This window comes from Danio rerio, chromosome 6 (genome assembly GCF_049306965.1).
Source record: "Danio rerio strain Tuebingen ecotype United States chromosome 6, GRCz12tu, whole genome shotgun sequence".
Taxonomy (NCBI): Eukaryota; Metazoa; Chordata; class Actinopteri; order Cypriniformes; family Danionidae; genus Danio; species Danio rerio.
The window spans coordinates 26,763,006-26,824,306 of NC_133181.1; the positions used below are offsets into that span (position 1 = coordinate 26,763,006).

Consider the following 61,301-nt stretch of genomic DNA (forward strand, 5'->3'; position numbering starts at 1 on the left):
TTGAATACATTCAGGATTGATCAACCATAAATCAATCCGTGATTGTAACGATCTAGAGGAATTGCTCCAGGAGTAACATTTATCACTAAAATTTAAAAATCTCCAAATATCCACAACAGACAGATAAGAGGACAAGAAATTTGTAATTTTAAATTTTGAAGAGGATGAAGCATGAGGGGGAAAGCGATCTATGAAGTCATCTGGGGCATCATTAAAATCGCCTCCAATTAACAAAAAAGCGTCTTTATATTTTCTCTGTAAAACTAAAATAGCGTTAGATAACTCTGTGGACATATTTTTGGCTTGGACTGATGAATTATAACCATAAACATTTACTAAGATAAAAACTGAATTATCCAACTTAACAGTTATCAGTATCCATCTCCCTTCTGGTGAATTAACCGATTCTAACACATCACCTTTGAACTTATTTAACAGAACAGCGACACCTGCTGAATGATGTGAAGCATGACAACAGAAAATTTGATCACCCCACTGAGATCGCCACCACCTAACATCATTTTCACATGAATGTGTCTCTTGTAAGAAAATTATATTCGCGTTAGTATGTCTAACAAAAATAAAAATAGATTTTCTTTTAATGCTGTCTCGTAAACCCCTAACATTAAGTGAAACAATTTTAAAATTACTGAAAATAAAATCAGACATAAAACAAAAATTTGGATGTCAGAATTAGTATAAATGTATAAAGAACCCTGAAACAAATAAATTCACAAAGCAGCCGGTGTTGAACAGTTGTTAACCTGGAACAGTCACATTACCCGGACGATCAGACTGAACGAATGAGTTAACTTTTGACACTGACAAGAGCCAGCGACCAAATAGTAGTTTTCTGTCAGTGTTCACTTTTCAGCTTCAAACTCCTCAACGGACAGTTTTTTGCCATCAATAAAAGCATCTGCACCACGAAAGTGAGCTCTCTTGCCCTGTTCTCTTGCCTCTTTTACTTTTGGCCATAGCAACCTCCTCTGTTGTCTTTCTGCAAACGTCAAGTCCTCCATCAGACGAACACCTCTTTCCTTAAGAGCGGGATGATCCCTAGCCGCTTTCCAGACTTTCTCCCTGTACACTCGAAGCGCAAACTGAATTATGACCGGACGAGGGCGATTTCCACCTGCTCCGGGACGACCAATTCTGTGAATGGTGTCAACATAAAAACGGATGTCATCTGCTTCGTCTGGAGTGAGAACTTTAAGGATTTCCAGCACTTTGCTTCTGATATTTTCTCCATCGGTTTCTTTGAGATTGATGATCCTTAAATTCCACCTTCTGCTGTAGATCTCGGCTTGATCGCATTTGCTTTGAACCACTTGAACCACCTGCTGAATTTGCGTGACCTTATTTTCATTTGCCTTAACTCGTGTGGACATCGATTTAAACTCCTCTCCGACAAAATCAACAGCCTTTGAAAGATTAGCAATCGTAATCGAATTCTGGGCAAGTTGTTGTTCCATCGACGCAAATCGATCACTGAGGGAATTAACAGCACGCAGTATGTCAACATTAGACACTTTAGGATCATCTTCATCCTGACAAAGTTTTTTTGAGAGAGGACTGCTTGATGGTGTATTTGACAACGAATCGTGGTCTCCAGAAGGTTCGAAAAGCGAAGAGAACAACTTTCGGTCTTTACTCTTTGGCATTTTTGCAGACGGCACGTGCACTGAACTCTTGAATCTGCGTATAGTTCAGTCTATAACTGGGGTTTAGACATCGAAATTAGCTGAGTTACTACTTATAAAAGTCCCCACCTTGATTTCAGTGATACATATTCGTCCAAACAATGTAAACTCCTCCAGATGGCTCAGAGCTCAAACCAGCACAACCGTCTAGGTCGCCATCTTGCGCCAACCCTCCCGGTTTTCACTGTCATGTGTCACTCGGTACTAGTGGCATGCGTAGTGAGCTGTGTCACTCAGTGTCGCGCTGCATGTGACTTCAGTGATATCGACACTCGGCGAAGCTTAGTGACACAACATGCGCAAAACCATATTTAATCATTACGTCACTTTTTACATGATTTATTGCGTCGCAAGTTAGTTTATATGCTGAACTACCATGATGTTTTAATTTAAAGGCATTTATTTGACGTATTCGTAGCTATACTTCCGGTATTTATTGCTACTATGCGTAATATTTAGTCATTTGACAGTAAGCTACATATCAGTGGATATCAAATTTGTGACATGCTGATTTGTTGTGCTGTATATTATTGCATCATGGCTGTTTCTTTGCTGGCTACATGGACTTCTCTATGTTTGTTAATTTATTAATTTATTTTATTATTTAAATTATTTATTTTCATTTTAAGATATTTTAAATAATATGCTTTATAAAGTTAGAATAAAATGCATGTTGTTAATCCATAACATATATGCGGATAATAGGTGTCATTAGCCTAAATATTTTTAATTATAAATGCAAAATGAAACTTATCATATTGCTTATAACGTGCTTATACTGACACCTACTGGCATATCTCAAAATATCACTGACATGACTCTCTTTTTTATTTTTTTTATGCTGGTTCAACAAGAACCAGCACAGTTTCTTATCCAATACAATACAATCACCTTACATTTCTTAACAAGAATGAAATAAGTGAGAAAAAAAGTAAAGGAGAAGCAAACAAACAAAAACAAACAAAAAAAAAAAAAGAGAGGAGAGTGTATATAATTATCAAATTATACTCAAAAAAATGATATGTTGGCTTTAAATAACTTTTTATGTATACATTTTTTATGTTTTTATGTATACTTTTTATGTAAAAAAGAATATTTGTTTGAGTGAATTATGTAAGTTAGTTACGTAAAGGTAATGCAATGTTGTTTAGTTCAACCAACACAACATTAATAATTTTGCTTTACTTTATTTACACTGTTAAAAGATTCGTTAAATTTACGGAAAAATACCGGCAGTGGTTGCCAGGAATTTTGTGTAAAAATACGGAAGTTTTATAGGTCTGTTTAATTTTACAGAAAATAACTGTATTTCATCAACTGATACAATGCCCAGTTCACAAAAAATCTATAGCTCACAAAAATATAAAGTCATTCAATGCAGTGTGTTCATATATGTACACTTAGCAAACATATTTTCACTTCATTAGTAACTACACAGTTACTTTTAAACAAAATAAGATACAACACAACATTAGCTATCCTTCATATTGGCCTTGAACACAGATGCTATTGTCCTCCACAATGGTGCACTCAAAAAAATGATATGTTGGCTCTAACTTTTTTATGTCAACAGGTTCCACGTAACCGAGTTAAGCTTAAAGAAAAAATATTTATTTAAGTGAACTTAAGTTAGTTACATAAATGAAAAGTTGTTTAGTTCAATCAGCACAACATTTATAATTTATCTTTAATTTATTTACACTGTTAAAAAAATCCGTTAAATTTACGGAAAAATGCCGGCAGCTGTTGCCAGTAATCTACTGTACAAATAGGCTACATCAAATACATTCCACAGTCTGTATTTTTCATCAAACACTTAACCCCTTAAATCCCAGTGCAAACTCCTCACTAGTGTCCTCACTACAGAGGGTTGAACACTCAGGCAGTGATGTGATGAAGTTAATCAGATAATTAAGAGTCTAATTAAAGGATGAATTGATGAACAACTGTTAACAAACAGAATCACTGAAGGAAAGAAAAACACAAATTACAGCCAAAATATGAAATCAACTGAAATTAAAATTCTTAATAAAATAATAATTAAAATAATTACACAATAAAAATGAAGATCTCAGCAGAGATCATTAAACAACTTCACTAACATCAGGAGTTTCACTCATTACTGAGCTCTGACTTTATTTCTGTCATGTGGACAAAAGCTCTTCATGACATTTCTGTTGTTCTTTTGAAGTCACCATGATGTAGGTCAGCATCTGCTTTAGTTGGGCTCTTCAGCTGCTTAGTTCAACAGTTTATTTTGGGTTGCTATAACTGATTATGTCCTTCGCATATCTGCATAGCATGAGAAACCAAAATCTATATAAGAATCAGTCTGAAAAGATTAGTTAGGGTATTGAAACCTCCATCATCTGCTTCTGTGTTTGTTGAATAATTTGTTAGCTCGATGTAAGAAATGAGCAATGTGGGTAAATGAAACCGCTGGCGCTTCAGCTCTACGTGCAGGTACGGGTAACTGCAGTCTGGAGCAATGGGCGTGGCACTAGGTGGGGGCGTGGCAAAAGGTATTTCATTGGTCAAAGGTTTTATTCCCGGTTAAATGCTTTGGCTAATCAGCAATCACCAAACGCGACAGTAAGACGTGTTGCTGACAGCTGTAAACAGACGTAAATTAAGATAGTTTTGTTTTTCGGTTAAAACTGTGGTAATTTGTTTAGGTGTCTGTTTTGTGCCAATATTTTGAGACCTCTAGACACTCATTTGCAAAGTTCATCACAAAGTATTATTTATTTTGCAGTATGCATTTTATTTTGGGTCATTTGTGAACATTGTGCCGTGAACAGTGATCCCACATAGAAATCTGACACATGTCAATTGTGTACGTGCAAATTAGGATACATATAAAATAAAAATAATAAATAATAAAATAAATAAATAAATAAAAATAATTATATATATATATATATATATATATATATATATATATATATATATATATATATATATATATATATATATATATGTGTGTGTGTGTGTGTGTGTGTGTGTGTGTGTGTAAATACATACATATTTAATTTTATTTTTACAATATCATGCATGCATACGTTATACACTTGATCTTTTTTTTCCTTCAGCCATAGATCCAAGATGTCTTGTATGTTAATTTATTTTATTTTTATAGTTCATTTTATTTTTTTACTTATTTTCTTTACTTTTTTACATTCATAATTTTTATCATTTAGGGTGAAGCAGTGGCGCAAGAAGGTTGCTGGGTCGCTGGTTCAAGCTTTGGCTCAGTTGGTGTTTCTGTGTGGAGTTTGCATGTTCTCGCCGCGTTCGCGTGGGTTTCCTCCGGGTGCTCCAGTTACCCCCACAGTCCAAACACATGCGGTACAGGTGAATTGTGTAGACTAAAGTGTCCATAGTGTATGAGTGTGTGTGTGAATGTGTGTGTGGATGTTTCCTAGAGATGAGTTGCAGCTGGAAGGACATCCGCTGCATAAAAACTTGCTGGATAAGTTGGCGGTTTATTCCGTTGTGGCGACCCCGGATTAATAAAGGGACTAAGCCAACAAGAAAATGAATGAATTTTCATCATTTATTATTGTGTGTGTTTGTGTGTGTGTGTGTGTGTGTGTGTGTGTGTGTGCGTGCGTTTTGTCTTTAATTCAGCTACCATCAGAACTGTTTAGAAAGGTTCTTTTAGATGTTTATGATGAAGGAGATGGAGCCTTCCTCACACTATCTGGTCAAATATAGAGTGGAGTTCAAGCTCTCCTGATGTGAATCCTGTGGTTGGCTCTACATAAACACCATTGGATACTGTGGCGAAGGGAGGAAAAAAGAGTAATCTATTCAAAAAAGAGTTTGACGTCTTTTGCTGTGAGCAAATGAAAAACGTAAAAACGGCCGTTTTCTTCATTTTCCTTTTTTGGTTTGAAAACAGATATGGATTGGACGGAAGTTACCCTGATTCGGAAGATACCCTGATTGCTTTGGTCACTAAATGTAACTGCAACTATAGAATCACCTATATAGTTCATGGAGAGCAACATGTTTTTCTGGAGTTTTCTTACATCTTGGCAAACATCGCTTAATTTCACTTAATCAGTTAGTTTGCTTCGATTAAAATGACAGAGAACATTTAAAAAGATAAATACATTATTTTTAAAATGCTATAAATTTATTACCTTTAAAATAATTGTTATCATTCATTCATTCATCATCTGCCGCTTTTCCGGGGGGAAGCAGTCTTAGGAGAGAACCCCAGACTTCCCTATCCCCAGACATAGTGCCTCTAGCATGTCCTGGGTCTTCCCCGAGGCCGCCTCCTGGTGGGACATGCCTGGAACACAGCATCCAGCATCAAACAGCATCCAGGAGACATCAGAAACAGATGCCCGAGCCACCTCAGCTGACTTCTCTCTGTGGAGGAGCACCGACTCTACTCCGAGCTCCGCCCGGGTGTCAGAGCTCCTCACCCTATCCATAAAAGTGCGTCCTGCCACCCTTCGAAGGAAACTCATTTCGGCCGCTTGTATGCGAGATCTTGTCCTTACGGTCATGATTCAAAGCTCATGACCATAGGTGAGAGTAGGAACGTAGATTGACTGGTAAATCGAGAGCTTTGCCTTTCAGTTCAGCTCCATCTTTACCACAACAGATGTAGTGGTTTTTGGTTTTTCTCTTAATGAATCAAACTCAGTCTGGAGGTTATGAATATCAGAAGAGTATACTTTATTGTCGACAACAAAGGAGAATTTTCAGGAGACCCCCAGTAGCATCTCTGTCTGAAAAATTATGTCTCACTGATGTTCTGGCCTGCTTATGTACTTCTTTTGCAACTATTTTTCCCTTTGATCTACATATGTCACACAAATTCCACCTAGGTTAACCCCTGACCTCAATTTCCACCTAGGTTAACCCCTGACCCCAATTTTCACCTAGGTTAACCCCTGACCCCAAATTCCACCTAGGTTAACCATAAAGCTTATCCATTTCTTGTAACACCTTAATTCTTCTAATAGTATGTATGTCTACAAGCAGATTATACACATACAATTTGAATATATAGATTAACTTCACCCTTTAAAAAGTATAAAATTCACTTCACAGACCAGTACATCGACCGCATTACTGCTGCCGCTGCACCAATCCGTCTGTCAATCTCACGTTCCATCTTTCCCTCACTCGTGAACAAAACCCCGAGATACTTAAACTCCTCCGACTGGGGTAAGGACTTTCCTCCAACCTGGAGATGCCAAACCACCTTTTTCCGGTGGAGCACCATGGCCTCGGACTTGGAGGTGCGGATTCTCATCCCAGCCACGTCACACTCTGCAGCAAACCGCCCCAGTGCATGCTGAAGGTCCATGTCTGATGAAGCCAACAGAACAACATCGTCTGCGAATAACAGAGATGAAATCCTGTGTTCCCCAAACCGGACCCCCTCCAGCCCAAGCCTGCGCCTTGAAATTCTGTCCATAAAAATTATGAATAGAATTGGTGACAAGGTGCAGCCCTGCCAGAGTCCGACATGCACTGGAAACAAATGTGACTTATTGCCGGCAATGCGAACCAGACTCCTAATCTATTCATACAGGGACGAGATGGCCCTCAACAGATCGCCTCTGACCCCATACACCCTGAGCACCCTCCACAGAATGCCGCGAGGGACACGATTTAATGCCTTCTCCAAATCCACAAAACACATGTGGACTGGTTGAGCATACTCCCATGAACCCTCGAGCACCCTGGTGATGGTATAGACCGCAGTGTACCATGGCCCGGACGCAAAACGCATTGTTCCTCCTGGATCCTAGGTTCAACCATTGGCCGGATCCTCCTCTCCTCCTACCCTGGCATAGACTTTCCCCGGGAGGCTGAGGAGTGTGATCCCCCTATAGTTGGAGCACACCCTCCGGTCTCCCTTCTTAAAAATGGGAACCACTTCCCCAGTTGCCGAGTCTAAAGGTACTGTCCCCAACCTCCATGCGATGTTGTAAAAACGTGTCAGCCACGACAGCCTCACAACATCCAGAGACCTAAGATACACAGGGTGAATCTCATCCACCCGAGCTGCTTTGCCACTCCTCCCTGAACCGCCACCTTATCGTGGTGGAGGGGTTTGAGTGCCTGAGTGATCCTAAGAGCTATGTTGTCAGGGGCTAATGCCCCTGGTAGGGTCTTCCAAGGCAAACAGGTCTTAGGTGACAGGTCAGACTAAGTGTGGTTCAAAAACCCCTTATGTGTTCTATAACATCAAGAACTGTGACGTCGCCCGGTATGGCGCAGCCAGGGCCCCACCCTGGAGCCAGGCCTGGGGTTGGGGCTCGTATGCGAGCGCCTGGTGGCCGGATTTTTTCCCACGGAACCCGGCCGGGCCTAGCCCGAAGGAGCGACGTGGGACCATTCTCCCGCAGGCCCACCACCTGCAGGGGGAGCCGTAAGGGGCCAGTGCATTGTAGAACGGGTGGTTGTTGAAGGTTAGGACCACAACAACCGGATCGTCGGGCACAGAAACTGGCTCTTGGGACATGGAATTGTTATCATTATATATAAATTTTTTTTTTTATTTTTGTTGGCCCACCCGAAATGTCACATGGCCCACCCTAGAGTTCCAAGTTGGAGCCGGGCCTGATTTTTAAGGGTTTTTAAGGAAGGGTGAGGGGTGGGGGAGCTTGACTGTTTTATGCTCAATCTAACATGAATATGAATGTACGAATGGTGTGGAACCCAGCAATTTACAGTGTATATCTATTATCTATTTATTTAGGTTATAACCTTAATAGATTTATTACAGTACATCCTATATCAGTTGGGCACAGATATGCATTATAAATAACAATACAATTCTTAAGCATTAAATAAAGAACAATATCTTAAAAACATTGCTATTACACAGAAACAAATGTATTGAATACAAGCAGTTTTAATAAACTTTCTGTTTGAGCTCTCCTTAACAGCAAGTCAAATTCCTTTAAAAAAGCTGATTGCCGAATTATTGTTCTGTTTAATCGTTTGACGTTGGCTAGTAGACTAAATCTTTACTGTAATTAAATATTTTCAGGTTACTAGAGCTAAAATGTCGTCAAAGATGTCGAAATTTTCGTGAATCGTAGGAATTTTCACACAATACTATAAACAAGCTTAATATTAATGGAACAGTTACCTCTGACTCTAAATTAATATCTAAATATTGCTCTATGTTCTACAGTAAATTATACACTTCCAACTACTCAGAACAATTAACATCCTCATTTTTATCATCCTTAAAAAAATCCTACAAATATCTCATTAGAAGATAGGATTTTTTGTGACAAGCCCATAACTAGTAAAGAAATACTGGATGCAATCAACCATTTAAAAATAATAAATCCTCTGGAACAGATGGGATGGTATCAGAGTTTTATAAAACTTTTGCCCAACAGATGGCGCCTTTCTTATTGCATGTATTTAATGAGAGTATTTCCAATAGCAAATTGCCACCAACTATGAATCAAGGTCTTATCACACTTGTCCCAAAGTCAAATAAAGATCTCTTGTTTATTGATAATTGGCGACCAATATGTCTATTAAATTATGATTATAAAATATTTGCAGCAATTCTTGCTGAAAGATTTAAAGATATATTAGACTCAGTTATTGATCAAACCCAATCAGGATTTATGAAGAATAGACATATTGCTAACAATATCAGACTAGTTTTGGACATTCTCGATTACTCCCACTTGATTTCAGAGAAAAGTTATATATTATTTTTAGACTTCTATAAAGCTTTTGATACCCTTGAACATAATTTTATTTTTCTCAGTCTTAAAAGGTTTGGGTTTGGTCCATTTTTTTGTAACGCAATTCAAACTCTTTATAGTAATGCTAACAGCTCAATTAAACTGAAAAATGGGACTTCAACTAGATTTGATGTTAAAAGGGGCATACGCCAAGGATGTCCCATTTCTCCTTATTTATTTCTACTGGCTGCACAATTATTAGCAGATCATATTAAGCAAAGTGATCTTTTAGGCATCAATATAGCAGAAAGGGAAGTGATTGTCAGTCAGTTAGCGGATGACACTACTCTCTTTTTAAAAAATAGTGATCAAGTTGCCATAGCTTTAGGAGTAATAAATACATTTTCAGAAGCATCTGGTTTACACCTGAATATTGCCAAATGTGAATTATTATCTGTGAAAGATTGTGATGCTCCCTCTATTTGCAATATCCCGATTAAAGAAAAAGTAGTTTATTTAGGAATTGTTATAACCAAAAATGAATCCATACGCTGTAGTGAAAATTTTACTCCAATTATAGAAAAAACTCATAAAAAACTTAATCAGTGGCTTCAAAGAAATATCTCTTTAAATGGAAGAGTGCTACTTACTAAAGCTGAAGGTCTATCCAGATTAATCTATGCCGCTTTGGTCTTGCAATTAGAAAACAAAATTTGTAAAACAATAGACAAGTTATTATTTAACTTTGTTTGGAGAAATCGTACACATCACATTAAGAAAACAGTTGTTAAGAACACCTATGAAAATGGAGGATTAAATTTTTTAGATTTTAATACATTAAATTGCACCTTTAAAGTTAATTGGATGAAACAATTTTTAAAGTGCCCCACATCGATTTGGAATTATATCCCTAATTATATTTTTTCACAGCTGGGTGGCTTGAACTTTCTCTCCCTGTGTCATTATAATATTGAGAAGTTACCTGTAAAGCTCTCGGCATTTCACAAGCAAATGCTTCTTGCTTGGTCTCTTATCTATAAACACAACTTTTCTCAACACTCTTTTTTTGTTTGGAATAACCGCAATATACTCTACAAAAACAAATCCTTATTTCTTCAGAGTTGGTATGATAAAAAAATTATTTTAGTTCATGATCTCTTTAATGAAAATGGTTTTTTGCTATCATATTATGAGTTCTTACAGAAGTTCGATTTTCCTGTCTCACCAAAAGAATTTGCCATTGTATTTGATGCTGTTCCTGCAGGAATTATTACACTGTTTAAAGGCTTGAACAGAACTCTATGTATCACACCATCTCTCTGTGATCCATTTGAAACAACAGTGGGCAAAGCTTGTCTTGTTCCAAATTCAACTAACAAATCAATCCGTATTTTATTTCAGAAAGAAGTTGTTGCAAAATCTTATGTTATTACTTACTGGAGCAATTTTACAAATATTTCAAACTGGAGAAAAGTTTGGCTTTTGCCACACAAATATCTTATTGTGAACAAAGTCAGAGAAGTGTCTTTTAAATTAATTCACAGATTCTACCCAGTGAGTAGCTATTTAAAAAGATTTAAATTAAATATTAACACAATGTGCACTTTCTGTAATTCAAAAGAAGAAACAACTGTACATTTATTTTGGTATTGTTCCTACACAAAAACATTTTGGGGTAACTTTTGCAAATTTGTAATTGAGTTTATATATTCCAATTTTTCTTTGCTTTGGGAAAATGTATTATTTGGTTTTATTGATACAGACAGTAGTACAGAAAAAGTGTTCTACTTCATAAATCTTTTACTTTTACTTGCTAAATATCATATCCATAAAAGCAAATTCTCCAATAATAAACCGCTTTTTAAGGTATTCATAAAAGAACTGAAACTTTGAAACACTTTCTGGTTCAGGAAACACTAAGGCTAGGAAAACATTATCTTGTCATGCCCTATTTAAAATTCCCCTGTAAACAGCGGTACTTTGTTTTGATTTACTTACACTATTAATATTGTATTTTTATTTTAAGCTTTACGTTATATGTATCTCCAATTTATTGTATTTTTTCCCCTTCTTTACTGTTTTATCCCCCTGGCATCTTTTATGTTCCTTATGTAATTCCTAATGTTTCATTATGCTGTAATAATTTACTGTTTAATAAAAAATAAAAAAAATCGTAGGAATTTTCGAGAGGGTGCTCGCTGCAGAGCCATTTGAGCAGAGCTGAGCTCCAGCGAGGGGGAGCATGAGCTGTCGCTCCTCCTCCTGTAAGCTGTTTTAATGCGTACACCAACCCCACCCCTAACCCTACCCCCAGTGACATCACTCGTAGAAGAAGCGCAAAAAAGGTGGAGCTCAAGCTTAAGCTCCCCCTCGCTGGAGCTCAGCTCTCCTCAAATGGCTCTGCAGCGAGCACCACTTGGAATTTTCCGCCATCTAGTGTTGAATAGAGTGAACATATCAGCTAACGTAAAATGACAGAAGATTAACATGCTCTAACTGCTTACAGCCTCCCAATAATTTACAGCATTTTCAAACACATTGTAAGCCATTTTATCGGCGCATGTGTGAGTTCAGCCAAATATTATAGAATACACTTAAAGTGACTCTGGTTCTTCGTTGTAAGTAAGACTAGGAACCTTTATCTCGCTGAATCACCCCGGAACAATTTAGAGGCGGCGCGCGGCTGCACACGCGGGTTCACTGTGTGCTGTGTTTTGGTGGAACGGCTCTTCAAAACCGCTGTCGCTACCATTAGCTTGACCATGTTGAAGTCCAAAACATTTGTAAAAAAGACCCGTTCTGGCGGAGTGTTGAAAATCGTACGGGAACATTATCTCCGAGATGACATCTGGTGTGGAAGTGAAGTTTGTAAGGAGTGCAAAGATGAAGCTCCGGTGCTGCAAGAAGAAACTTGTATAGAAAGCAACCTCTGCCCATATCCTCACTATTTAATCCCAGACACCAATGTGGTTTTACATCAGGTACATTCTGTTTTTTTTGTTGTTTTGTTTTGTTGTTTTATATGTGTAATTCACTTGTCTGTAGTTGAACCCCAACATTGTCTTCAGAATATCTGAAAAAGATATTGAATTAACGCTAGTCCGTTAACGTTAGACTTTTTGTGTTGTCATTGTATGACAAATTATCATGAGGAACCTTATGAAGCGGGGTTAAAAAATCTGTAACGTTAGTTGGCTTAAGGGCTTTAACGTGTACTTAAAAAAAAATATGACTGTTTTTTGTTATTTGTATTGTGTTTTGTTGTTTATAAAGGTTAATTAATTACGTTTTATTTATTTAACTTTAGTTATTAAAATAGGTCACTGCTTTAGTCAAAATTAAAACTGCAAAGTTTTAAATGCTGCATCAAATCATTTCCATAAAACAACAGTTTTGTTTAGGGCCCCCAAATATCGAGAAGTTCTTTACATATGAAGAAAGATAATTCATCCCCGTCTAGTGTTTGTGCCTTTCTCTCCAAAAGTTATAACAATAAAAATGTTGAAAATAAAATAGGTGCGGCACATTTGCTCAGTGGTTTAGCATGGTTGCTTCACAGCAAGAAGGTCGCTGGTTTTAGCCTCGGCTGGGTCAGTTGGTCGTAGTTAGGGTTGTAACGGTATGAATTTTTTACGGTATGATAATCGTCTAAAACAATACCACGGTTTGACGGTTTCGCGGTATACGGTATGTTACAAATGTTACAAAATAATAGAACAGTGAAGCAAATTTGACTTTTTCCAAATAATATATTTTCAGTTACTATAAACAACACCACTTACAATGAACAAATAAAAAAATAAGAAAATAATAAATAATGTGTCAAAGTCCAAATAAAGTCCAAATAAACATGGTGCAAATCCTCAGTAAAAAAAAATAGATATAAATATTTACTATACTATAAATAGTTACATAACGAAACTAGATTCAATATGGAACATCCTTAGGTTTTATGTGCCAGCATGGATATGGTTGTCTGTGGATATGGATTTGGATATGGTTGTCTGCAATGCAGACAAACAGCTGCACCTTCATTTGCGTCTTTTGAAAACAGCAAGAGCAGCAGTTCGTCTTTGCTGTGTCACTGTTTTGTCATGTTTCTGTGCTGATGTGCATGCAAAAGTACTTTTATTTATATTTTTTCTATTTTTTCTATACTTTCTATTTTTATTTAGCCGCGCATAAATGTATGCCTATCTCTCATTCTGTGTTGTTCAAAAAGCTCGTTTTTGGTCCACAAACAAAAGCGAAACCTATGCTTATTGGTTGTGATATAGCGAGTTTGAACCAATCTGGGCATGGAGGAGGGACAATGCATCAATGTATCGTGTCTGGTTTGTCCGGAGACACAGTGACGAGCGTTTCTTTGTCAAATCAGCGTGGTCAAATTTTGATGAAGTAACCGCACTGATTCCGGAGCCTCTGAAAGTCCGCGAATGTTATGTGATACAGCACTGGAAAGCTGAGATTCTCTTCTTTATGCCAATCTTTGAATTGTATGAATCGGATCAGCGGATCAAAAGTTATTAAACATTTAAGAGCAATACTTATTTTTAGCCGCGGGCGGTTGTCTCGGTCTTTAAGGGTTAAAACCGTTTATATGCAATTGTTCATGGTGTGATAATCGTGCACGTTCAAATCGTGGTAGACCGTCATACCGATATATTGTTACAACCCTAGTCGTAGTATATGTGTGTGAATGAGTGTGTATTTTTAAATGATTAGTTTTCTTAAAATGAATTTACAACTAACAATAATAAATATTTTTTTTAGATATAATTTTACTGCTGACTGCTCCATGATAGATCATTTATTTTGTAATATTATTATTATTAATACATTTCATTTATTTTATTTTTGGCTTAGTCCCTTTATTAATCTGGCGGAATGAACTGCCAACTTATCCATCATAAGTTTTTGCGCAGCACATGCCTTTCCAGCTGCAACCCATCTCTGGGAAACATCCATAAACACTTATTCACACACACACACTACGGACATTTTAGCTTACCCAATTCACCTGTACCGCTTGTCTTTGGACTGTGGGGGAAACTGAAGCACCCGGAGGGAAAACGCAGGGAGAATATGCAAACTCCCCACAGAAACGCCAACTGACCCAGCCGAGGCTTGAACCAGCGACCTTCATGCTGTGAGGCGACAGCACTACCTACTGCGCCACTGCGTCACCCATTACATATTATATTTGATTGTATATTAAATAATATTTAATTATGTTAAAATTGTATTTGTACGATGTTATATATAGTTTATAAGTATAATTTATACTTCTAGATATTTATTGGGGGGCCCCATTACCTGGGGCCCTAAGCAGGTGCTTACCTCGCCTATTGGTTAAATCAATAATGGTAAGAACAAGCACTGAAATGCCAACTAACCCAGCTGGGATTCAAACCAGCAAATTGCTTAGTGTGAGGTGACAGTGCTAACCCCTGAGCCACCATCTCACCCCATATTTAATTGTTAATAATATAAATATATTACACTGTGCAATAAATTCATTTGTTAATAATATCTATACTAAAATATTTATATATTATTTGACATTAAAAACAAAAACTATCTATACAAAGTATAATATATATATATATATATATATATATATATATATATATATATATATATATATATATATATATATATATATATATATATATGAAATAGCCAGTGTTTTGCTGAAATAACAGAAAACAGCATTTTAATGTAAAATGAGCAGGATTTGTATGAAATTGTGTAGTCTAAAGAATAAATTACAGTAATTTACTTTATGTAGCCATTACAGGTAGTAACTGTGATAATAAATGGTAAATTACTGTTCAACCATTACTGTCCCATCTACTCTGATGCTTTAAGGTGCTAAATATAGAATAGTGCATTTATCTTAATGCAGAAAACAATAATTTAGACATTGACACACACATACACAGGATGTCTGTCTTATTTTAAACAAAATTGTGAAAAAAAGTTTTCAAAATATGTTGGCCCTTTAAGGGAGCCAGGTGTTTGATTTGTTTACTTCTGAGTGCTCTGTTCTCTGTTTAGCAGTTCAGATGCAGAGTCTGGTGTTTTAATCCAAAAATCTACAATGAGTAAGTAAAATGTGTTCAAATGTTTTTCAGGGTTTCTAAACTAAGTCTGTGTATTAAGTTATATTGTTGTTGTCTTGAACTGTGTACTTGAGGGCTACATTGTTAGCTAGTTAGCCTCTCCTCATATAACTTTTTACATTACTTTCATTTAACTATATTTATTCATTGGATATTGCCTATTTCCATAATGTACTTTTTGGCAAATAAGCAGATTGTATACACATAAAAACCATTAAATTCCAATCTCCTCAGCTAGGTAGCTAATGTGAATCATCACAGGGATTCACAAACCTCTACTCTCAGGTCCTAAGTATTGCTAAGTATTTTTCAGAGCTGTGTTTCCAATTATCAATTCCTAAGGACAATAGAAATGTTTGTTTTCTTGAACATTTTTAAGTAAATAATAATACGATTAGATCCTTTGGGTTCTCTGTGTTGCCGACTTTTGTTTTGTTTTTTGTTTTTATAATTATTTTAAACTTTTTTTATTGAGTATTGTGTTTTTTGACAAACGTGTTTCTAACCAAATATACAGTATGTGTGTGTTGTTTTGAAATGCTATTTTGTTTTAATTATTTGAAACCTGAGAAAACTTTTTTTTCTTTTTGATCCTTTTTTGTTTTTAACCTTATATTAGTGTAACTTTGTATATCAGGATTCAAGTAATGCCACATTAGAGCTTTTTCAAAGGGATGTATTATACTATATATGAACGACATGCATTAAAAGGTGAAATAAAAAACTCTCTCTTAAACAACACTTCCATTTTATTATTATTATTATTTTTTTTTTGCAGAGGCTCAATAAAGTTGACTGAACATCAACTGAAGTGAGTGAAAGTGGTGTTTGTTGAATAAAGTGTTTCTTAAATAAATTCATAAATCAGGTTATTATTTTTTTTACTACTACAGGTTTGGAACAACATGAGGATCAGTGCTGAACGATTTTTTATTTTTTGCTTTGGATGGAGTTTGTTAAGTAATTATTGTATATTGTTTTTTATTTCATTATTATTATTTTTTTGCATTTGTGACTGTGATAAATGTTGGCAGTTGCTTAAATGTGGTCAAACTCAGTTCCTGGAGGGCTGCAGCCAGCAGAGTTTAGTTCCCACCCTGCTTCAACATTAACTGTAGATTTCTAATAATCCTCAATTAGTTGATCAGATGTGTTTAATTTGAGTTAACGCTAAACTCTGTGGCCCTCTGTAATATGTCAGATGATATTTAAATGTTTGACAACTGTGCTATATACACAGCATGTGTTGATTGCTTTAATTTTGTTGTACATTTTCTGTTTTATATTTGTTTGCTGCCAAAACAATAAAATACATGTGTCTGAACAACTGATATGCATTTTAACACTTAAGAATACTGATTAATTTTAGTAACACTACAATAACTATAAATGACATACCATTAATGTTTACGCAGTATAATCCTGTGAGTTGCAACACGACAGTACAGTAAGTAACTGTAAGCAGTCTCCAGTTAGTTACCGCTACTGCTCTATTACAGTAATTAACTGACAACACTGTTGCCAGCTACTCACTGTAATGGTTCAGTTACAGTAATTACCTGGCAACACTGTTGCCAGTTAGAAACTGTTTAGTTACAGTAATTCACTGGCAACACTATTGCCAATTACTCACTGTAACCAAACCATTACAGTGAGTAGCTGGCATATATATATATATATATATATATATATATATATATATATATATATATATATATATATATATATATATATATATATATATATATATATATATATATATATATATATATATATATATATATATAAACAGGATTAAAAATATTAAGACCATTATGAATTAAATTTTCATAAAGGGCTAAAGGTTTTTAAATGGCCCAGATAGAAAAGATTTTTTTTTTTGCCCTATCAAAAAATATTATTATTTAATACATTTGATAATGCAATAATAAATTAATAATAAAAATTCTCCCTTGAGAACACAGACCCACAAAATTCTCTTTTGTGAGTGTAGAGACAAACATGACACTCCACTGTGTCATTTTGATGGCTTCTGATAGCAACACACTCTGATACGGGTCTGGCTTTCTAATCCTGCTGCTCTAAATTGGAAAAAAAAACTGGACTGTTTCAGTTCACAGCATGTCTTTTAATATTGGTGAAGTCATTAAGGTGTAGATTTTAAGATGTAGATTATACATATTTTAACAAAAGTATCATATGGCCAAAGAGAGCACCATCACTCATTCTACAAGCACTTTCAGTGATTTAATTCTGGAACTGGCCTTGCTTTATCAAACATTAAATTTGTCGTCTTTGCCCTACAAAAATTATCAAATCATCATTTAGTACATTAAAGGTGTAGTAGTAACCATGTTTATTTATTCATTAGTGTATTGATTGCAATTTGTATAACCACACCTTTACAAATATGCTGTTTTAACATTAAATACACATTTGCATACAGTACCTAGAAAATTACATAAAATGCTATGAAATAGTATAATTAACATACTTAAAATATTGAATATATTAAATAAATAGCTAATTGTTTAATGTATATAAAATATATTTAATTGTTAAAATATATTAAACTTAGCAATAAATTCAAATGTAAATATTTATATTTCTATATTATACATTTACATGTCATCTGAAATTGAAAAAGAAATATCTATACAAATCATGATATATATATATATATATATATATATATATATATATATATATATATATTTATTTATTTATWTATATATATATATATATATATATATATATATATATATATATATATATATATATATATATATATATATATATATATTTATTTATATATATATATATATATTTATATATATATATATATATATATATATATATATATATATATATATATATATATATATATATATATATATATATATATTTTTTTTTTTTTAACAATCTGCACATTAAACCTCTGAGAATAATTGACAGTCTCTTGTGTTACTCACTGTATTTTGAGGTAGTGGTTGCCATTTTACTTTACAATGGGATGTTTTAGAATTGATTATTTATTTAATTGACTTTTTTTATGTGTAATTTAAATAAACAGACTAATAAATGTTTACTGTGCTACAGTGTGTCTTTGTGTACAAATCAATCCCATGGCAAAGGTGACTAAGAACTTGAAAAAGTAGAAAAAAATGCATCAAAATATTAAAAGATAAAAAACTTTAAGTTTGCGCACTTAGTATGTAGTAAGTTACTGTTAATTTGTATTTATATTGTTATGTGAGTAAAGTTCTGATGTTAACTATTTTGTAATACATGTTTAATTTGTTGTGAATGTATTGAAAGATGTTAACATTTGAGTGCAGAAAAATCAACAACTTACAACATAACTAAACACAAAAGACTTTTAAAAAAAAAGGAGAGAGACACTTATTGAATGAAGATGACAAGTTTTATTTCAATCAGCTTCAGAGTCAGAATCAGCATCTGCTTTGTCTTCATAATCATATGCGTGCATCGTCATCTATGGTGACCCTCACCACCCCTCATCATCTGTGGTGACCCTCACCAACCCTTATCATCTGTGGTGACCCTCACCAACCCTGTGTCTTTGGTCACCCTCACCAGCCCTTCACAAGCCCCGTTGTTTTCTGGTGACCTCACCAGCCCTCACTCTCTTCCAGTAAATCTCACTGTCTGCTGCGACTGCTGTAGACCATCTCCAGCCACATAGGATTCTTCAATCGCTTCCACTTTGCCAGTGCACTTTCTCCAAAAATGTGTTATTCTTCGTCTTAGACGCCCAAGTCGTCCAAATTTTGGTGACTTTGATCTTTCAAAGACAGACACATCGTAAGCATGAATATGGATAACTTGCAAGCACTCCACAATATGTTAATTGCCATAAACAATTTGTGTGAGTTTGTGATCTGACAAGCATCAGTCTGCTGTGCGTGTTTGTGTTTAACATATACCTGGTCTCTGTGAGAGGCAGCTGCTGGACACACTCAATAGTGGAGTCTCCTCCCGCCTCAAACACATTGACAGCCTGCTCAAACACAAAATACATCTTTAAGTGTCTCACAAACCAAAATAATTATCATCATCGTTTTCAACACACAGATGTCATCAATTGAAAGTATATACTCACTGGTGAGTTGCTGGCAGATTCATAAGTGTACATGTTGGGAAGTAGATGTTTAAGGTTGTCCAGCATGTACTCAGTAAAGCTGATCCACATCTCCTGCTCCTCAAGCATTGTGGGCCCTTGAGGAACACTGCACATGCAGATAACCAAACATGTCACATTAATAAATGCACCAGACATCTTACTTGTATGATTGACAGCTCTATCAGACTGCTCTGTCGTTTCAGATTCTAAATATTGGAGCATGTAAGACCCTTCAGTCCAGAAGATATGTGCTCTGAAGTACACACAACATCAGCTGATTACAGATATAAAAGTAAACACTTACTGAAAGATGATTGGACCAAACACTAAGGACAGGTTGGTGGTGCTCATTCTGTTGACACCTCTTTCAGCAGCCACATGGGACAGGAAGAAAACCAAATAGCAGAGGAGGTTGAAATTTTCCTCTGGAAGGCTGTCCAGGATTTTCTTCACTGCTCGGTGACGTTTGCTCAGTTTGAACACTGCAAGATAACATATTAAAAGAATTTTAGAATTTGATAGAGCAAGTACATTAAATGTTCACTAATCAGCATTTGTACTACACTTACTCCTGAACACCTTCAGTAGCTCGATCATGAGTGGTGCTGGAATAAGACCACCGGGAAGCAATTTGAGGAAATGCTTTAAAACAGAGGCTGAGGAATGAACATCCTCACTGTTCAGCTCTGGAAAGCCTCCACGATCAAAACATCTCCTTAGCTCATACAGGCGCACAATTGCACCATCAACCCTGAACAGGCCACTTGTACTGAGGCCTAAAAACAAACACATATTTTACAAATACAGTCTCAGCATACGTGACTTGGAAACACTTTCAAATACACAGTACTCACCATGCTTCTCCAGGAAGCCCACTAAATGTGTGAGGAGCAAAGGAAGACCCTGCCTCATCTGACCGGTCTTCCTTAGATGAGGTAAGGGCACACCAAACACCTTGCTAGGTGTTTCCTCCTGCACAAGAAAGAGAATTACAAATGAGAAATAGTGTACATACCCAGCTGACTAGTATGTTAGTAACTTTAAGTGTATGAGGAAAAATAAAATGTATTAGGCCTATTTTTCTCCATACACACACACACACACACACACACACACACACACACACACTTACAGGGAAAGTAATGCAAAATCACTTAATAATGAAGACAATACATTGATAATTGATAATTTAATAAAAATTCTTTACTGAACAGTAAACATTTGTGAATTCACTATTATTCTATATGTGTGCAAATCGAATACTTACACACACTGATAAAACTCCCATTATGGGGGTTTTGCCGAATATGAACCAATCCGAGGGGTGTCCGAAGCCGTTTGTCAAATACAGAAAAGGGTCGTTACCGAGAATCCAAAACCGAGTGAAACGCAAATCCAAAGCCGTAGTCGAAGTCCGAAAAAAGTGTCAAAAACCGAGAGTCGATAACCGTAATCAATAGCAAAAATCGCAAACCGCACAAACACCACTACACCAACAAACGCCTGAACACCCAACAAAGAATTTCAATAAAGAATGTTCATATAAACCTGCCGCGGCTCTCACGTCATTGAAGCGCGTTCTAAATAGAATCTTAGAAATTTGTTATGTTTTAAAAACTGCACATACAAGTTAAGCTAAAAAAAAACTACTTACAATGATGAAAGGCAAACGAAAAGTTTTAGTCAATAAAAATTTAAACAAACTGCTTATAGTTTTCTCATATAAAGTGAAAGTCGCCAAAATTTCCAACATATAGGCTAGGTTATTTTATTTGTGGCAGATTCATTTACAAAACAGCTAGAAAAATAACATAGGCCTATATTCATGTAAACAAAGTTCACAAGGCTGAACAAAATATAAAAAAGCTAAAAATAAATAATATAGTAATCTTTAAGATCATTTTTATAATTTATATAATTAAGTTTTTCAATGTATTGTTTACATATAATATTAACATAACATCTTCAAATGAAATAATGTTACCACACAATTATGCTTTTACCAAACAAGTGAAAATAATAAAAAAATAATGTTTTAAAATATTTTTACAATTTTATTTAAATTATATATTTGATAATATTTTAAACGGCATTGGTAAAGTATGAAAATATACATCATTTACTATTTAAGTTGTAATAAATGTAAGATAGCCTACATTTTCAAGGTAAGTTATCACTTCAGTGTAAATATGTTATAATTATCTCTCATGTGCCTTAATTTTATGGGTTTGTTCTGGGCGGGCATGGGATGTCGAACGTTTAATTTAGTTTAAGCTGAATTTAAATTCTAACATACCTTCTCAATACTAAAGCTCTATTTTGTTCTAGATCATTGATATTTTTTGGAAAAGCAAAATTCAAATTTGGTCCTCAGCGTAGGTCCAACTTGTCTCCCTATTTATTATTATAGGCTACACATAAAAATAACTAGTAACTGCCAGATAACTATCACCTGTGTCACCCTTAAACCCTTTCAAGTGTCGTCTCCGATTCGCGACGCGCTCCATATTGATAAACAGATTCTGTTTCTCAAACGGATTCTGTACCCGTGATTTAAAGCAGAGCAAAAGTCTGGGTTTTGGGTGCGTGTTTTAACAGACATATACACATAATTAATAATATTAATATCTAAAGATGTTGATCTTGGTGTTTTTTTTTCAAAGTAATTTCGTCCAAATGAGTTAGGAAAGCAGTCGAATGCTTTCATTGTAATGTTAGATGTGTGTATTTTTAAAGTGACACCTGTTATTTAATGTAATCAAACGAAAAAAAATTCTAAATAAATCATTAATTCTTTGTACATTATGTGTACGTTACAGTGAAGAAACGGCTACTGAGTCATTACAATACATTTTAATAAGCGGAACTGTTTGTTAATTTATTTGCTGCTGATGTATACTATTTATTTGTTCTTTTGTAAATAATAATAATAATAATAAAACATATTACTGACCATTTGACTGTTTATTTACAATGAAACAGCTCCAAATGAGCATATTTAGTAATTTGGGGATTTTTGTAAAGGGGGTTGGGGGAATCCTTTATTATGGTGGGCATATCCCTTATTTTCACATACCAATGACTGGCATGTGTTAGTATGTATTTCATAGTTGAATCACTTTACAGAGCATCCACATATTCAAATAAGCAAATAAAAGTAAAACAATTTTTATTTTATTTTATGTTGATTGTTGTTCTTTTTTAATGCTTTTATTTATTAAAATAGAATAATTTATTTAAAAAAATTATTGTTTGATTAATTGATGAACTTCCAGTAAGTTCTTCAGACAAAATAATTATATATTGTTATCTTAAAGTGTTTTATTGTAATTCCTTGTGTTATTATTTAAAATTGTATTCAACATAAATCATTTTATTTTTGGCATTTTTAAAAGAATTAATAGCATTTCATTTAATCTCTCATTATCACCTCACTTTGAAAGAAATAAAATCTAACATTTTTGTTTTATTTTGATTGACTTTATCATTTTTTTTTTGCATTTTTACTGTTTGCATATTGTTTAAATAATATTTTTGTTTTTCTCATAAAGGATTTATTTCATTATAAGCATTTCATCTGAAGAACTTCTTGTTAATAATTTTTCATTTATTTTTATTGCTTTTTTAATTCCATATATTTGTAAAATTTAATTTCAATAAAATTATTTTAATTAATCTTTTTTATTTTATTAGTATTTTCACTCACAACTCCCAGTTGCACTGCTGTATTCATCCAAGTTATTTTAATTTAAAATACATTTAATTTAAAACATTTTTGTTTTGTTCTTGACTATTTTGACACAGACATATCTAGAAAAATTAAATATTCAATATTATCTAATGGGCAGTGGATAGCACTGCCGCCTCACAGCAAGAAGGTCGCTGGTTCGACCTCGGCTGGGTCAGTTGGCATTTCTGTCTGCAGTGTGTGTGTCTATGTGTGTAAGTGAACTTTCTAGCAACATTGTGTGTGACTCATCCCAGAAAGGCTTGAATTAACTCCACAACAAATACATCAAATAATCATTGGAATAGGTCTTACTGTACTTTTTTCACAAACGTTACATGAGATCTGCTTCCTTCATGTCTGTCTGACACTGTATACAAATAATCTGGTATTTGTTTTGAGCTGAAACTTTACAGACACATTCTGGAGACACAAAAGACTAATCTTAAATCTTAAAAAGGGCTAAAACACGTGCCCTTTTAATGTTTCTGTAAGTTTATTTGTTTAGCCTATTTGATTTATTTTCTGTTTTTGTCCTTATTATTTTCACTGTAGAATAAAGGCACAATTTCTCTAATAAGGATCAGTTGCTGCTGGATGCTTATAAGTATTTCTTGTAACTTTCTTGTAGACCAAATACTATTGTTTTATGCTTTATTCATATGTTGCCATTTTGTTTAACAAAAGTAGTTTAAAGTTGTGACTCAATTGTGACATCATGACTCATTTGCTCATCCTCCAATGACGATTGGACTCAGGGTGGGGTTTTGGAGCACACATGCTTTGAAAAAAATCATACATTTCCATACAAATGAAATTTTATCAATTTGTACAAATTAGCAACTTTTTTTTTACTATACATGAAATAATTATGTTTCTTTGTGAGATTAGGCTGGAAAGCAAACACCAGATTGAGGTTTTATGAAGCAAAATAATCTATGAAAGAACTGAACATTATTTGCTTACAGTTCACAGCCCCTGTAAACGGCCTACATGCACGACAGCCTGGAGCACATTTTATGAATCACAAAGAATGTGGATTCAGCTCAAAATTGTGCTTAATGTTCTGCTGAAGAAGGGGAAAAAACTATTTATTGCATGGCCTGTCTTGAGCAATTAAAACAATTAAGGTCACATGCAGGCTAATCTGTATGCTACTTTCCTAGACAAAGTTAACAATGAGGTATAAATAAATGAGAAATACTTTTTTCTAAATATGGCTCTGTTTCAGCATGGCTGTGATTGCCTAAGGTATTGACCTGCACCTTCAGCTGCTGATAGTGTAACAAATGAGTTCACACTTCTGTTACTCATTGAAAAATTAGGACTTTAGAACTAGTTATGATGGAATGCTGAGATGCTTCACTGGGTAATTGACATGCATGTTCATGACCTAATTATGCCTTATAAGCAAACAATGAATGTGCTCATGTAAATGCTTTGTTTAAGGTCATAAAACATGAACTGATCATCATTGTTTCCTCATTCCAGTTTCACCCAGCATGTAAACAAAGTGTTGGGTGTATTAAGTAACAAATTAACCAGTTACTATAATTAAATTACAATACTTACCCATTAAAAAAAGTAAAATAAGCAATTACCTGTCAAAACACTTTTTTTAAACAAGCTCTACAAAAAGCTTAATCCAAATTAAATGGATCACCCAATTCTCGGTCAGCACGAATCCAAAATGTTCCCAGATGTAAGAATCGGTTTTCCAACAACATTCTTGGTTGAACTTGAACTTGCTGAATCCAGCCTAATGTTATATGTTATATTCTAACAGAAATATATATATATATATATATATATATATATATATATATATATATATATATATATATATATATATATATATATATATATATATATATATATATATATATATTGTTTTTTTATTTTTTTATTTTGCAAACATGTTGAAACTGTATTGTTAAACACATCAGGTAAGAGGTTAACGTCATTTTTTTTTTATTCTACAGTTCAGTATAGAAGAATATGACATACGGCGCTGAAGACCTTTTCTTTATTTTCATCAGTTTCTAGCAAGGTAAGGAGTTTTTCATGAATTAGAATTGTTTTGTTATATTTCTTTCTTTTGTTTGGCTCCACTATTGTCCCCTTACTCGAGTTTAACTAATTTTTGTTTGATACTTTGTTTGAATTTGGTACTTTATTATATTCTTTTAATTATTGTAAAAAATTATAGTTTTTTTATGTATTTGGACAATATTTTAGTTTCACTTTGTACTTTAAGTCACTTGTGATAAAAAATAATAATATTAATAGTAAAAAAAACATGTGTTTAAGTTGGTTCAATTATTTAGAGACAAGTGACGTCAACCTCAGCGGGCAGCAGGGGGTGTGAGAGTACTGTGGTACGCTACAAGAGTTTCCCGATACATATCGTGGTTGGTGTATCGCGATATTTTGGATTGGTTTGTAATATCATACACCCCTAATAAATACTGTAAATAAATTCACAATTTATGTATTGACCTTATTCTAAAATGCGGAAGTGCGCCTGTTTTCGCGATTGTCTTAGAACTTCCGATTCAGTCGCCTATGGGAGAAATGACTAGGAATAATAAACGGCAGAAAACGGTCAAACTACTTGCTCAACAAACAAATGTTTGCATGACTACACAGACCAAGTAGCATAATATAATAAGGAAATATTAAATTGCAACATCAAGCAGTGTAACGAGCAGTTGTTAACGTCAAAAAATGAATGGAAGTGAATGTGAGCGGAAGTCGCGAGACAAAAAGATTCAAATGGCAGCGCCCGCTCGACAGCTGAGAATAAGGTGAATAAATCAATTCAGAGAGGCAGAGTAATTGTATTATTTATTATACAAACACACAGTTGCTTAATAATTCTAATTTTCAACTAAAGAAAGTTACATTTGTCAGGTAATTACATGTTTAAAGTAACAATCAAAATGAAAAAAATAAAAACATCTGTAACCATCTGTAAATATGTAATTCTTCACATGTTACAAAATGTATTTCTACAGAAAAGAACACAACAATACATATTTGGAAAAAACAATAACCACTGACTTTCATAGAATTTTTTATTTTTTTTACCTTCCTAATAGTCCTCTGAATATATATTTTGGAAACATAAATTAAGTAAGACAATAGTTCAGGATTGTGAACTATGGTGCATTGGTTTGAAACATCCGCTGTTTGTTGTTAAACTACATTTGATTGTTTGAACATTTGTAATTAAATATGCTTAAATATGATTTTTTTTAAACAGTTATGTTTGACTCATATGTAAACAATAAAAAGAGTTTAACTTGAACACAGGGAGACCATGCAACTCCACACGGAAATACCAACTGACCCAGCTGAGGCTCGATCTTGCAACCTTCTTGCTGTGAGGTGATTGTGCTACCCTTGCGCCACCATGATGCCCCTATTGTGGAATGACATTTATTTTTTTTATATACATAGTAACTGGGGAGTTTGCATGTTCTCCCTGTGTTTGCATGGGTTTCCCACATAGTCCAAAGACATGCGCTATAGGTGAATTGAATTATCTAAATTGCCTAAAATGTATGTGTGTAAATGCAAGAGTGTATGGGTGTTTCCCAGTCCCCGCTGCGTAAAAAATATGCTGGATAAGTTGGCGGTTCATTCTGCTGTGGTGACCTCTGACTAATAAAGGGACTAAGCTGAAAAGAAAATGAATGACTGAACATAGTAATTATAAAAGTAATTTAAATACAACTTCAATAATGTAATTAGTTATTAATTGCATTTTTGAAGCAATTTACCCAACGTTGATGCATGTAAACAATTGGTTTTCTGAAAAGTGCACCTGTGATATGAGGCAGGAAAGCATTCTAAAAAAGCATTCTGAATTGAAGTGCATCCAAACAAAGAATGTTTTGCAGTAAAGGACAAAAACAGAAAACTTGGCTGTGACATCTTCACAGGAAAAAGCAAAACTGTTTGACCAAAGACACAGACGTAGAGACAAGGGATGGCAGAGTCGGCCTCAAGCTTATTTCACACATGAAGATCCAATTTATGGCTATTCCCCAAAGGGAGCACACATGCACATCAGGTCCCCGCACACAGTGCCCAGGTCTGCCTTGTTTTTACATGGCACACATGTTTCTGCTCTTTTCCTCCAGGAAAAACCAGTGCCTACCTCTTTTTCTCAGGCAACACCTGTGCCCTTGTTTCTTCACTGCGAGCATGTGAGCTTTTCCCCCTTAGTTTATTTATTTATTTATTTTTTACAAAAAAATAAAGGCAGTTTATTTGAAGACCCTTTGTGTTATATTTGATAGGGTCTTTATGCTGTTTCACATCCATGAATGAATATACTTACATACACACACACACACACATATATATATATATATATATATATATATATATATATATATATATATATATATATATATATATATATATATATATATATATATATATATATATATATATATATATATACATACAGTTGAAGTCAGAATTATTAGCCCCCTTCAAATTTTTTTCTTATCTTTTACATATTTTCTAAATAATGTTAAACAGAGCAAGGAAGTTTTCATAGTATGTCGGATAATGTTTTTTTCTACTGGAAAAAGTCTTATTTGTTTTATTTCAGCTAGAATAAAAGCAGTTTTAAATTATTAGACCCTTTAATCTATATATTTTCTCGATAATCTACAGAACAAACCATCATTATACCATAACCTGCCTATTTACCCTAACTTGCTTAGTTAACCTAATTAACCTAGTTGAGCCTTTAAATCTCACTAAAACCTGGATAAAAGTGTCTTGAAAAATATCTAATAAAATATTATTTACTGTCATCATGGTAAAGATAAAATAAATCAGTTATTAGAAATGGGTTATTAAAACTATTATGATTAGAAATGCAAAGAAAAAATAATTCTGACTTCAACTGTATATTCAGTAAAATATGCAGCATTTTTTAAAATATTCCAAATGTCTTATAATAGAATATTACTATTGCCATCGTTGCATATAATTTACTTATTAATTTATAATAAGTCTTTCGGATGAGACGTTAAACCGAGGTCCCGACTCTCTGTGGTCGTTAAAAATCCCAGGATTTCCTTCGAAAAAAAGTAGGGGTTTACCCCGGCATCCTGGCCAGATCTGCCCACTGGCCTCTGTCCATCATGGCCTCCTGTCACACAACCAGCGATCGCTTTCCAGAGATCGCTGGTTCTCACACGAACTCTCAGGACTTCCGCATTCCCCAGGACTACACATTCATACATGCACTGCTCCCAGACACACACGCCTGCTCAGTCATCTATCCTGATTGCATCACCAGCTGGACCTTGTTCACAGACTGATTTCATCCCATTCATAAGCCACTCTCTCACGCTACCAGTTTGCCGAGTCTTGTTTTCCCAGTGTAACATTAAAACGCGTTTCCCTGTCTTGTTTCTCCGTGTCTCGATCCTAGCCTTGTACCATTGTTATCCTGTTTAGCCGCCTGCCTTTCGACCTATTGCCTGTTATATTGACGACGATTCTGGACTGCCTTAACATACCCGTTTGCACCTGATTTGACCATTGCTTGCCTGACATTGAATAAACTGCATATTGGATCTTACCTCCTGTTGTCTCCTGTCACTCCACCCCAGTCGTGGTAACACCTCCTAACCATCCCCATATTCCAATTGGCTTCATCTCTGTCTCCTCTCCACCAATCAGCTGGTGTGTGGTGTGCGGTCTGGCGCAAAATGGCTGCCGTTGCGTCATCCAGGTGGATGCTGCACACTGGTGGTAGATAAGGAGATTCCCCACCATTGTGTAAAGCGCTTTGAGTGCCCAGAAAAGAGCTATATAAAATGTAAGGAATTATTATTATTATTATTATTAATTATTATTATACAAATGATTAATGAATGTGACAATTCATGAAGATATCCAAAAGGCACTAGTATTATATTAAAGGATTCTGATTTATACCTTCCAATTCGTCTCAGCATGGATCAACGTTTACCCTTTTCTCATCATCCTGTTTCTCATAGTTTTGATTAAATATGATTATTTGAATGAGTATTTAACTTTGAATTGATTTTAACTAATGGATAAGTTAACACACTTCTTTATGTAAGAATGTTCAGTGCATTTCCCTGTCTCTTTATAACTATTGTCATGAGCCACTAAACAAGGTCAGAGGTCGCAAAGACCTTGAGTGGAACTGAGGGCTGAAGACTGGAAGCAACTGTTTCTATTGTTATTTTTATGAGTTAATGCTATCTAAAACAGGGGTCACCAACCCTGTTCCTGGAGAGCTACCTTCCTCCAGAATTCAGTCCCAACCCTGATCAAACACACCTGAACCAATCAATAGTACCTAAAGCAGCCCTTGATAATTACAAACAGGTGTGTTTGGTCAGGGTTGCAACTGAAATGTGCAGGAAGGTAGCTCTCCAGGAGCAGGGTTGGTGACCCCTGATCTAAAAGGTCTAAAGTGATTTTGCGTTTTTTACGGTTAATTCTTTTAAAGTGGTTTGTTGCTTCAAACTACCATGATAAAATGTTTTGAAAACTTTAGCCATGAAGATCATTTCTGCAGGAGTGGCATAGGATGCAGTGAAGATGGCAACTCTTAAGCGTCATTAAACTGCACCTTTGTTTGTTGTGAATATTTGCCCTCTAGTGGGGAAAATTACACACTGTGAATTTAAGCGTGTACAAATTCTGTATCAAGTTTCCTGAAAACATTATTGTCACATGAAAATGGTTGGTTAGATTGAAGTGTAAGGATTTTCTATTCCAGAGAAAGACTATAGGGTTGTAGATTCACATCAATATCCAAACATAAAAGAAAGTGCAAGTCAGTGAGTTCCGGCAATCATTTATTTGCTTATAAAATCAAAATGGCGCAGTGCTGGTTCTACTGTTAGATGCAGTTTTTAGGAAGAGATACAAAAAAGTGTACAATATTGAAACATCACTTTGTTTTATCATACAGTAAGATCAAAATAATGACATTCTCAAATATTTAAGCCATATATATATATATATATATATATATATATATATATATATATATATATATATATATATATATATATATATATATATATATATATATATATATATTAAATACAAAAAAAGAAGAACAATACTTTCCACTATAAGACAACACTACCTGATAGAGAAGTGGAGGGGGTTTAGGACCCCTGTGTTTTGTGTTATAGAGAGTAGCAAAACTCATGATACAAATGGCTCACAACCCAGAGCTCTGTCTCAGAAAAACATGGCACATCTTTTATGTTGCAAAATGGTATGTCAAAAGGCACCACACAATACAATTTACAGACATTTTGCAACACACTTTTAAACACTATCACCAAGAAACCTTAAGGCGAATGTCATGTGCAAACTTGAGAGAAAAAAAAAAAAAACTGATTGAACACACTACTCTCTATTCAACCCCTCCAATTAAAATGTGCTTTTATTCTGTTCCTCTTCACTGAAGGTTGAATCATCTCTATATCTTAGATGTATCAAATTTAAAACGACGATTGCATTAAACATTACATTGGTTTGTGTTCACAGGCATTTCTCTGGTCCCCTCTGTAGACGAGCTCTAGAGGGAGAAGGACCCCATTATAAGTTCCTGTAGTTTTTCCGGCCTTCTCCCTCCTTGATGAAAGTCCATATGAGTTTATTGACGATGTCGGGCTGGTCCTGCTGAAGCCAGTGACTGGCTCCAGAGATGATGTTGAGGCGGAAAAGGTTTCTGATGTACAGACGGCAGGCTTCGGCCATGTCCTGCTCCAGGAACGCGTCTCTTTCTCCCCATAACAGCAATACTGGAGACTTCACTTCACTGTGACTCAGTGGGAGGACACTGCAGGATATAAATAAACACATCACATTGGGAATATGTGCATTAGCTGACATTTTTGTGAAACAGCAAGTACGTACTTTAGCATACGTATGACTGCAGTTCTCTACAAGATAGCATGATGCCAACAACTTTTGTTCCTTTTCACACTAATGATATGAGACTTAGCATACGCGTGCGCTTGACGAAGAAGTATACATCAGCCTTTATTATCCCATTTAGGGAAACTAAAAATGCAGCAATGTGCCATAACACAGGTGAAGTTCCATGTACATGTAACCAAATTATTACCACAAAACATAAAAAAAAAAAAAAGTTATTAGATGAATCCCCCTCCCTGCTGGTCTTTAATGACCTAATGGCCACCATTATAAAATAATTTCTAATTTGGTTTGTCCTGTCCTATAGGAACTCTAAAACGACGTCCTGATGGCAGCAGCTAAAACAGTTGTTGATTACGGTAAAATTATCAATGGACCAGTTTAGTTAAACTGCCATTTTCACAAGGCTACACAACCTGTTCTTATCTGACAGACTCAAATTACCGTCCCAAGCTACAATACAGAAAGGTAAAACAGATTCAATAAATTGTTTATAAATCAGTGTCATCATAGAGGTGCAAAACCTAAAAGATCTAAGTTTCCTCAGAAAGAACAGTCTTTTTTACAGACAGCCTGGGTGTTAGGGTGAAATGTCAACATGTTGTCGATAACAACCCCTAGATATTTATGTTTGTCAACAATTTTAACCTGCTGGGGGTACTGGAAGCCTTCCTGTAATCCAACACCAGCAGTGGTGGAAATAGTACTGAAAAATCATACTCAAGTAAAAGTACCATTACTTGCCCAAAAGTGTAGTGCAAGTAAAGGTATCTCTTGTAAATATTACTCAAAGTATAGTAAAAAGTAACCCTTTCAAAAGTACTCAAGAGTAGTGGGTATTGAGTATTACTGTAAAAAGCTGATGTGTTAACATGCATGTGTAAATGTACATTCTGTAGTGCATTTAGTGATTGTTTAGTGAATTTCAGTCATCATACAGTAGCCATCCGTCATCTTCTAATCAGTAAAATACAGTCTAAACATCTCTGGGTCATTGATTGTAAAGATTTTGGACATCTTCTTGGACACTATTAATGCTTTTCCAACCGTTTGCTGTATTTATAAAGTCGTGAGGTTGTTCAGTATGATGCAATGTACTTTCTATGTGCGATTTGATTGGACAGGAATCACAGGACTGATTTTATACTCAGCCAATCCACGTAGACATGAAAAAATAAAGTAGTGACTGCATGTTGAAGAAAAATAAAATTATTATTAAAGTAAAAGTACCGATACTGCACTAAAAATGTACTCAAAGGAAAGTAAAAGTACAAGTTTTACAAGTACAAGTGTACAAGTGTATAAGTAAAACTTCTCAGTAAATTACAATTTCTGAGAAAAAATCATTAGTTACTTTACAACAGTGATTACCATGTCTTAATGTGAAGTAAATACTTCCACCACAAGACAATGCCCCAAATCCTGATCGTGGAGGAGACTCACCAAATCATCAGCATATTTTATGTCATAACCGTTTCCATACATACTCCAACAATCATTAGTATACATGTTGAACAGAAGAGGAGAGAGGCAACAACCCTGAGGGGACCCAGTGGAACACTACTGAAAGTCAGAAAGCACACCATTGACTCTGACACACTGCAGATATCCTACTAAACATATCCAGAATCCATCCACAAATATTAAGATCCCAGTTAAAAAGAAAAATTAGTTTCTCAACCAACAAATGCAGCTTCATAGTATTAAAAGCAGAAGATAATTATTTGGCACTGCGTGATGTGTGAAAAAAGCATGATATCTTAGTCACGTCTTTTTTATTCTTAAATCAAATGAAAGTGAAGGCAGGGTTTCCGTTGAATAAATGCATATTTGCAGTGGAGCGACCGATTTGAGGTAGTCTGCTATTTTTATTTGACGGAAAAACATTGGACAAACAGCATATGCAAGTTCTTAAAAAAGGATTCAGTCAGTGTCTTCATTTTGTAATCTAAACTTGTAATTTTTGTGAAAAACTTCCAGGACAGGACAATTTATTTTATTCTTTTTGTTTAGTTTATTCTGTTTTTCTATACTGTTGGAAACGCTGCAGGTGCTGTTGTTCTGATGTTCTGTAGGCTGTTGTTCACATGCTAAAATAAATCAGTTTTTAAAAATGCAATATTTAATGTGTCAGACACAAAATAGACACGTAATTTTTTTTTCATTAATAATTTGATATTGATCTGAACAATTAACCGTTAATACTTGGTAAACGAGCGGCGATTGTTGGTTGGCAAAATTAAGCGAAATTAGAACATGAGGACGCAAGAACGCTGATGAACACATTTTAAAAAACAGCCTATGACAGAGGTCACAAACACTTTTCCTGGAGAGCTATCCTTCTGCGAAATTCAGTTCCAACCCTGATCACACACACCTGAACCAATTAATTAGGACCTGAAACAGTCCTTGGTAATTACAGACAGGTGTGTTTGGTCACGGTTGCAACTGAAATCTGCAGGAAGGCGCTCTCCAGTAACAGGGTTTTTTGACCCCTGCACAATGATATGATTCACCTGTTATGGTGCAGTATCATCTGATTTCAATTTAATTTCACACAATGTGATTAGATGCAGCATGATACAATGGGCAAAAATATGCTTTTTTTGTTTGTTTTACGGTCAGGAGAAGCTCTGTGCCTTAAACACGGATTTCAATATTACCTGCTGATTCTCTTCCATTGCCTACTAGTTAAGCCATGCAGATTTGGTTTTATGACAGACATAACCAAACAAAGAGCAGAACATTACAATCTAAAACTACCCTTTAAAGCAGTTTCAATCACTAAATAATAGATCGATAAAAATAAAGACAATGCAGTTTACCACATTTGCTATGAGAAACACTCAACAGTTAAGCTTAGAAATGTACTAGCTCACATTTTGTTTGCCTATTATAAGGCTCCCTTTACTCCCTTCAGAGTCACACACTTAAATTAAATGACTGAAAATAACAATTTATTAAAAGAATTATAAAATATGCTGGAAAGGCTGGGAAACTAGTGTAAACCTTTATTTGCTCCGACTGAGCCAAATAAAGAGAAAGAACCTAATCTCCTACCACAGCTATGCTGATGACATTCATATCTAAGAAGCCTTACTGCCTAATGACTTCAGCCCCATTGACACCCTCTGCCAATGCATTGATGAAATTAACAATTGGATGTGCCAAAACTTTCTTCGGTTGAACATAGAGAAAACTGAAGTCATTGCATTTGGGAACAGAGATGAGGTTCTCAAGGTGAATGCGTATCTTGGCTTTATGGGTCAAACAACAAAAAATAAGGTCAAGAATCTTGATGTTATTCTTGAGTCAGATATGAGTTTCAGTAGTCATGTCAAAGCAGTAACTAAATCAGCATACTATCATCTCAAAAACGCTGCAAGTATTAATTGCTTTGTTTCCAGTGAAGACTAAGAGAAACTTCTTCAGGCTTTTATCAGCAGCAGGGTGGATTACTATAATGGACCCCTCACTGGCCTTTCCAAAAAAGACAGTCATACAGTTGTAACTCATCCAGAACACTGCGGCCAGGATTCTGACCAGAACCAGAAAATCGGAGCACATCACACCTGTACTCTAGGTCTTTACACTGGCTTCCAGTTACATCCAGAATGGATTTTAAAGTAATTTGACTTGCCTATAAATCACTAAATGGCCTAGGACCTCAAATCATTACAGATATGCTTACTGATTACAAAATTAACAGATCATTCAGACCTTTAGGATGATATAAACTAGAAATTCCAAGAGTTTAGTCAAAGCAGGGTGAATCGGCCTTCAGCTACTACGCTTCCTGCTGCTGGAATCAGCTTCCAGAAATGATCAGATGTACTCCAACATTAGGCACATTCAAATCAAGACTGAAAACACACCTGTTTAGCTGTGCCTTTGCTGAATTAGCATTGTGCTACATCCATCAGATCGCACTATTATGTCTTTCATTTCTTTTTCATTCTTTTATAACCTGTTTAACACATTTAAATCACTTTTATAATTTGCTTTTATTTTCTGATATTTGTCTCTTTTATTTCTGTTTATGTAAAGCACTATAAATTGCCATTGTGTATAAAATGTCCTATATAAATAAACTTGCCTTGCTTTGCTAACAACGTACATGGAAGCCATCCATAATTCATATCCCTAACTTTATAACCTTTAACCAACCACAAGTTGTTGTTTTTTGTAGCTATTTTGCAAGTGCCTCAGCTTGTAGGGGCTTTTTATATTTTATTGTTAAACCAATTAAGATGATGATTATTAGGTGATGATTATTATATGATGACTTATGTTCAGGATAATAATCAATTTCAGCACATTTTAAATGGACAACTCATGAGATCATATCTCTTCAGAAGATGTATATTAAACTAATAAAACTTACTTCTCTTAAAGCATTAGTGTTTGGGGAATAGAGTTTTAATGGACGAAGAAAAATCTTTCAGGCTTCATTAAAATATGTTTTTTAAATACGCATGAAAATCTTATGAGCTTGAACATTTTTAATATCTAAAAAATATTTCAGTCCTCTCAAGAAAAAAAAAAAAAGTGTTGTCACAATCACCAGTGAGCCTATGCAGATTGCTGGTACACACTGTATTACATAGAAATCCACCATTAAATGGACTACAAGATCCAGTCATGTACCACTCACACACCTGGCCTAGATCTTCATGATTGCAGACAGACACAGCTGAAGCTACTTATGAACTGATTACTAGGACTATTTAAACAGCACAAACACACACATTGTTGATGAGTCTTGTTGAACAGTTTTGTGAACATTAAGACATATTTTCCTTGCCTTGTTTTGCCATATTTTTGACCTTTGTTTTGTTTGTTTATTTATGTCTGCTTCCTGTCTTTTGACCATCCGCCTGTGTATTTGACTAAAACTTTGGATTTGCCTACATTTATCTGTTTGCTCCTGATTGTGACTGTTGCTTGTCTGACCATCTCTACATAATAAACCCTGCGTTTGGATCCTCACTCCCTGTTGTCAGTGTCAATTCACATTACAGTTGTAATATTCAAACTTAACATAATATGTAAAGATGGTTGGTTTATACTTCATGGTAATATTTAAAAACATGTTTGCAGCTTTCTAACAGTCTTATAAACCCACCACAAACAAAATATACTTGTTAAATCTAGTTAAATAGAGGTTAGAACATGTACAAGACATCTCTGATATGGACTTCTGTATTAACAGTTTCTGTAGAAAATGTTACGTCAGTGCCCTCCTACAAACACCCACCTGCCCACCTACACACACATACACACTCACTCACTCACTTACTCACTCTCTCTCTCCCTCTCTCTCTCTCTCTCTCTCTCTCTCTCTCTCTCTCACACACACACACACACAAACACAGTCAGCTTAGCTCTGTCCTGAGACATAATCAAAGTGTGCTGCAGGAGCAGATGGAGGACTCAGTCATGCATGCACGTCTCACATGCTGCAACCACATGCACCCCGCCAGCAAATTAAAGCCTACATTAAAGACTATTAGCATCCACAATTGTTTGGGGTGTATTAAAAATAGACTAAAACACCCATTTGTTTATTAACCACAGAAATACACCCGGCAGACCCTCTGATGCTGATCTGAACTCAATGAATATCATTACTGCTTGATAGTGAGTTAAAGGCTGTTCATGCACAGTTCAGGGAGCATGAAATCAATCCCTCTCCATCTTGACAGGGACATATGGAATTGCAAAATTACTTCCCATTCTATCTATATAAGTCATGATGATATAGATTTATTGATGTTATTTCTGCATGTCTATGAATATTTTTTAATATAATTTTTTTCACTTTTTTCATTTTTTATATTATTTATTATTTATTTTTCATTCATTCATTCATTCATTCAAATTAAATTATGTTATTAGGATCAGGGTTCTCACAACACGGTTAACTTCAAGTTTAAGGATCTTTCAAAGACTTTTCAGGTCTAACCCTCAAATTAAAGGACTTCAAGAGTGGACATATAAACAGATATGTATCAGCCGGCCACAAATAAAGACTCAGTAAGTGGACAAAACTAAAACAAGACCATTTCTTACATGTTAAACTTTTGTACAAGGTTATTTATTTATTTATTTTAAAACAATGTTTTAAATATTTATTTATTAATTCTATTTACTTATTTACTTTACAGGAATAATACATGTCCCCGTTTACTTAATTATATTGTCTGTTCTTGTTTTCCTTTTTCATGTATTGTATAATTGTTTATTCATTATTAATGTAATGGACAATGCTCTGGCAATACTGTGCAAGTCATGCCAATGAAGATCAATTGAATTTGAGTGGGCATCTTTCAATCAAGAGCAAGGTTACATAGAACACATTGAGTTACAAAGTGCAACGTAGGTGGATACGAAGCAAAAGTGAAACCTGGAGTTTTGGCTTTGGATTTAAATATCCCTTCAATAGTTCACACTTAGCTGATGATTGATTATAAAGCGTGTTTGGCATGCTGTCCCGAGAGAGAGCCCTGAGCTCATAAGATCCTCAAGCCTGGGGCTCCCTCCCGTTTGCAAGGCAAGAGGGGAGTTTTAGCTCTGGTAGATCTCGAGAACTCCTCTGCTGTAGTAGCACAGATAGTAATTGCTGTTAAGAGATGACTACTTACTAGAAGCATGTCTATGGTGCCGATTTGGATTAGTCAATTATCTTAAGCTGCATGTTTTTGGACTGTGGGAGGAAACTGGGGAACCCGGGGGAAACCCACATGAGCACAGGGAGAACGTGTAAACTCCGCACAGAAACGTCGGCTGGCTTGATAAGGACTAGAACCAGTGATATTCTTGCTGTGAGGCAACAGTGCTAACCACTGGGCCACCGTGCCACCCATCTAAGAAAGGAGGATGAGTAGGGGTGGGAGGGGGAATTCTTTACAACGAAGATGGCTGTTATTTGGAACTTAGGGTATTTATAGTGGCTTAGGAATCATCTGATTGGTGAATCATAAATTAAATAATGCGAGGCCGGCTGCAAGCAATCACAAGGACGTGATCCTCTCAAAATTAGTTTATAAATAAACTTCACTTAAAATGGTGCATTCATGTTTACCTAAAACTGTTTCAGTTCAAGTACAATGACATGATATGTCTTAAATCATGATCTCATGATCACTCATACATGGCACTGGCAGCTGTATCGCTTCAGAATGCATTCATTAACCTGAGCTTTTGGAGGTTACAAAACACAGGGATTATTCAATGCCATTCCGATAATGGAAAGAACTTCAATAGCATAGTATATATATATATATATATATATATATATATATATATATATATATATATATATATATATATATATATATATATATATATATATACACTGTTTTCTTGCTGATTTAACGTTTCAACTTGCATCAATCAAAATGACTAAAAATATTAAGTTAAACTTTGCATAACTTAAAAATGTCATTACATTGTTTAAATGGCTATTGAGCTATTGCTTTAGAGTACCAAAATTGTGCTTTTTTCAGATTTAACTCATGTAAATAGCATAATAAAAAGTCATTGTCTCCAAATATAAAGAAATGATTACACAATTTTAAGATATGCACAGTGCCTATGGTCATCACTAACTTTATGCAAACTTCATCTTCTCATGTATAACAGTAACAGATGAGGGCTGGAAGTGTTTGGTTCATGTTGTGGATGTTTTCGAGACCTCAAAACGTAGTCCACTTTGCCTGCTGAACTAAAGGATGAGGACTCAAATTGATGAGGTAAAATGGACACAACTGTTGCTGTGATGCTGATAAAGCTTCTGAAACTGAAATTCAGATATTGTAAAAATTCATTTTTTGTTGAGATGTATTTGTTTTTCAGGTCACGTCAGTCTAAACAGTTTGACAAATCAGAGCAAAGTAGGCTGTCAAAGAAGATTAAGAGGCCCTGTTAAAACCAGGTTTTAAGATGTGTCTTACAGTTCACATCTGGTGTTTAATATGTCTGTTTTGTCCACTTTTTTCTTGTCAACACACCAACAAATCAATGATGAAACACACAGTTTGGTAATAATATTTTTTTTTTAAATAAGACACAGTTAATACCTGAAGACATTTCTGAAGTAGTTAAGAGCCCCAGTGAGGGCCCCTGGCTGTGAGAGGGCATACAGGTATGCTTCAAGGTCTTCTGTGGTGAGCCAGCGGCCCTTACAACTGATGCCTGTGCTGCGGCTGGTGAATAGACTCTTCAGTGCCTGTGAAAACACATTAGTGAGCGATGAGAAAGCTGAATAAGCTGAGTCAGAGTTTACATATACATTTATTCATTTAACAGACGCTTTTATCCAAAGCAACTAACAAATGAGGGTAAAAGAATCACTAGAGAGCAGCAACATATAGATGCCACAACAAGTTTAAGTTAGTTCAGCAGGTTTCATTTATTCATTATTTTAATTGATTGAATCTTTGTACCTGAGTGTTTGTAGGAAAGTTTCTGGTGGATATAAAAGGAAAGAGGAAAGAGTGTGTTTCCTACATGTGGTTTCTACTCACCCGCACGAAGCACACTCAGAATTGCACAATGTTTTCTCAGAAATCTGGAATGTTTGTAAGGTGTCTGGTGCATACTGAGAGGGGAAAAAAACGGTGTGAATCGTATAGGTGGTTTGTCATGCCTACTCAATTACTCTTGAAGCATGCTCAGAATTGCACATTTCTCAGAAATATTAATTGTTTATAAGAAAGTGTCCAGTTCAAATACATAGGTAGTACTATTTCTTTTTGTACTTGACAACTAAATGCAGTTAAATATTGATCAAACAGATGCATCTTCATCTTCATTCTCTGGTCTTATTTTATATTAGGTGTACTTAGGGCCTTTCGAAATGGATAGAAATAGGAATTCGGTTATATGAACTAACCAGCAAAGTAATCTCCTGAGCACAACGTTTTCCCCAAGGCTCATTTTCCTGATTGCATTCGCATCAGCAATTGAAACAATTCAAAGTGACTTTAAGCAAAATCTTTTATGTGCAGCAGTAAACATGATTTGGGATAACAATATGCCATGATTGAAACTGGGTAACATTTTATTTTGATGTTCCATTTGAGTATTAGTAGACTGTCTGCTTAATATCTGTTGATACTGCTGCTAAACAGACATTTAACTGACTATAAGAAACTTTGCAAGTACATGTTAACTTACACTAACCCTAACCCCAACCTAAAAGTCTACTTATAATCTAATGAGAATTAGTTAGCATGTAGATGCAAGGTAACTTAAATTCAACAAACGGACCATCAAAATAAAGTGACATCTGAAAGTGTGTTTTTGATTTGGATTGTTTATTTTTATGATACCATAACATATAATTTATTTGATTAAAAGAGCAAACCAATTTTAAAAAGAATAAGAGATGTAATCTGCAACAATAATTTGCTTTGTATATGTTTATGACATATAACTTTTTTTAGGTACTGGGCAAGTATTTTTAAGGCATGAATACAAGAAGTAAAGAAGAGTTACCAAGTAGAATGCATGATATCAATGATATGATCAACACACTAACACTAGTGACTGAGCGTCACGAGCTGATTCATAATGACTCGGTTGTGTGTGTTAAAGACAGATGGATAAACTTGGCCTCATGATTGACTCTGTATTAGTAATTCAGACACAAACAGATTTATGCTGGGCAGAAAAGCTGATCAACGGATGTAGTATAAACCAAATACAAAGTTGAAATATGATCTATAAAATGTATATGCTTGACAGCTTTCATGTCCATCTTATTCACAGCACCATCACTTTTATTTTCTGATTCTGATCATTTAACCTTTTGTGAAGGTCAAATGAATGAAATAAACCAAAAGGATGGGTTATTACAACACTTGATGTTGATTTTATCAGTCAGCTCTGTGTTATCAGTACTCTGTATTATCAAATAGTCTTCACACTAGTATTGCTCAGTTTATATTTGTTTACATACAATTACTTAACAGTACGATATCTTTGAAAGTAATTTCATGCTGTATGTATATATATATATATATATATATATATATATATATATATATATATATATATATATATATATATATATATATATATATATATATATATATATATAAATTAACTGTAAATTATAAATTTTTTAAACCTTGTTAAACTTTCTTCTTATTAAAGTGTTAATTTGGCAGTTCATAAATACATTTAATAAAATAAAGGTGATTTTTGGTTTGTTTTTGACCATAGTAACTGTCAATTGCTTGCTGTCAATTTTCATCATTATGAATCTGTATACTGAATAAAAGAAAACATATTAAAAAACAAACAACTTTGTAACATATTAAATCGATCTTACCTTAAAATCATTGATGGAAAGCATTAGCTCTGGGAAATATGGCAACTGGAAGAAAAAGTAGTAACTTGACTTGAGCATCTGACTTGGGTGTCGAAGGGCATAATCTAGGCAAAGAAGAGAAAAATGGAGAGAGAAAAGTAAAAAAATGACAAATAATATATCTCGGTTTCAATTAATTAAAAGTAAAATGCAACTAAGATGATTTGTTTAAAAACATTCTTAATAATATGATTTTGTTTTGTTTTTGCATTACACGGATTTGGAAGTGTTTTTTGGAGAGCTATCCCTTTATCCATTGTAAAATGCCTTTGAGCAACACTTCTAAGCACATAGCTCATAGATAAAATGCCAATAAATGCTTAATAATGAAAGCATGCTTTTGAATTAATGAGTGAAATGATTGCTTCTTGGCAGTCTTCTTAAAATCATTTGTATTCTGGCGTGGTGCACTGTGCGGCTGACACACATTTTTGCTCCCGGGGACTACACTCAGAAAAGCTCATTTTCATTTTTAATTTTCATCGACAATTATGCTCTTCTGTTAGTGAATAAACCTAAACAAATGATAAACGTTTTTCAAGATAAAGCAAAAACAGACATTTTGTATATCGTCACCTTAGAATTACAAGGCTTTTTGTCAGATTATTGACATATTCTAACTAAATGACAACTTATTTACATTATGGGATGCTTTTTATAAATTGTTTACATTTTAAGACTGTAAAAATGACAACCAAAAATAAAAATTTTGTTGCTAATTACTCACCCTCATATTTTTTTTAATGCATTTTTGATGAAACTGGAGAGCTCCCTCACCCTCCATAGACAATGGTCCAAAGACATTAAAAGTTTATAGAAGGAACCAAAAACATTGTCAAATAGGCTGCAGACGGTCAGTCATTGGGTAATGTTGGGCCATTGGTGAGTATCTGGCAGGCTAGTTTGTTTGGTGTGTTCCATATTTTGTTTCTCATCAGGTTAACATTGAAGAGAGTCAGCCCAATTCAGATAGTAAAATCGGCATTTCTTCATTGGTGAAAGAGAGTGCTATAATTGGTTTTTTAGTAATGAATCAGAGAACAAGAGCAAAAACGGAAGTGACAAAACTAATCAAATGGTTCAAGTTAAGTTTATGGTTTGTAAATGCAAATGACAGGTTCTAGTTTTGTCGTGGTTTTTGGCTTTTCTCTTAATGAATCAAACTAAGTCTGGAGTTTAAAAAAAAAAAAAAAAAACAGAGACAGAACAAACCCATCTCAGTCTCTCCCCAGGACAAATCCAGAGTGTCTGTGTTCTTCAAAATATTTATACAGATTTTCTCTCCCCACTCTCATTGTAACTCTTTTCTCTTTACTGGGGGGTTCATCTTAAGGTGCTCACGTTATTCTGGGCCCTGTTCCCTACAATGCAAACAACTGTTTTCACATCAGAGTTCTCTCTTCATAGATTCAATCTCGTCTGAGTGTTTACATACATTGGCATGGTACATTAATGTCATAATATGTCACTCATTCTCTTGAAAGCCTCTTACAGTTATAACTTCATATGTGTGTTTTACATACACATTGTTTTACAAATAAACTCATTCTCCAGCAGTTCCAAACAATAATGACCTCACACCAGTTGTCACCTTTCTTCACAAAATACACCACCAGTTGTTGCCCTTTTTCCTCAAAATACATGTCTAAGCATTTCTAGGTGGTTATATAGGTAGACATCTTCATTGCAAACTTATAAAGAATAAAAAAAAATCTTCATTAGTTTCCCTTTGTAAAATGAGAAAACAGATAACTTCCCCTTGCACATGCTGAACGATACATCCTCTCATTCAGGTGCAAAATGTGTGCTGTCATTTCAGTCAGCTGTAGATCATTTGGTGTGTTTCAAGAGTTTGCACTTATATATTGTTTGACAACTGTTAGCAGGTTTGGCATGCTGTCCCGGGAGAGATCTCTGAGGTCGGAGATAGTTGAGCCCAGGGCTCCCGCCTGGTCCATTGAGCATGTGAGGGGACTACGAGATCTGGTGGTTCTTAAGAGCTCCCCGTAGTAAAGGAGGAAAGGAGGAGAAGGGGTAGATGGAGGGTTTCATTGGAAAACGAAGATAAGAGAGTAGTACTTATACTGAGTTTGGATTACTCTGATTTGCTAACTACTGAATGTAGATGGGTGGCCAGCTGCAGTCAATCATATCATGTGCTCCTCTCGAAGTTAGTTTGTGAAACTTCAGCTATGGGTAGCTTTTTTGGTCCGTATGGAACGGGACAGGGCTGATACAAAGCCATGCCTTAAGAGAAAGTTTTGTAAGCAAAAAAAAAAAAAAAAAAGAGTGCTTCACAAGCGAGGAAAAAGATCTGCAACATTTTCATATAAAGATGTCTGTGTGCTGCTGCGCATTCGTGAGTGTGTAATATGCAATGTGTATTGTGCACCCACCTAAAGGCATATCACTAGCACAATCTTAAAAAAAACTGCACCATTGACTTTACATTATATTCCACATTTCATATTATATTTCAATTTCCTCAAATAGCAATGCCAACAATCCACCTTAACACACCTTCTTTTTACATCAGCATGTGCACGGGCACATAAATAGGCACACATTCATTTGCTATTTAAACAACCTGGATTCGAAAATGATAGCTGTGCCTGCTGAAACTAGCAAAAAACACTTGTGTCGTGTAAATGATAGGGCTTATGAAATGTTTTGACAATGTTTTTAGTTCTGTACTTTTCTGTACTTTGAACATCTCAGGAGCGTTGAAGTCTTTTGAGGATGATGGAACGCTCCAATCTCATCAAAAATATCTTAATTTGTCTTCTGAAGATGAACTAAAGATCTAAAGGGATTGGTATGACTTGAGGGTGAGTAACTAATAACAGAATTTTCATTTTCTTTGGGTGAACAACCTTTTAATGTTTTTTCTTTATGATAAAACTGATATCCCAGCTAGCAAAATTTATGTGGCTCCGTTCCTGTTTGCCAGATCTGGGCCACAATTAAGCCATAGCAATATCACATTTCAGCCAGACTTTAACCAAATGAATACTATTCTGGGCCACAGTTTGCTTTTATTCTGGCCCAGATCCAGCCCACACCAGACACTTACATCTGAACCACAAACTGAATGGAATTATTGCTCTAGGGTGGTCCGCTCCTGTTTGACAGATCTGGGCCAAAAATAAGCCAAAGCAAAACCACATATCAGCCAGATTTCAACCAAATGAACCAGAACTGACCCTATTCTGGCCCAAATCTGGCCTACACTTTACACTTGCTGGATGTGGCAAAGTACAAAATTCCCAGCATGCACTGCAGCATGAATACATTCTATATGCTACAGTTTTCAGTCTTTGCTGTTAATTCTGCTGTTTATGTTGACGTTGATTTTGTCACTTTTAGCATCCTTTTTGTGATGTTTGTGGGTTTTGTTTATTTTGTTAATTGCCACTGTTGTTGAGGTTCATACGCTGATTATTGAAGTCTCTGTGAGCAGAAGTTGAACCATAGAACTTTTTTTAGCTTATAAAACCTTCATAACTCGGTGGCATGTGCAAGCATGTTATTACAATACTTCTAATAATGGATTAAACATTGGTTAACATCAGTGAATTATGTTTTTTCATCACAGGTTGTGCCTCACTCAATTTTATTATTATTTATTTAATTATATATATTTTTTACTTAGCTGTAATGAATAAACTTTTTAAGCAAAGTTCTTAAAAGTTACAGCAGCCCAAAAGAAAATTTATATTAAAAAGTTCAGGGCTATTTTGCCAACTTTGGCCTACATTTGTCCTCCATCATTTGGGCCAAATTTATATTTTTCCACATGGGCCACATTAGGCTTACATTCACATTACATTTTGCCATACGTGACAAATCTTTGCCTTAAATGGTCCATATATGAATTTGAATCTTTGGCCCCCTTTTGCTATTGTACATGTGCATGGGCCACTTCAGGCTCACATTTATTTTGTCTGGGCCAAAGGAATACCACCAGTGCCGCATAACTGCCTAAAGTGGCCCACATTCATATGCTATCTTTGATAAGCCAAACTCTATTATATTGCAGTTAGTTTTTATTATCAGTCTTTAACAGTATTTTTCTTGCAGTGTTGTTTCTAGGCAATGGATGTTTCAGTAATAAGATCTATTTGTAAAAGAACATTGAATCAGATGGTTCATAAAACATGCAAAAGATTGTTAAAACTGAAGAAACCCCATTTAGCTGAGACAAATTCCAAATGAACAAGATAGTCATGTACGTGTCACTCTTGGCGGGTACTAAGTGTTATTATAAGAGGGTACCGTGTCTCTGCCAGAAGCCCACATGTAATTACCTGCTCCTCCAGGCTGGTGCACACCAGACAGATGGAGGGCAAAGCCCCATTATTCTCTGAGCCTAACCACAATATTTCACTGTGAATGATGCAGGTCATACTAATGAGCCCTAAAACCAAACCAGAGCCTTCGGGGCTGATATGATAGGACAGGTCTGATTGTCAGATGTATGGGGCACTTACCAGTGAATACACAGGGGTGAGGGCTGTTTAGCACTATGAGTTTTGTCACCATTTCTGGGTAGTGAATTGCACAGAGCCATGCGATGATGCCACCCCAGTCATGGCCCACGAGAAAACATCTGTTGTATCCTGAGGAAAGGATCAGATGGAGGATGCTAAAATGTTTGTGTCTGAGTTATGTATGTATACCTCAAAACAAATAGAGTAAGTGAGAAACAAGACAGCAAGTGATAGCAAAAACAGTATACAGTCATATTTTACAAATAAGCACAGGCCAATGTGTTCTTGCCTAACAATCATAATCACAACACATATTAAATAGAAAATGTGGTCAAACTGTCCATCTTCATGTTCATTTTTATGTAGTATTTCAAGCTTTCATGTTTCCTTTGTTTTATTCATTAAAAATGTTTCCATAGTAACTGGTTATGTTGTTCAACTGTCTCTCATTTAGTTTACTTTACTTTCTTTATTGTCCACAAGTGGAAATTTATCTTTGGCTTCACCACACAAAACGGAAATATGGCTATTATTTATGTGATCTTTGTCATTCATAACTGAATGTAGACAGACAGTTAAGTGTGAATGTGTGCATGTTTTCGAATGAAATAGAAGTTGAAAATAAAATTTTATCTGCAAGTAGTTTAAATTGGTTTCAAAAAGTACTTTAGTTGTTCTACTTTCTGTTGTTTGTTCATATTAAATAATTTATGTAAACAAAAAGAACCATTACCAGCCCATTTATTTTAAATTCTTTATTCAATTCCCAGAAAGTCTTTGTTATAGCCACTAACACAGTCAGTTTATCTTAAATAACATTTAATTATACGTTACAGTGATGTAACTAAAATCCGAAAAGTTTTTCTTTCCATTAAAAAATTTGTTTGAAGTGTTAACACTAGCAAAACAATTCTCGTTCACACACATCTGTGCAAATGATTAAAAACTTAGTAGCTGGCGATGTCACATTTGTTTACAAACAAATGTATTTATTTATTTATTTATTTATTTATTTATTCATTCATTCGTTTATTTATCTGTTTATTTAAGAAATATTCACATCTGGTGTTCCAATTTGAACGTCAAAATGTTTATTCAAATTGGAACTGTGGCATGCTATTTTAAAAATACAAGTTTGAATACAGCTTGCATCATTTTCTAATCTTAAAGGGCCAATAAAGATTTCTTTATTTTTAGTTTATGCTTTTTCTTTTTTCATTACCCTGTGGTTCCTTATTGTGCTACATTTCTAGTACATCTGACCTGTGAATCCAGCTCATGTAATATATGTAATCAAGCAGGACATTTAGCAAATGCAGTCAGTGTGGTGATTTTAAAACAACAAAGAAAATGTCTGACATGCTTTTATTTGTATGCTTCAAATTGTTAGCCTGGGGTGCGTTTCCCAAACAAGGACATACAGTAAATCGCTGCTGAACTATCATAGTACGATGCATCGTTCGGGAAAAGAACGATGTAGTGAAGAGTGTTTACCAAAACCGTAGTGGTTCTGTTGCAGATCTATCATTTTAAACACGTTAGTTATAACGTAAAACATCCATAATGATACTCTAAACAGGGTGGAGTAACAACTTCTTTGGAGAAGAACCCTATCATTTCTTTTTGCAAATTATATTGTTTAACACGCATTTAAAAAATAAAATCCAATATTGGTTTTGTTAAAAACATGCACTCATTTTTCATATTAATTAAATTATTTGTAAATGGCACATATAGAGCCTTTGCTTCCTTTACATATATTATTGAGAATATTCCACATTCTATTCTAAAACATAAAATCACTTACAAAAGCTAACATTTATTCTAATATCATATATAAATCATATAAATAAATAAATAAATAAATAAATAAATAAATAAATAAGGAGGCTATTTATTAAGAAATGAAATTTAATATTTACTTGTCAGAAAACTAATCCTACTTTAATAATAATAATAATAATAATAATAATAATAATAATAATAATGATTAGGATAATGATTATTATTTTTTTATTATTATTATAGTAGGATATTATTTATTTATTTATTTATTTATTTATTTATTTATTTTATTTAAGTCTACTTTTACAGTTTGACACATGCAAACCACTGCAGAAATGTTCTAACCAACAGGCTCATGTCATATACATAAAAGATACTTAATGCTATGTTTTTTTTATTTTCACAAGCTTTGGAGACGTAACGTAAATTCCACTTTTGAATAATATGTCACCTATAGCTTTCGTCATGAGCCACGGCTGTGTTCAAAATACCATTAATGTTTTCAAATCGCACTTGTAAACATGAAGATCACTAAAACTGAAATGTAAAAATACTTTAAAAGCAAATTAGACTTAAGAGAGATTACTTTAATGCTTTTTTAAAATTATTCCAAGTTTAAATATTAGAATGTTCTAAATAAATAGGGCATAGAGGGGGTAACTGGGAAAAGAACACAGCCAGGAACTATGCTTCTAACTACAGCTCCAGAGGTGTAGTTGCAAGCATACAAGTTTGTGATGCAGTTTGCAAATGTTCATTAAATGACAGATTTGGGAAACAACAAATCAGTGAACTAAGTTTGTAATGACAGAACTTGAAACTTTAGTTGGCTAACGATGGTTTTCGGAAACGCAGCCCTGGTTTGTATATGTAGCCTCCATGTATGTCTTTAATCATTCTCTCCTATGGTCAAACCATTTTTTCAAGATGTTTAGAACAATGTCTTTATCAGTAACTTTATAGTTATCATGATTTATGTGATCAGCTCTTAGTCATAGACCATTTCTTAATTCATGGCTACAATATTTAGTTTGTTTCCATATATTTCTATGTAATCTCAAATAATCATTTCATTTTTAACAATATAAAACAGACGGCAATGATATTGTTGGTTGGAGGATCCTTTGCAAAATGTTTGTGTCTTTATATATATATATATATACATTCTATTTTTGTAATAATATCACACTGCAGTTCATTTAGTGTCATATCAAGGACTGACTAAGGATGAATGACACCGTTGCTGTGAGGCAGGGTGAATGTTTCCATTGTCTGCAATAGACTGATTCCAATGTCAAGGAGCTGAGGCCCTGGAGCAAGACATCATCATGAATCCTAATAACATGTCATTGACGGCCTGTCATAATACAGCACCAGTCACTTACGCAGCGAGCAGACAGATGGGTTTACTTTTAACATGATACCATATATATGTTATGGAATCTCACTATAACCCAGCTTAACTAATGACAGTGTATTGGAAATCGAGAAAGTAGAAATACTTTATTTTTAAGCAGCTTAAACTGGCAATATGTATCTTAAAAAGCCAAGGACATCTGCAAACATATACTTCAAATTAGTTTAACACCACTATTGTTTGTTTTATTGAAGAAAAATTTTTACCATACATCAATGATCAGAAACAACATGCACCACTTACACATATGCAGACTTATCAGGCTAAACAAATTATGATATTCCAAATATCCACATATGCATATAATTACCCAACATTAATAAATTAAATGTATTGACCTGCATTTTCAGAAACCTGGGAAAAAACAATTAAACTGTATAATATATATAAAAAAAATCACAGGAGGGCTAATCATTTTGCCTTCAACTGTATGTATATATATACATATATATATATATATATATATATATATATATATATATATATATATATATATATATATATATATATATATATATATTTCATTTTTACAGCATATTGTATTTCTATATAGTATTCATCTACTATTGCACTTCATTCACACTGTATAAAGAGCTCAGCAACTGTGTGTTTTGAAATCTACAGACAGTTCATTAGGCTTCATTTTAAGCAGCCCAAACTGATGTCAACACGTGTCTAAAAAAGCCAAGGGCATCTGAATGGGTCACCTTCACATTACAGACTATTGGGAGGAGCACTACATTAGCATTCACCACTACAACAGCCTTATCAAAAGCTCCAGACAGGCTGGGATGTGGAAATGGAAATAGGGCTGAGATAATGGAGCCAGTCTGTTCTTACCCAGATACTCCACAATGTCCTTGATGTCGGTGACAAGGTAGTCCAGTCTGTAGCTCTCAGTGGACGAGGGCAGGTCAGACTCACCGTAGCCTCGCATATCCACTGCTACCACGCGAAACTCACTCTTAAATTCCCTGAGCTGGTGACGCCATGAGAACCTAACAAAAAAATCAATTAAAGAAATAAGGGATAAAGATTTAAGATGATTTCAACAGGGTACTGGTATAAATAACTGAATATGTTTGCTACTCATTTTAGACATCAGTCATTCCTCAGTTTGCTTTTTACATTTACATTTTGTTTTATAAAATAGTAAATAACTATGGAGTTAAAAATATTCCAAAACAATTTGAATTGTGTTAATTTGAATTATTGACAATAACTTTAGGGGTTTTCACCTTTATTTTATAAGACAGTAGAGAAAATTGACAGGAAAGCATGGGGAGCAGAGAGAGAAGGATCGGCGTAGGACCGCAAGGCGGAATCAAACTCAGGTCAACGTACTAACCACTACACCACTAGCGCCGACACAATTGTAATTTAATAAATCAGATTTTTTTATATGCCATTAAAGGTTTTTTTAATTTGAATTTTGTTTTATTAGAATTTTTAAATTTGAATTTAAATTTCATAAATTGAATATTGAACATCTGAAATTGAAGACAACTAAATTTTTTCAGGCTGAATTTTTTAGATGTATTTTTAAACTTTTTTGTGTTTTGTGTTTTGTGTTTTAAATTCACAGACTGCAGAGATCTAGTTTGTAAAAATACAGTTTCAAGTTTTCAAGATGAAGAAATTCAGAACATCAAATTCTAAACCAGAAATTCAGATCGTCAAATTCAGATTCAGCAGAAAGTATGTCAGGGGTCATCAACAGGGCAGAGTAGACGATCGGACAACGGCTAGACGACGGGTGCTGGGAGTTTGTGAAAGCATATAAAAGTAATAATAAATATATAAATAGCAAATTTCAATTTTATACACTATTATTCAAAAGGTTGCAGTCACTACAAATATTTAATATTTTAATAAATTAATAATCTTTAAGGTATTTCTATTTCAAATCAATTTTAATTTCAGACTTAACAGTAGGCTATTTTTGTCATTGATCTACAGTTATAATCAACTCATGTTTATAGAAAAGTTAGTAATAAACATTTATACAGAAGTATTTATGTGTATAAAGCAACTGTTTTGTGAGAAGTGCTTCTCATATGATTTGTAAACGACCTGTACAGCTTTACTGTAGACATTTTCTCAAGCGAAAATTACGTCTACTGAAACCTTCTGTCATACACCACGCCCACCAAAAGGGTACCTTGGTAGTGGAAATGCAAGCCTGATAAAGGTGACCCGTACCGACCTGAACCATACCGTACTGTACCAGTCAGTGAAAACGAGCCATTTGATACTTAGCATCCTTACAATCCTTTTTCTCATTGCCTAATATGATTATTTGTATCAGTATTTAATCTTGAAATGATTTTGACTAATGAATAAAGTTAAGAAATTGCTTAATATAAGAACGTTCAGTGCATTTACCTATTATGTAACTATTTTCAGGAGCAATCAAACCAGTTCAGAGGTCATGGAGACTTCATGAGTGGAACTGAAGGGCTTGATGATTGAAAACAACTCCTTTCCTGTGTGTTAATACTGTCTAAAGTGATTTTGAAATTATTATTATGTGTTAATTCTGTTTAAAATGATTTTCCTTTTATTCAAGATAGACTTTGTGTTGTGAAAATATAGCAGCCTGAATGTAGATTATACCAGTTTTTAACCAGTTTTGATATAGATGGCTGAGAGTATCAGCCTTGCGTAAGAAACAGATTGCACTTTGAGTGTGTGTGTGTGTGTTCTATTCGATTGTGGATCCTTTCACAAGTCTGGGGTCAGCTTTTAACAGCTTAGTGGATGCCTGACGTTTATATGCTCGAGATATTGAGATATCGTTCCAAATTGTACACATTGCACCCACGAGGAAATTTTCCTAGTCTATCTGTGTTTAACTATCAGGTTATAACACCTATATGTATGACACAGTTAATGACATTATGTAAGAGTAAAATTGTTGTTGATGTATGATTGTAAGCAGAGTGGCCTACAAACTCAGACGAGTGTTGAAGCTGGAAACTGCAAATTATCTCCAGTAAACTTTATTTATTTGACTCTTTGACTCTCTCTCTCTTCTTCATCTGACAGACTGGTCATTTTTGGGTGCAATCTGTAAATTATCCCTACTATATTCCATAAATATTCCAACAATGTTAAAACAACATATACCTTGCTTTGAAAATAGGCTCATTTTCACTTGAGTTTAACCCATTTTGAATTCATTCAACTGATCTCTGGGTGTAGTGGAAGCACTTTTAGCTTAGCTTAGCATAGATTATTGAATTAGATTAGACCATTACCATTTCATTAAAAAATTACCACAGAGTTTAGATCATTTTTGCAGTGTCTGAAATTAGGCCTCACACAGGACCAAGCCTTATTTGCAGATCCAGTTAGAATCTGCATAATATTACTGTGTCTAATGCAGCCATAGTTGGACATTTCATAGGCTTATCAGCTTAGAAAAAAGCATCTTTTGGTTTTCCATTAGTCAATATCACTACAGAAGAGTCAAACTTTAAATAGAAAAATTATTTAAACTTTTTTGTCATTTTTGAGCGAGATGCTAATGGTCTAATCTGATTCAATTATCTATGCTAAGCTAAGCTAAAAGTGCTCCCACCAAACTTGAATGGATTAAATAAATGCTTAAACACATCTGTTTAACTATAGAGATGTTGTAAAAAATAGCAAAGTGAAGTGTTCCAATAAAATGGAGAGCTTAGTTTATTATTTTCTTAATTGTTTTTTTAAAAAAGGGAAATATTTAGATAATGTGGACACCAGTTGTAACCATATTGGCCAATTGCTAGCACTTTAATAGCATTGAAACAGCTGAATGAATATGATTATTAATAAATGTAAACATCATATAACTATGTTAACACATAATTGATTCAGTTGAATTATAATAGCACACTGGTAAAACTCCCTATTTGCCAATTGAGCCTTTAAAGGTTGTTAAAAAAAATAGAAAGCTGAAAAAAGCAGAAGTCAGCTTGAGTATGATTTTGTTGAGTCAGTTGCAGCAGAAGCTCCCAGGACCCAAACCCAATATGCTAGAATATAAATGAGCTCGAAATTAATGTGCACACACACACATATCCTTTACTCGAACCTTCGTGTTTCCCTTTTGCTCAGCAGTGAGCGAAACCATTGACTTGAATGCACCAAACTAAAGTGGAGCAGAAGTCAGAGGAAAGGGGCGTCCTCCAGGTCTCCTCTACACTCGTTCAAGGGTTCATCACTGATTCTGGAGCAGTAGATTGGCCAGTGAAGCAGAAAGAAGCCATGCCACATTAATTAGGCACAGCCCTGTCCTGACCGCAGCTCTGCAGTCTGGCAGCTCACTGAAACGACAGCTTCACACTAGTCCCGGGACAGTCTGAATGTCACCACAGTCCGTATCACATTTCAGAACAGTAATACAATATACAGGCAATTTTAATTATCTTAACAATTATACAGCACCTCTAAAGAGGATTGTGAACTGACACTTGCCAGGTAATAACTGCTAGTAAAAACATTTTTATTATTTTTTTTTATCTTTGTAATTAATTCTAAAAATGCTTTAGCATGTAATTAAGTTGAACATGAACATAAACATGCTATGACAGCACCTGATAAAGGGAATAAGCTGAAGAAAAGAAAGTGAGAGAGTGAGTGAGTAATCTGTTGGGCAGCTATTGATGTATTCACATTAGCAGCTAAGAACTGCACAACATGCGTTTTCCACAGGTTTTCTAACAGAATGGATACTCATTTAAAATTTAAAGGGAACCGATGATGAAAATCATATTTTGTAAGCTGTTTGGACAGAACTGTGTCCAGGTATAGTGTGTCCACAGGATCCAAAATCCCTCTCATTTTGATGCCCACTGCAACGTGACAAAGGAGTGCAGTTTCCCTGACCACCCATTTGATTGACAGATGGGTATTAACATGTCTCCATAGTAGTGCGTATAATCGTGTCCACAAGACAGGACATGAGCAAAGCAACTGGGAATAAAAGATCTGTTCAGCTCTCTGTGATCATCTGCACCTCAAGAGTGAGTTTTACAAGTTTAACACATTTTTAAAACAGTGGATATACATGTTATAAATACAGTAAAATTGCTACGTAATTCATCACCTCAGCCGCATGTCAGTACAATTATAAAAATGATGCTTCAAATCCAGTTTCAGGTGAATTGGGTTTATTTTGTACATTAACATAATGAATAACAATACAGCAGTGGATATTAATGTGTATGCAGTCACATTTGTCGTGCAAAAACTGTGCAAAGCAAAACGTGTGTGTGGGTTGTGTGCACACATGCATGCACACAAACTTTATAATGACATTGTGTGTGACTCATCGTTGCAGAAAGGCTTGAATTAAGTCCACAACAAATATATCAAATAACTGTTGGGGAAGGCCTTACTGTAATTAGGGGATCTGCTTTATTCTTGCCTGTCACTGTGCTATTTATCTATGTGAAGGCTACATGAGCGATCTCTGTGGCTCTGACACACATGTGGAAATGGTGGGCAGGGAGAACCAGCTCATTTGCATTAAAGCCACAGGCAACAAAAAACAGTTTCAATGTCTTATCAGCTCAAATTTCACAGATTTAAAAAGGTATAATAAATAATCTGATGGGTGTTTTGAGCTAAAACTTTACAAACTCATTCTGGAGACACCAAAGACTTATCTTAAATCTTGAAAAAGGGCTAAAATTGGTGCCCTTTAATAGTGATTTTAGAAAAGAAAAATATAAACATTAGTTTTGTAATCTTACAGTAAAAATAATAATAACAATAATAATAAATATTTGTTTAGTTTTTATAAACTTGATTAATATTAGTACATTTTTTTATACATTTAAATTATTATTATTATTTTATTATTATTAATATTAGTAGTAGTAATATTGTTATGATAATTTACATTTATTATATTAAAGTTAAACAAACAAACATTTGTATTGATACAACAAATAAACGGCTGTCGTGAAAATAACTATGACTGAAAAACTTCTCAAGTAACCACCCATTGCAATCAATAAAACTTATTTGATTATATGATTTTTTTTTTACATAATTTAAGATTGTTTATGATAAATTACTATATTTTTTTTTAACACCTAATGAAAAAAATGTCAGCCTTATTTACATAGTTATATAGCCATAATGTTTGAAGCTTTATTCTAAATTCTTTCATGAATGCTTACTGTTACAGGCTTATATCAACTGATAATCTTTTGTAAATAAAAAAAAACAAGTTTAAGAAAATGTGTAAACAAATTTGCAAACATGCCTACATGAATGTGTTCAAAACATTTTTTTTTAAATGTTCGAAGTTTTACAAATATTACTTTTGTAATCTTTCTGTTTAAATAATAATAATAATCATGTGTTCAATTTATTTTGATCAATTTTATTAAATAATAGCAAACTGTTATTATATGCATTACAATTATTAATTATTAGTATTATTAGAACTTTTAAATGTATAATATTATAGTTAAACAAACAAACAAACATTTTGATGTTACAACAAATAAACTGCTATCATGAATATATTTATGACTGAAAATGAAGTTCAGATGCAAAAACCTCAAAGCGCCTTCTAAAATTTTCTTCTGAAATTACTATTTTTTTCTCAGTCGCCTGTATTTATTTTGAGTTATTTTACATAAAATACAATTAAAATAATATATTCGTTGCCATACAAGTTAAATTACTGGACCAGCACACAGGAGTCTAAGAAATTAATTTTCATTTTAGAAGACTATTTCTGAGATTTTTTCTTTTGCATCTGAACTCTTTAAATGTTCAAGTCACCACCCATTGTATTGGTATAATTTACTGAGAATTATTAGATTATATCATTTTATTTCATATAATATTCATTTAATATTTGATAAATTTAGGGGAAAAAATTATCAAATTTTTATCTGTGGATTTGCCTACAAAAATCTTCATACATTAATGTGTTGGAAAAAAAGAGAGAATACATGAATAGGTTTGTCTGACATTATCTTTGACTTCATGTGTAGAATATGGACTGATTCCACAACAACCTAATTGTGATCTTTGCCTGGCATCATCCCAAGTGTTTGTGTATGCGAGTGTGTTTAAGTCTCACCAAAACTCTGGGAATCCATGCAGAAACAGCATAAGCGGTTTGCCTCGTTCCCCAGCAGCAACATAGTGAAATCGGAGTCCAGACTCCTAAAAGCATACAAAGACCAGAGGCAGTCACTGTAAACTGAGAATATGATAAACGCAGCCCAGTCTCTTTAATCACACAGGCCTGTCCATCCTGATGTAAAATCCATTCTCACATCACTCTCTGTTTGATAGAGCTATAAAATAAGACTTCTGTCCGCAGGCTTCAGCTGATATTAAAGCAATATCTTCCACTGACATTTACGGGGGAAATTCATACGCAGTTAAACGACAGCCTTGCATCAAATCGCATGTGATACTATCCTCGGGTTATATGGCTACTTCAAGTACTTTTTTTTTTTGAATCCAAACACAATAAAAAGATATCTCACAAAATACATAATCACAGATTATAAACAAGCTCTTAGATATTATTATACTTAATTAAATACACATAAAATAATTTATTCATAAATCCAATATGTTAGGATTCTGGTTATATTATACATTTTTGTTCACCTCTAAAACAATTTCTGGAGGGCAACAGCTCTGCACAGATTAGCTCCAACCACCTCCAACTCACACCTGCTTAATAGTCGCTAGTAGTCTTGAACACCTTGATTAGTTGGATCAGCTGTGTTTGATTAGGGTTAGAGCAAAACTGTGCAGAGCTGCAGCTCTCCAGAAATCCAGTTTGAGATCTATGCCTTAAAGGGACAGTTCAAGCAGTAATGAAATGGTTCACAGTACTACATACTCACTCACAAGTGGTTTAAATGTTTAAAATGCAGATATTCTGAAGAAATTCAGTAATCATTGACATCCATAGTAGAAAAAAAAAATTAGAAGTCACATGTTACAGATTTCTAGCTATTTTTTTTTTTAATATCTTCTTTTATGTTCAACAGAAAAAAAAGGCAAGCAGGTTTGGGACAAGCTGAATCAATTATGACAGAATTTTCAGTTTTGGGTGAACTATCCCTTCAAACATATGTCCCAAACTCAATTCCTAGAGGGTAAAGTCTAGATCGGATATGCAACTGGCAGGAAGTGTGATTTGCATATCTATAGCAGCATGTCTATAACAATAATCAATATTTTTACAGTAACGTGACAGTTGGGTTTAGGGTTGGGGTAGGCATTCAAAACAATTTATTGGGTAATTCAAAAGATAGCATGAATAATACTTGGTACAACTACTGTTTTTACATTACTGTGATGGTTAGGTTTAGGGTTGGGGTGGGCAATAGACGTTAATAAAATACAATAAATGGTAAATTTAAATAAATAATACAAATGATTCTCGCTAACTCTTACCCGCAACCGTATCTGATCTAGCAACAACCTTCCTGCAGAACAGTTTATCTCCAACCCCATTCTAACACAGCAGATCCAACTGATTAAGGGGTTCAAGAGTAGTCTTGAACACCTTGATTAGTTGGATCAGGCGTGTCTGCTTAGGTTTGGAGCAAAAGTGTACAGAGCAGTGGCCTTCCACGAATTGAGTTTGAGACCTATGCTTTAAAACAACAAGGTCAATTGCCATATTACTTTTACATAAAGGTCATAGGTTAATATCAGATTTTAGTTTTTAGACCCAGTCCCTTAATGTTAATGTCTACAGGCCAATTCTTAGTTTTTTTCCCCCCTAAATGTCCTTATATCTAAAGTTACTAAAGGGTTATGAACTTTGAAACCAAACTTAAAGTAGCTGTTTTCAAGTCTAAGACTTTAAAAGATGCTTCTTTTTTAGAATAAGCGGCAGAATCAGAATGCCTGATGTCTTAGCACTTTGTTAAAAGCTCTGCATGTCTATTTACACATCACAGCTATCTTGAGACTGCCAAATGAACAGTTTTTAGCACCTACAGCGTGGAAGGTGAAGTCCGGGCTACAAATATTGTTTTGTGGGAAGCTGATCAGTCGCTGTCCACCCAAATAGTGCTGAAATGAGGTTTGAGTGGTGGACACTATACATTTTTCCAAAAAAAAGGAAAACTTATCATCAAAGAAATAGTTCCTGTAAAAAAATCTAATTAAAACATAAATCTGATTTTCTTTTTTATGATTGGAACAATTTTTTTGACATTTACTGTATAATAATAAAATACAAATAAATAAATAGGTATACATTAATTCATTATGTCTTCTTTTATATTCAACAGAAAAAAAAGTGATATGATTTGGAATGGCATGATGAATGCTAAAAATAAACGTTAACAATATAAAAACATCATAGAAGTATGACAATAAAGAACCTGCATTTTAAAGATTAAAGGGTAAGTAAATAAAAATGTTCACTTCGCTTTCACATCAATGGCATTAGTTCAGCCTGAGACTTTTGTTTTTTTTTTCTTTTGTACTTTATTGAAATAAAATGAAATGAAGCTGTATGATCTTAAAACAATATGTCATCAAACCGTTTATAATTTACCAAACTATTTCTTTTTATGCATAGTTTTCAATTTTGTAAAAATAAACAAATAATAATAATAATAATAATAATAATTATTATTATTATTATAAAATAAATAAATAAAAATGTTCGTTGTTGTTGTTTTCAGTTTTTTTCTGAGACTGTAAACTTCCTGTTTCAAAGAAATAAAACTGAGAACTCCTAAGCTAACACCATCTGAGCAAATACATCCTTTGGGGAAAATCGAAGGGCAAAATCCTGTTTTCAAACATTGTCAAGCAATTTCTTACCTTGATTCTAACATAACAGTGGGTTCCCAAGGACGTGTCATTCAGGCACGAGGGGGGAATCTCACGAACCGTCCACTGAAAGGTTGTTGACGGTCGCAGGATGATATTCCAGCCAAGTTTGATCAGCGCTACGCCCGTGCATAACGCGCAGTAACCGTAGATGAGAGACCAGTATCCCATCACTCTGATCTTCAGCGTCAGCCCGACTGTCAACAACAGCAAGTTATGGAGCAGTCTCGCCATCTTTACATTACTGCGGGGATACGCTTGTTGATCACGGCTTCTATTGATCTGTTTACGCCTGCTTCTTAAGAACGGCGCGCATCATAATAGCCCCGACGCATCGTCACGAGCGCATCCCGACCGGGGAGGATCCCTGTGTAGACGGTACGGAGTCGCGCTTACGTATGAAGGGAGAGATGCTCAGTCCCAAAGGTGTTCACACTTTGGACTGAACCATTACACCCCGTAAACACTGACAGAACTAAACGGCTCGTTTTGAATGCTGTCTGGGCCCACCGCGCACCGACGCGCGAGCTCACAGACTGTCCGCGCGCAGACTTCTGGACTCTCGTGAACGCTCCCGGTTATATTATGATGAGCCACCGGAGCATTGTTTGGAATGGGTGAGGTCTCGTTTTTGGCGCGCTAGCGGGTATATCATATTTTACAATGGATACAATAAAAAAAAAATGCTGGCTTGGTGCAAAAGCGTGATTGATTTCTAGACAACAATGAGATCTTGTAAGACCCGCCCAATAGGCTATTATAAATTCATCACATTATAAAAATGTTCTTGTGGCTGTCATGCATAGTTTGCAACATTATTGTTAAGAGCAGTTAAAATAACTTTTGGACTTGTAATTCTTATTCATTATTGTCGTGAAATATTTAGTATTAGCATATGATTGTATTAAATTAATCACAGTAAATTTACTTCATTTTAGCATATTTCTAACCCACATTCATACATTTAATATGCCATTTCTAATTCTATTATAATATTTTGAGCGATGCAATTACTTTTAACTTTTTAAATGTATTTATTATAAATTAAAACAGTTGAGTTAATGATAACATATGGGTTACAAAAATAATAACCAGACAGGTAACCCAATAATGGATAATTTTGGCACTGACCTGCTGTTGGGTTATTTTAACCCATGCAATCCATTGGGTCGCTGAGGTTAACCCAACAAATTAGGTAACAAAAATAACTCATTTGTTGGGTTATTTAGCTAGAAAATAATAAACTATTATTATTATCATTATTATTATTATTATTATAGTAGTAGTAATAATTATATATAAATAGAAAAAAACTGCTTCTAATACATTGGCATTGCTTTATTTAAAAGCATGCAATTAGTGCCACTCCTCCCACAATAATAAATGCCAGTTTAGTTCATCCACAAGCAACAGGGCAAGAGGGCTCTGTCTCTGTATCTTCTCCTCCAAGTACTGAACGAAATACAAGTATACATGCATGAATTTGTCCAAAATTTATTGTCATAAATAATGCACCTAGAAGTCACAAACCATCTTGCTGCACAATCTGTATGGTGGAGAATGGATAGGTGGCAGATTTGTTAAAGTGGCATCTCCAAAGTGGCATCTCCAAGGCTGTTTTTATATCAAACAGATTTTCAAAAATTTTAACCCAACTGGTTGTTATTAAATAAATAACCCAATAATGGCTAAACATAACCCAAAAAACTAACACACACACACCAAATATTTTTAACTCAACCATTGACTCAAACCCAACGTTTTTAGAGTGCATCCATATATATAAATGTACATCCATATGTGTGTATGTATATATATATATATATATATATATATATATATATATATATATATACACACACACACACATCTTGATGTACATTTGTCAAGTTGTCTTTGACAACACTTGACTTAAAAGCATCAGGGAGTCAGGTTGTGATTCTAATGCAACAGTTTTCAAGACTAGCACTGTACTATCCAGAAGGGTTCACCACTATGCCCAATGGTTTACCCTCATGATAAGTTCGAAGGGATTAAGTCAGTGCTTCTCA

The 61,301-nt window shown here is 34.5% G+C and overlaps 3 protein-coding genes across 4 annotated transcripts; 1 reads left to right on the forward strand and 2 right to left on the reverse strand.

Moving 5' to 3' along the window:
• Positions 1-12,084: 12,084 nt before the first annotated feature.
• On the forward strand, positions 12,085-16,844 carry LOC103911231 (exosome complex exonuclease RRP44). 2 transcript variants are annotated; one of them, XR_012407945.1, is made up of 4 exons: positions 12,085-12,372; positions 15,455-15,498; positions 16,295-16,327; positions 16,410-16,844. XR_012407945.1 is itself a non-coding variant. In XM_021477107.3 (4 exons), exons 1-4 carry the CDS (start codon positions 12,154-12,156, stop codon positions 16,423-16,425), a joined length of 315 nt encoding a protein of 104 aa, XP_021332782.1. In that variant the 5' UTR covers positions 12,085-12,153; the 3' UTR covers positions 16,426-16,844. The 2 variants fall into 2 exon arrangements, 1 of the variants encoding a protein (XP_021332782.1); XM_021477107.3 differs by having other exon boundaries at positions 15,452-15,498.
• A 2,082-nt stretch (positions 16,845-18,926) lies between these two features.
• Positions 18,927-21,546, reverse strand: LOC137490209 (protein FAM13A-like). Its single transcript, XM_073954093.1, has 7 exons — positions 20,928-21,546; positions 20,515-20,632; positions 20,230-20,436; positions 19,965-20,142; positions 19,640-19,766; positions 19,464-19,537; positions 18,927-19,321 (listed from the first exon to the last, which is right to left on the reverse strand). The coding sequence occupies exons 1-7, from the start codon at positions 20,946-20,948 to the stop codon at positions 19,159-19,161; spliced, it is 888 nt and encodes a 295-aa protein (XP_073810194.1). The 5' UTR covers positions 20,949-21,546; the 3' UTR covers positions 18,927-19,158.
• Positions 21,547-30,236: 8,690 nt separating this feature from the next.
• On the reverse strand, positions 30,237-59,806 carry ephx4 (epoxide hydrolase 4). The gene is made up of 7 exons (XM_021474092.3): positions 59,242-59,806; positions 56,513-56,598; positions 50,263-50,420; positions 46,221-46,349; positions 41,692-41,795; positions 39,434-39,582; positions 30,237-31,254 (listed from the first exon to the last, which is right to left on the reverse strand). Exons 1-7 carry the CDS (start codon positions 59,482-59,484, stop codon positions 31,011-31,013), a joined length of 1,113 nt encoding a protein of 370 aa, XP_021329767.1. The 5' UTR covers positions 59,485-59,806; the 3' UTR covers positions 30,237-31,010.
• Between the last annotated feature and the right edge of the window lie 1,495 nt (positions 59,807-61,301).

Excerpts from the sequence above, each read along its gene's own strand:
- LOC137490209 (XM_073954093.1), bottom strand. The coding sequence starts at position 20,948 with ATGGGAGTTTTATCAGTGTGT. Across the intron at positions 20,437-20,514 it reads GGGCTTCCTGGAGAAGCATG|GCCTCAGTACAAGTGGCCTG; the intron begins GTGAGTACTGTG and ends GTTTGTTTTTAG. Across the intron at positions 19,767-19,964 it reads TTTGGTCCAATCATCTTTCA|TGTTCCTCAAGGGCCCACAA; the intron begins GTAAGTGTTTAC and ends CTGCATGTGCAG.
- ephx4 (XM_021474092.3), bottom strand. The coding sequence starts at position 59,484 with ATGGCGAGACTGCTCCATAACTTGCTGTTGTTGACAGTCGGGCTGACG. Across the intron at positions 46,350-50,262 it reads GGACATTGTGGAGTATCTGG|GATACAACAGATGTTTTCTC; the intron begins GTAAGAACAGAC and ends TCCTTTCCTCAG. Across the intron at positions 31,255-39,433 it reads TACTTCAGAAATGTCTTCAG|TGTCCTCCCACTGAGTCACA; the intron begins GTATTAACTGTG and ends TATATCCTGCAG.
- LOC103911231 (XM_021477107.3), top strand. The coding sequence starts at position 12,154 with ATGTTGAAGTCCAAAACATTTGTAAAAAAGACCCGTTCTGGCGGAGTG. Across the intron at positions 12,373-15,451 it reads CCAATGTGGTTTTACATCAG|CAGTTCAGATGCAGAGTCTG; the intron begins GTACATTCTGTT and ends TTCTCTGTTTAG. Across the intron at positions 15,499-16,294 it reads AATCCAAAAATCTACAATGA|AGGCTCAATAAAGTTGACTG; the intron begins GTAAGTAAAATG and ends TTTTTTTTGCAG.